We start from the raw sequence: 60,331 nt of genomic DNA, 5'->3' as shown, positions 1-60,331 counted from the left end.
TTCTGTACTTTTAGGTGACAGAAGGAGACATGTGGCCTGGTCAAAACACAGAGAGCTGCACTCTAAAAGATCTTTAAATATAGTAAACATACCTTGTGTGCCACAGACTGCTCCCAAACACGAGGGGGCAAATAATACCTCTAAAACACTTAAGTTGGCTTTATTAAATGTTAGATCTTTAGCTGGGAAAACTTTTTTAATTAATGATTTAATCACTGAGCACGGCCTGGATTTTACATTTTTAACTGAAACTTGGTTGCTGGTGCAAATACTGCACAGACTTTTTTAATGATCTCAGTGAACTGCTGTCTGTGATCTGTGTTGATTTCGACTGTTTAATTATTGTTGGGGATTTTAACATTCATGTGGACAACCCTCAGGACAAAGGGACTAAAGACCTTAGTAACACTTTGGGCTGACTCAGCATGTAACAGAGGCCACACATAATAGAGGACACACTGTTGACCTACTGATCTCCAAGGGCCTGAGCATTTCAAAGGTTACTGTGTCTGATGTGGGCCTGTCTGATCATTACTGTGTTTTCTTTGAAAGTAAAATTTCAGACCACACAAATATGTCAACAGCAGTGATCACAAAGCGGTGTATAACTGAATACAGTAGTGAGATCTTTAACCAGGTCTTCCCTTTAAGACCTGGCCTGTCCAGAGGTTCAGTCAATGAGCTCGTCAATAGCTTCAATGCTAAAATGTTAAAGGTTATGGACACTATTGCGAGGCCCCGCTGCACTTTTTCGGTAAGTTAAACGTGTTTGTAAGCTAATCCGTAACTACCGTCCTTAGCTAGGTCCTGAGACCTAGCTAGCTAAAATGAGCACTCGGCTGTCAGGGTTCGTTTAGCTAATCTGTGCAGGTGAATGAATTTACTAAAGAAATCAAGAGAAACACCCCGGGCTGCTCAGTCACTAATTACTGTTACTGTACTTTTATTACAAGTATTATACTGTAAAAGCAACAGGCTGCACCCTGCTGCAGCTCCTGTGCAGAGCTGAGTATTAAAGATGTGCAAACAACAGCATGTTTTCAGTCTCTTGCCACATCTGTAAAGACAGTAAAAAAATTTTTAAAGCTTGTACTTCAGTAACTCCTCATTAATCAGGAAGTATGGATTAAAGTACTGTAGTGTACTGTAATACTGAAAAAAATGTAAGAGAAGAACTTCAGATCCTGAGTGTGTGAGGACAGAAGAATCAGCTTTATTTCAATATTGAGGGATAAAATTTATATCTGAGTTTGATGGTTCTGTTCTCTTTGTGATTACAGGAGCTGCCCTCAGATTCAGACCTCAGCACCACCCAGTGACAGCAGACAGATCATCCAACATGTTAACTGCAAAATGAACTGATGAAAACAGTACAAAGGTTAAAGTATCACACGTGCTGTAGTGAAAGCTGCAGCTTTATTGATAAAGTTAAAGACAAAAAAACAAAAGGATTAATCACTCATGTAACTGTGTCACTATATATCAGCATTAACAGGACCTCAGTTTGGTGTTTCACAAAGCTGCTGATCTCAGACCTGCACAGCTTCCGATTTAAACACTTGATGTACTCAGCTGCATGAAGAGCATATGAGATTTTCTCGGACACAATTAAATAAAACCTGATGAAGGTCAAAGGTCGTCACTTGTATGTTGAACTACAAACTTGTCATCTGGAATTCTTTCACAGTTTTTTGCAGATAATGTGTTATTTACTTTAAAGTGATTCAGAGTTATTCATACCAGAGTAACCAGAGAGGATCACATATTTTTAAATATATAACTTTCTACAGGACTGAATATAATATCTTTATGTAAAAGTCCGGAGCCTCTGGGGAGTATCCGAGTATTTATAACATTACACAAACCAAAGGTCTCCATCACAGTGTTCATGAAATGCTGGATTTATCCATCTCCTGGATCGGGCCTACGGAGGAGTGCTGAAGATTTCCCTGTGAGGGAGCTGCTGGTGAAGATCATGAGTCCTGCTTGATCAATGCGATGAGCTTCAGTCTTCCTGGTGTTTCTTAAATGATGCCTCTTACAGCGGGTCAACAGAACTTATGGCACAGGACAGCTGTGATGAAAGAAAGGGAAGAAGTTTCTCCAAACCTCTGGACACAGGAAACCCAGCTTAGTCCTGATGGTCTCCCTCACTAGTTTCTCTCCAGGGTGAATGTAGCTGTTGATATACTATGGACTCTATTATTAAATGAAAATAACAAATTAGACTACACTACTGAAACGTTCTGCTGATGTTTTTAAAGTTTCCATGTTACCAGGCTGTAGAGGGCTCTGAAGATTTAAACAGTTTTAGATCCATTACACTCACAGTCTTATGTTAAAATCTCAAAGGACAGCATTATATTTTTGATATTAACAGTAACTCTGGGCCTCTGTAGAGTGTGCAGCTGATCTCATCGCTGTCTAAAAATGGATAAAAAAAACATAAGTGTCGAAGACTATTAAGAGTAGCAGGTGTGTAGCATTGCTAACTAGCTAGCAACAAGCCTCCAACACAGTGCGTATGCTAGCGGCTAATCTAACTAACGAATTAACAACAGAGTGATTTTAGAACTATAAGATGATAAGCTGTGTGTCTTTTTTATAACAGTGACATGGTTGTATTTACCTTAATTAAACGAGTCGTCAGTCGCGGTAAACCAGCAAAAAAACTCGAGCAGCCGGGCTACGTAAAAAGTGTAGAGGAGCGTGTTTACGGTCACATCCAGCGGGTGTGTGGGCGGGAGCGTTACACAGTCGCTCCACCTCAAGTCACTACTGCGCAGACTCTGGCTCCAAATTTGCAAGATGGCAGCCTCCACAAGCGGGGTATTTTGGCTTCATTTTTGCACAATGGTCCCAGATAGCAAGACGACATTGAATCTATGTTGATTTTTCATCCGAACCGTCGTATATGGTCGGGGTTGAAATGCCAATGTTGTAACAACATTGAAATACTGTGGTAAACCGACGGTCTTACTATAGGGACGTTGTAACGATGTTGATTCACCGTTGTTTTTTTGTCATTGATATTTGATCTATTTATAGTCAACCAGGTGACAACAACAACGTCGAGAAAACGTCTATTTATAGTTGACGATCATTCGCCCGGTCACCATCAAAACCATCGATTTGTAGTTGAGCATTAAATTGCATTGCAACTGATCGGGTATAAAGTACCAGAGAAAGTAGATTTATTGTTCACTTGTTATCAATGACTTGGTCTAGTTCACCAGCTTTAAAAAATCGTGTCTACGTGCAATTTATGTATAGTTGACCGGGAAATTAAAGCAGCGATCACTTGGACTATTCCGCAGCACCCCTCTCACATTGGTACATCCCCCCAGGTATTCATTGTCTTCTACAGTAGAGCGGGACATTTGATTTACTCTCAGCGGAATTGACCGGAGAAGGCATCAGTTCATGCACTGCACTGGCCCGCACCACAATTAGTATAAGGTAAGAATGAATGAATTTTTTTTCTACTCGTTATTTCCATGTTTGCATTTTAATAACATTAAAAAAATCGTTAATGTTGTACATTAACAAGTTTTTTACTGTTATTTACGTTGCTCCCACAAAATGTGGGAGCCCGAAATTGTGTCTACTTCTTACAATCCAGCAACAAATAAACTGCACTGCGAACAAAGTATATCAACAAAGAAAACATTTTCGTTTCATAATTTCTTCGTTATATTCCCTTACAAAGCTAGCTTTAACGCTTCGAGGTTTCCTTTGTTCTTGCCGTCGCCTCGGCGCTTGACCCAGACTTTCGCTCATTTGTTGCTTAGTACTACAAAAAATTATACATCTGTTTTATGTGACTGATAAACGTAATGGTAACACTATAAATGTGTTCAAGGACTTTGTTGCTTTTTTTTTTTTTTTTTTTCAGAGTCAGAAAGGGTTTTATTGCCAAATGTTGAGCAGGTTTACAACATTAGGAAATTGCTGTGGTACTTAGTGCAAAACATACTGTCAGACAACGGTTAAATACACATAAAAATTAAAATTAAAAGTGCTAAGCAGGTAGATGTATACATGAAGCAGGTATACATGATCCATCCAGAATGTGTGTGCATTGTTTGACTTTGTTACTTTTAATGACTGGAGAGCACCCGCTTCAATTCGCACTCAATTCAAACTTTACGTTGCACGCTCACCCAAATTTACGTTGCACGCTCAACTTTACGTTGCACGCTCAACTACCAATTGCGTGTGCACCGTTCGTCTGCACGTAAACAGCGTTTTTGGTCACTGAAAATGGAGATGTCTAAAAACGCCTGCCAGGGTGGATATTTTCGAAAACTCCGTTTTTGCATTTATGTGTGGACCAGAATAACGGAGCAAACCGTCCACACGTACACGGGTATTTTTGAAAACGGAGATTTTCCGTTTCGCTTTTAAAAATAATCCCGCCCACACGTAAAGGCAGAAATTAAGGAAAACGCTGCTAGGAACATGCCAAAGCAGCAGGTGGCGCTATACTCCTAACCGTGTAGAAATGTTGGCCAATCAGAAGTCTAGAAGTCTCGGTGGGAAATAGTAAACAAAGATGGGGCATAGAAACAGAACCGAGTCGTATGTGTGGAGGGACAGTAACTGTGTGTGTGTATATGTAAGCATTTAAACACTGCAGAGCGTACAATTAACAGTAACAGTATTGTAGAAATTCATTTCACAGAAACAATAACGTGGCGCACACTGTGACGTCAAAAAAGGCGCACATCTTTGACGCTGCGTTTTCTATGTTTTTCTCGTCCACACGTAAATGCAAAACCGGAGTTTTAGAAAATATCCACCCTGGCCGGAGTTTTTAGAAATCTCCGTTTTCAGTGACCGAAAACGCCGTTTACGTGTGGACGAAAGGTGCAAACGCATAGAAAAATCTGCGTTTTCAAAAACACCCGGGTACGTGTGGTCATAGCCGCAGAGTCAACGGTCGGCGCCAATTTTGACGTCACACTGCGCTACGTTTTTGTCTCGGTGCTATGAAATCCTACAATGGCAGCCTTAGACAAAATACTGTTAATTTAAGTATATTCAGTGTTTAAATGCTTACATTTACACACACATTAACTGTCCCTTCACACAAAGGACTCTATTCATCTTCTATGAGCTGTCTTTGTATCTAGTTTTCCCTCTTTATTGACGTTGTTCCTTATTTCTCCTCTTTTTTTCAGATCACATTTGGTTACTACCATCCACTCATCAATACGTAAGAAACTCACGTCCTTAAAAACTTTCCTATTGTTAAACATTTTGCTTATTTGGCTATTTCCAAATACAGCAATATTATTAAAATAGCAATATATTTGTTTAATCTGATATACACTGACAATGACATCACGCTGGTCAAGGAGGCGCAAATTACGCAAAATGGTTGAGGCAGCAGAGTCAGATATAATCAGGCACTTTAATGAGATGGTTGCTGAAAAACATAAACAAAAGAGCAATGCACAAGTTGAAAATAAGCGACCGCAGGTTGCAGAAGAGTCTGGTGTGTCCCACTGTCACCCGGGTATAGACAGTCCTGTATTTCCCAGTCGCTCTGAGCACATTTCAGAAGTATGTGAGACCTATGTGTCACCCGACAAGGATAATGACTATGACTTCAGTTTTGACAGCTTTGGTTGCCATGCACCACCGTTTGATTCTGATATTAGTGATGCTGAAGCTGATGACGAAGCGCCCAATAATGAATTCTTAATAACAAGTTTAAGATACTGGGCTTCTACATTTTCAGTCTCGTTGGTGGCAGTAACAGCACTCTTGGGAATTTTGCGTGTGTTTCACCCAGACCTACCAAAAGATGCCAGGACAGTTCTCCGGACGCAAGGTCAAATAAACACAATAAAAATGGATGGTGGGGAATACCATCATTTTGGTTTGGCTAAAGGGTTGGTCTCTCGACTAAAATCCTTGATCTTGCCTGCCAACTTGAACAACCTAAAATTGCAGTTTAATATAGATGGTTTACCCCTTTTCAAAAGCAGTAAACTTCAGTTCTGGCCAATTCTTGCAATTGCAAATGTTGACTACACCAAATCACCATTCCTTGTTGGTCTCTACTGTGGTCTGGGAAAGCCAAAAAGTGTAGTTCAGTTCTTGGACCCATTTGTGAAGGACCTCGGGCACATTTTGAAGTATGGCATTATCTACAATAGCTGCCAGATAACTGTTAAAGTATGTTCATTTGTGTGTGATGCACCTGCAAGAGCTTTCATTAAAAACATAAAGGCTCATAATGGTTATTCTGGTTGTGATAAATGTGTTCAAGTAGGTGAATGGAAGAACAAAATGACGTACCCTGAACTTAATGCAAAGCTTAGAATGGATTCAGATTTTCAGTTGATGACTGATGAAGACCACCACTTGAATCAAACATTGTCTCCTTTAGCTGGTATGGTTAAGATGATAACAATGTTTCCCTTGGATTATATGCATCTATGTTGTCTTGGAGTAACAAGAAAACTCATATACTTGTGGATAAAGGGCAAAGTACTTGCAACAAGGCTGTCCAGTCGAACAGTAGTTGAAATTTCAGAAAAGTTGAAAGCTCTGCGGCCTTATACACCAAATGAGTTTAACCGCAAGCCAAGGGAATTGTCTGAAATTGATAGATGGAAAGCAACAGAGTTGCGAATGTTTATGTTGTACACAGGGCCCATAGTGCTTAGGAATAGCATTCCAGTTGAGTTCTATGATAACTTTATGTTGTTTTCAGTAGCAATGCATCTGCTGTTATCCCCCTCTATGTCTAATGAAATGGTTGATTGTGCCAATGAATTCCTGGTGTCATTTGTTTCTCACTTCGGCGAATTGTATGGTAAGGATGAAATTACATACAATGTACACCAGCTGACACACCTTTCAGAAGAATATCGACTCTTTGGCCCGTTGGATAACATTGCTGCTTTCCCATATGAAAATTACTTAGGCCAGATTAAACATCTCTTGCGCAAGCCTCACTTGCCTTTACAACAAATTGTAAAAAGACTTTCTGAAAGAACCGATGTGAAGCCAGCACCGCCAACAAAAGCACGAAAGTTAATGCATCAGCATCATGATGGTCCACTTGTGGCTCCGATACGCCATTCAGAGCAGTACAAGAAAGTAGTGACAGAAAAGTACATCTTGTCGGTAGGGGATGGGGACAATTGTGTGCAGGTAGTCGATGACATTGCTTTAATCCGCAACATTGTGAAAGTAGATGGTGAGGCATTGGTTATCTTCCAAAAGTTTTGTCACAAAGAGTCTTACTTTCAGTACCCCTTACCGTCATCCAGAATTGGATGCTACAGAGTGTCGCAGCTGAACAGCAGACCTGGCATTACAAGGCTCAATAATATTTCTGGCAAATATTTTCTTTGTCCAGACAACACAGCTTTCATTGCATTGCCAATCATGCATAGTCAATAAAAAAAACAAACATTTTTTTTTAATCGGGTTTGCATGTAAATGTTGCCTATATACATTTTAAATTATTATTTATTATTTAGTTCTTTCAATAGATATAGTTTTGTAGTGACTATGAAATATATTGTAATTATCTGTTTCCTGTTTATCCTAGACAGGGCAAGAAAAGACTCCAAATTTTACAAAAGTTAAAATGAAAGACTGGTGCATTGTGCAGTTCAACACTGGTGGTACAGAAATTGTCCCTAGTTCATGGTTAAATGGGAAGAAATTGTCATGGCCTCCATATCCTCCGCGAGACACATTTAGGATCCACGCCGCAGTAAAGAGGAGAGTTCATCCTGGTGCAACATGGCTCACCTATGCACCAGTCCGGCTTCTCATAAGCCATGGTGGGTATCATCTAGATTGGTATTGTATAAATGTAACTATAACAAGTTTTTCGTGTTCTACTTTTTGTGTGGCCATACATTGTGTTTGTACTTCCAGACACATTTCAAGAAGCCGAACGCAGTCTCCAGAAATATCTCAGTGAACACTGTGATACATCTGACCTTCAGTCCGAAGCTGAAAGTCAGACCACTCTTAAACATATCTTTGATTGTTCAGAATTTATAATTTTGTCTTTTGTACATATCTGTGATGCTTGAATACTGCAATATAACCACATAAAATGGTCCAAAAAGTGTAAGTTGGTAAACTTTTTAAAAATGCAAAGCCGTGTACACTTGTGCACTTCAAAAATTCATTGTATACTGCACCTTCGTGCACATCTCCGTTTCCTGTGTGTGTGTTGTTACAAATCAAAGTGTACAAAATATGCCAAACGCAGATTTGTAATTACTTATGAACTGTTTCTACTTATTTCTTTAGACCAAATCCCCTGTACACGTATAGTGACTCAGAGGATGAGCAGCCCACAAAAAAAAGGTTTCCCCAGGCCCCTCGAGTGAAAATACCAGGTAATAAAATAATGTCTAGTGTCTGTGTACATAACTGTGTGTGACACATGGAAACTTCTTGGACAAGTTGTCTGTATTCTTAAATACTTTAAAAAATTTATCTTTTTCGATACAGCCCTCAACGCTTCGCAGTCTTCCCCCCAGCCCACTGACAGCAGACATCATAATGCCCCTCCCAGCTTCCGGCACCTTTCGCCACTCTGGGAGAACATTCCGAACGACACACCTTTACAATCTCCCCAGCATGCAGAGTCTGATGTTGAGGCCTTCCCTATAGATGGTATCCCTTTAAATTTTGTTTTAAAGCTGAATCACAATGTCATTGTGCACTTATCTTCAAAAGCAGATATAAAGCCGTTTATACTGCTGAATGTCATCTTGTGACTTGTTTTTCTGTAGATTCCAGAGACTCTGTGAGGCCACTATTACAAGGCAAGTTCGAACATCTTGGAATTTCAGATTTTACATGTTATAAATGGTAAATGGACTATATTTGCACAGCGCTTTAACTAGTCCCTAAGGACCCCAAAGCGCTTTACACATTCAGTCATCCACCCATTCACACACACATTCACGCACTAGTGATGGCAAGCTACATATACAAATATCAGATATATGTGACAGGCAAAAACTAGCAAAAACTTTTAGCAGTTAAAACAACTAATAATTGAATGCAGAATGTTACACCATCACTTATGGATATATTAGTGTTTCGCCACACACTGCTTAAGCCATTAATCTTTCTGGAATTGTTCTTTGAAACAGATGCGACCGCACAAAAGTTTTTAACAATGCTGTCAGACCTGACGAGATCTGTCAACGAACTGCGTGAGGAGGTCAGAGCCATCCGCAATACCGGCTCAAATGAATCTCTAGATGCTGGGGTACTCCCTTTGGATTTGCCCTTAAACAGCATTGAGGAGCTAAACCATGCAGAGGCAGCTCTTACGTCGCAAGAGGCAATTAAGGCAATGGTAAGTATATAAAGCTTATGTACACTTTGTAACTATAAAGTGTAATAGCTGTCAGATGTGATTTAAATGCATAACATCCACATACACACAAGCACTTGCATAAACATTTAAGACATGAGACACGCTAATTCCATCTCTTAAAATGTGTCTATAGGTGAGACGGTTTGCCTTGATTGGAGGGACCACACTTGAGGTGCGAGTCCGCCGTGTAATGGCTTATGCCATTACAAATGAGCTGGCCTCACTACTAAACTGGGCAGGGAAAAAAACAAAGGACCACACGAAGCAAAAAAGGGCATTTAAAGATACTGCGCTGTGCAGATGCATATTTGGTAAGTTTTACCGTTTATTGTAGTTTTATGAGGCTAAAGTGAACAATAAAGGGATCAATTGATCTGCTGGGTGTGTTTCACATGTCCTATGTCCGGTTTTTGTCCTAGATGGCCTGACGCAGCAATTAGGGGCAAACTCGATGTCAGAGTTTCTCTTTGCACAGGCAGTGCAGAAGTGGCTACGGTACGCCCCAGACCGTTTGGGTGGTGCAGGACGCACATCATCCGTCCCCATCCCAGAGGAGCAGTAAAAACTACAAAGTTATATTAAAATATAAATGTAAAATAGAAAACTGTGTTTAAATAAAGTATTTAGCAAACAAAACATGTCTATTGAGCTTTTTTGTTTAGTTTTTTTTGTCTCTGTTACATCACATGCAATGCTTTCTTATTTTAGGATATTAATATTGACATGATACATTGTGAGACATTTGATTTTTATAAAGGGTGTCCAGTTTGAGGATTCAGTGCAATTATGTGTTTAGGTGGTTTAAGTGTTGATGGAAACATGCAGTAGTTTAGTATGGTTAAAATAACTATAAAGCAAGGTAGATTTCCAGTCATGATTTAACTGTTGTTTTAATTTTAAAAAAAAAATGCAAAAGAGGTGGAAAATCAACACCATAGCTCAACAGTGTTTCAATATCAGAGTCTGACATTGTTTCAATGTCAAGAGTATTAGAAAATATAACGTTGAATCAATGTCAGGTTTCAACATTGATTCAACATCAAAACCTGACGTTGTTTCAACGTTAAAAATGGGTGCAAGAGTGACGTTGGGTCAACGTCGCACTTCAACGTTGCTTCAATGACGTCGCCTGATATTGACTCAACATCGTTTCAATGTTTCCTTGCTATCTGGGGTAGGAGGCGGAGTCGCGTCGTACATGTTTTCTACAGTCAATGGGAGAAACTCCACACTGATGAAAAATGAAAAAAGAGAGTGTAGGAAAGCTGAGCGCAGATGGAGAAAAACAAACTTCCAGGTTCATTATGACATCTATAAAGAGAAACTTCACAATTATAATTTACAACTGAGGAGTGCAAGGAGGCCCTACTTCTCTGACATCATCACCAAAAAAAGTCATAATGCTCGGGTCTTATTTGCTACAGTTGACAGGTGTAAGGAAGGAAGTATTATTGTTTTTTTGTTATTTTTATTATTTCCATTTATTATTTTATTTTTATTAATTCTATTTTTATTATTTTGTTATTACTGTTGCATCATAATCATATAGCAAGCATTTGCATTGACACATTGAACATATTGGCACCCAATTAATTAGTCTTTATTACAGGTTCAGTGAGAACCAAATGTAGAGTATATGGATATTTTGCTGCTATTATTTGCTGCTATTTTTTTTATTTTTTATAATCATCATTACCATTCCATTAATAACACTATTGATATTGCATTCAGATGTTCAAACATATTGGTATCATATTAGCCTTTATTACAGGTCCAGTAAGAACCACGTTAAACTGTTGAGTTGAATCTATAATCCTAAATGCTTTTGAATGGTTTTTATACTCTTGTGAAAGACTGAGTTGCAGGCTGACAGGACACGCCATGCTTTGCAAAAGTGAAACTGAAAGCAGAGTCTGAGTGCAAGTATTTTGAGCAGGTTATGAACAATCAGGTTATTATTTAGTATCTTTTATGTATCTATATCTTTTGATTAAGCTTTTAGTAGAGGTTCTTGATTAAAACATTTATTCAGTAGATTACATATACATAGTTTCAGTTCGGTTATTACATATATGAGAGTGGCTTCTGTCTCTCTGTCTGGTGAGAGGTCAGGAGCTAGTCGCCGAGGTGAAATAGGGTGCAACTGTGGTTAGCACCCTATTTGGTTAGCACATACACACACATACAAGTTAGAGAGAATCATTTGTAGGTGAAAGTTTGAGCATGCTTGCTGTGACTGTGTTCCTGTGTGTACGTGACTGTTTGATGAAGAAGCAGGTGCACGATGCGAGAGCTGAGTTGGCTTGCGGGAAACCACCAGGGAGAAGATGGAAGCCAGTGTCCTTTTAATTGTGTCACAAGTTGTCAAATAGAACATTTGTGGTTTTGAGTTGACGTATCCATGTAATTTACGCAAGAGGGGGCGTTCTAATACCCCGATGTATAAAACTGTGTTCTGACGTTTTGGAGATGAGATCTGATGCTGTCTGCGTACAGTGGAACATCTCCCACGCTGTGTGTGTTTCATTAAAAATCTTCGTTGACTCCACCTGACAGGGTCAGTGTGTTATTCCGATCTCCTACATCTCTCTCGTCCTCAAAATGATCCTTAACACAGGCTAACAAACCCTCCTGTGTCAGTGGCAGCTTCATTCTTCAACTTCATTCGACCATGGCCTGCAATGACTGCCAAATTCTTCACAGACAAAATTCAAAAGATTAGACAAGCAATTGGTACATCAACAGCAGACTCAGGATATGTACTGTGTCCATAGAAAAACTGATTAAACACCATGAAAAAGTTTCACCCTATTAACAGCAAAGACCTGGAGGACATTTTATGTCAACTGAACTCCTCCTCTTGCTGTTTAGATGTTCTGCCAACAAGTTTTTTCAAAAAGGTCTCAAAGACTTTGGAGTCAGACCTGTTACAGATCGTCAACTTTTCTTTAATGTCAGGTGTGTTTCCAGAACCACTAAAAACTGCTGTAACTAAACCTATACTGAAAAAAGACAATCTTGACAGGACACAAATGAACAACTACAGGCCGATCTCAAATCTCCCATTTTTAAGTAAGATCATTGAAAAAGCAGTTTCTCAACAGCTCAATTACTTCTTAACACAGAATAACTGCTATGATGCCTTCCAGTCAGGTTTTAGACAGAACCACAGCACTGAAACCGCTCTGACCAAAGTGTTTAATGACATATGTCTGAATACAGACAATGAAAAAATGTCAGTCTTAGTTTTACTGGATCTCAGTGCAGCATTTGATACAGTTGACCACAACATATTACTCAAACGACTGGAGAACTGGGCAGGTCTTTCAGGAACTGTACTAAACTGGTTCAAAACATACTTAGAAAACAGGAAATACTTTGTATCAATAGGTAACTTCACATCTGAGCAGACAAGTATCACATGTGGAGTTCCCCAAGGTTCCATCTTGGGACCCCTTCTGTTTAACATTTACATGCTCCCACTGGCACAGATTATAAAGAACAACAAAATAAACTATCATAGCTATGCAGATGACACACAAATATATATCACAATGTCACCAGGAGACAGAGGCCCTGTACAGGCTCTTTGTAAATGCATTGAGAAAATTAATGACTGGTTGTGCCACAATTTTCTCCAGCTAAATAAAAGCAAAACTGAAGTAATAGTCTTTGGTGCCAAAGAAAAACGATTACAGGTCACCAGAGAACTGCAATCTATACACCTAAAAACCACAAACCAGGCGAGAAATTTGGATGTAGTGATGGACGCAGACCTAAACTTAGAAAAACACATTAAGACAATAACAAAATCAGCTTACTATCACCTGAAGAATATTTCAAGGATAAAAGATCTGATGTCTCAACAGGACCTGGAAAAACTAGTCCATGCATTCATCTTTAGTAGGCTAGATTACTGTAACAACATCTTTACAGGTCTACCTAAAAAATCAGTCAGACAACTACAGCTCATTCAGAACTCTGCTGCTCGAGTCCTCACTAAGACCAAAAAAGTGGACCACATCAGTCCAGCTCTGAGGTCTTTAAACTGGCTGCCTGTCCGTCAGAGGATAGACTTTAAAGTTCTGATGCTGGTCTATAAAGCTCTGAATGGTTTAGGACCAAAATACATCAGTGACCTCCAGACCCAGTATGAACCTTCCAGATCCCTCAGGTCATCTGGATCCGGTCTGTTATCAGTCCCCAGAGTCAGAACCAGACACGGAGAAGCTGCATTCAGCTTTTATGCTCCTTATATCTGGAACAAACTCCCAGAAAGCCTCATATCAGCTGAAACACTCAGTTTATTTAAATCCAGGTTGAAGACTCACCTATTCTCAGCTGCATTTGAATAAAGCACCAAATCCACACTTTTAAGCTTAAATTTCAAAAATTAAATTTTAACTACTGATTTTATCTACTGTTCCTTTCTTTTTTCCCATTTTAAATCATGCTTTTTATCTATTTTTGTTTTTTAATGTCTCTGTAAAGCACTTTGAATCACCTTGCTGTTGAATTGTGCTATATAAATAAACTTGCCTTGCCTTGTCTAGGCAACATGATAATATTATAATAACTTATCAAGATAAGTAGCATCAGGCACCCAAGATGTACCTGTGCACTAATTTTGGCTGCTGAACTTTGGGTAGTGTAGGATCAATTTCCTGGCATTTTGGGCATTATAGTACAATAAATTACACATAGATCCACAATTTGGAGTGAAGAGAGAGCTTCACACACTGCTGCAACACACTAATGTATGCACACGTCATATTATTCACATGATGACTAGACACAGATTAGAACTTCTCTATAGTAACCCGGGACATCCACATTTAGGCACTTTCACATCGGATGTGGCACACACAGCACTGTACTCTGAAACACACATCCAATCCCATGTGCAGATGTGACAGACAAAAAAACATAACAACATGGAAGCGTATTTGGTTTATAAATAATCAGGTTTATAGTCCTCTGCTTTCATTTGCATTTGACAAATACTGAAGGTATAGAACCAGGCATCGAATTAAGACACGTAGGATAGGGTGAACAAGTGGGTCTTTAGCTTAGCTATAAAAACCTCCACACAGAATGGCTGCCTAATATCTAGGCAGGCATCACCACTGTTTATTTATGATACAGGTGGTTTCTGTTGTTCTTACAGTACAGCTCCATGGTAATGTATGCTGAAAAACTAACCTACTCTGGAGCAGGTTTTAAGGTCTGGATTAGAGATCAACAAGTGTGAACTCACCGCCTGCTGACCAAAAAAGTCTCCAGAAAATACCAGGTCTGCCTCCAAGTCTTTGTATTTCCTGATGAGCATCAATAATAAAGTCATAGACACTTTGTTCCTTTTTCATGTTGGCTAAAAACAATTTTACATATATGATTTGAAAACAGGACACAGACACTGTTACAGACCTCATATCAAATGTATACACAGACTGAGTCTGTGTTTGGAGTTTGTTTTTAGATGCAAACTTTACTCTCAAACCTTCAAACAGTACTGACTCTGCAGCTGAGAGAATAAAAACTCTTCTGCTGAGTCTCTTATGCTGAACACAGACACACACAGCAGGAACACCTGTTCAACCAATCACATTCATTCTACGTTGAAGCGTTCATCTCTCATCATCCTTTTTATATAACTTTGCATTTGACTGGTATATTTTTATGTTATTTATATTGTAGATTTTCACATCTCTGGAAGAGCTTTTTAAAGAAAAAACACAATGATCAGATGTTAATGTTTTTATTCTAGTGATATTCACCTATCACATAAAGACTCAAAAACTTACAATAGCCAGCTGGTGTTTAGAATACAGTTGAATAAATATTAAAAAAAAAGATTAAACAGATGAACTTCTGGAACAGGCTGGACTTCAACCTTCAGTATCTATGAACGGCATTAATGTGCTGTGGTGAAAATGCTCTGTCTTCCTTAAACATGTTTTTAATGTCAGTTTTAATTCAAAATGAACACACATATGAACGTCAGAAAATAACGAACCAATAGATATAACCTCAGTAAATGAAGTTAGTGTTCAACCTTAGAGAGTAAGTCATCGCAGGTCATGCAAGTTGTGTAAGTTATACCGCAAGTTATACCGCTTTGTCGTCAGTATAACAGCTCGAGCACTTGAGAGGCGACCAGCTCTATCACAGGCTTTGCAGTGTTTGTTTGTTTCCTTCCTATTAGTGAGTTAGTTCATGCTGTGGTTGTGACTGATAAGTTGGGTCTTTTGCCTTTTTTTCCCACAATCATTAAAACTGTGATTTTTAGTTCAGTTCTGTGTTGCCATTTCCCGCATTTTGGGGTCTATAACTGTCCCTTCCACACACCTACACCTGCAGATATGACACTTTCAGTTTGTGGTGGTGGATTATATCAGTTTTTTCTCCCAACTTTCTAAATCTTTCTAGTGGTTTTTGCTGTGGTGCAACAGGGTTGCACCACAGGGTTGATGGCTTGACAATGATGTTAACCCAGACTCGTTTTGCAGGTTTTCCTGTACTTACCGAAGAATGCTTGGTTGCACCCACCTTCAGCGGGTTTTTCAACTTCCCATACCGTGAAAAATGAATGTGCATTACAATAAAACAAAGCAAGAACTGAACTGATAACGTGCCTATGTTGGGAACTAAAGCACTCTCATGCTTCAGTATTGTTTGGTCTCTGATTTCTGTCTATACATACCTGGTTGCTAGGCAATGTCATGACTTCATAATGTCATCCATTATTACAGTTTTAGGGATAAGAATTAAAGTAATAAGATTAAAGTGATCTAGTGTTTTTGTAACATCTTAAAAATTGCACATTTTAACAGGCAGATTGCTAGGCAACATGATAACATGATAATATTGTATCAAGATAACCGTTGTAATGGAAATTTCTTTTACCTTAGTGCAGGGGTCGGCAACCCTGGGCACGTGTGCCACAGCTGGCACGCGAAGGGTTAACTGATGGCAAGACAAGCAGTGAATTAATCTGATAAGGTGCATTAAGATTGCACCAAGATGGCGGCGCGCACAGACGCAGCGGCTCACTGCTCCTCACGTTCGGTGTTTTGTTTTTTACTTTTTCTACGTGTATCTGTTTGGAGTGTGTGTTTTTTTTTTATTATACATCGAGTAGAGTCCACCTACAGTCGTCAGGACCTTCTGAGCTTGGGATTACGCTGTGCAAGTAGCATTACGTCGGACTACCACAACTTTCACAACATTCCGGAGGACATAATGAGAGCTCCAGGGTCTCCGTGGTTGGTTCTTCCAAGCGGCAAGACAAAGAGGAAATGTAAACAAAGGAGGCAAAAGCGTGGCTGCAGGGCGGGCCCACTAGCACGGCTAAAGAAACAGCCATTTAAGCCACCGCTTCCAAGTATTTTCCTGTCCAACGTCAGGTCCATAACCAACAAAATCGACGAACTGAGATTATAGATTGCAGTCAACAAGTGTGTACGGGACAGCAGCATAATATTACTCACAGAGACTTGGCTGCAGCCATCAATTCCGGACTCGGCTATTGAGGTAGCAGGCTGCACGGTCCACCGTCACGACAGGAACAGCCACTCCGGTAAGAATAAAGCAGGGGGTTTATGCATCTACACCAATGACAGCTGGTGCAAAAACACAAAGACTGTAGACAGCCATTGTTCCCCGGATTTGGAATATTTGACTGTGAAGTGCAGACCCGTCTACATACCTCACGAGTTTACTGTTGTCATGGTAACGGCCATGTATGTACCACCCGATGCTAATGTTAACTCGGCCATGGAGGAGCTGCACAAGACAATAAGCAATCAGCAGAATTCCCACCCAAACGCAGTGCACATTATAGCCTCTACCACATCTAGTTTTGTCAGACCACATGTCCATGCTGCTGATCCCTGCATACACTCCCGTTAGGAGAAGAGCCCCCCCAGTCACAAAAACTGTGAAAACCTGGCCAGAAGGTGCATCACATCAGCTGCAGGACTGTTTTGAAAACACGGACTGGAGCGTGTTCGAACATCAGGACCTTGAAGAGCACACAACATCAGTGCTCTCATATATTAACTTCTGTGTCAACAGTGTCACTGTGGACAAACGTCTCCGGGTGTATTCCAACCAGAAACCCTGGATGACTAAAGAGGTCCAGGTCCTGCTGAAGCAACATGACGCCGCTTTTAGATCCGGTGATGGTATGCATTACAGTTCAGCCAGATCTGAGTTGAAAAGAGGCATCAGAGAAGCCAAGGCAGTGCACAAGAGAGGGATCGAAGACCACTTCAGCAACAACAACTCACGACAGGTATGGCAGGGAGTTCAGCACTTAACCAACTACAAACCTTGCAATACCACGCTGACTGAGGGTAACGCGTCGCTTGCGGAGGAGCTGAACCACTTCTTCGCACGCTTTGAGGTGAAGGGACCAGAGGCAGCAGCAGCAAAAACATCGGACAGCAGCAGCAGCCCAAGCCTCAAAGTGCAGGAATATGAGGTGAGGCGCACACTGAGGGCAGTGAACCCCAGGAAGGCCGCCGGACCAGATGGGGTAACCGCAAGGGTCCTAAAAGAGTGTGCAGACCAGCTGGCTGGGGTCTTCACTAAGATCTTCAACACTTCACTGTCCCAGTCCTGCATCCCCCCGTGCCTAAAGTCAGCCACAATTGTCCCACTGCCAAAGCGTACTAACATTAGCAGCCTCAACGACTACCGACCAGTTGCTCTAACGCCTGTTATAATGAAGCGCTTTGAGAAACTGGTCCGATGTCACATCATGTCCTGCCTGCCACCCAACCTCGACCCGCTCCAGTTCGCATACAGAGCTAACAGATCAACTGAGGATGCCATTGCTACAACGCTCCACACCACCATATCTCACCTGGAAGTGCAGGGCCGTTACGCCAGGCTGCTCTTTGTTGACTTTAGCTCTGCTTTCAATACGATACTCCCGGACAGACTAATAGTTAAACTGCTGGAAATTGGACTTCCTTCTACCACCTGCCGCTGGATCAGAGACTTCCTCTCAGACCGTGTGCAGAGAGTTAGAGTGGGGCCTCATCTTTCCTGAGCCCTCAGCCTTAACACCGGCTCTCCACAAGGCTGTGTACTGAGTCCCCTACGGTACACTCTGTACACACAGGACTGTGTTAGTACCCACCCAGACAACGCAGTCATCAAGTTTGCAGATGATACCACCGTGGTGGGGCTCATCTCTGGGGGAGATGAGACGGCGTACAGAGCTGAAGTTCAGAGGCTGTCAGATTGGTGTGTAGATAACAACCTGGACCTCAATACCACCAAGACAAAAGAACTGGTAGTTGATTTCAGAAGGAGGAAGTCTGAGCTGCAGCCTGTCAGCATCAATGGGGAGTGCGTGGAAAGGGTCTCCAGTTTCAAGTTCCTGGGTATGCACATAGACACAGACCTCCAATGGAGCTCTAACACCTCTGCGGTTTTAAAGAAGGCCCAACAGCATCTTCACTTTCTGAGAATCCTCAGAAAAATGGACCTGAAGAAGGAGCTGCTGATCGTCTTCTACCGCTGCTTCATTGAAAGTGTGCTGACATATTGCATCAGTGTGTGGTTCTCCAGCTGCACCACAGCACACAGAAAGGCACTCCAGAGGGTCATCAATATGGCCCAAAAAATCATTGGACATCCTCTTCCCTCCCTGAAGGACCTGTACAGCACTCGCTGTCTCAAGAGGGCACGCAGCATCCTACTGGACTGTACACACCCAGGACACCTGGGTTTAAGTGTTTAAGCTGCTGCCGTCTGGCAGGAGGTTCAGGCTGCTGAGGTCCCGAACAAATAGATTCAAGGACAGCTTTTACAACAGAGCAATAGCCCTGATCAATGCAAATAGCTGACCTGACTGGCTACCTACCTGGACTTACCGTTAACAACGGTAAAAACAGTAATAATAATAATATTTATATTTATAACAAGGTGCAATAATAATTAATGTGCAATAATAACAGTGTGCAATACAAATACACTTATTCCTCTTTTTTATTACTAAGTTATTATACTGTGTTGTGTTGTTTGTGTTGCGTTGTGATGTGTTGCATCGTGTCGTGTCGTGTTGTGTTACATGTGGTGCCGACGTAGGACAGTTTTCTAATTTCATTGTACTATTGTACTATGTATGACTGTGCAATGACAATAAAGAGTTATCTTATCTTATGTTAAAAAATAAATGGCCGGGCCAGCAGTGCACATCGCAAACTAGCTCCCATAGACACATTAGTTGTGCTGCTTCTTAATGACGGTATCTTAGCTAACAACCCCAACTACCAGATTCAACTTGTAATTTGCTAAAAATAACAGCCTACCGGTGAGAGGGACGCTGCTAGCTGGCAGTTTTTTCAAGCCATGTTGAAATTTCCACATTCTGACACTTCAAATGCTTCAGGAGCTCTCCGCTCAGCGCAGCATCAGCACCACGGAAATACATGGATACATCCGTAGACTCGAGACAGAATTCAAAATGTGTTTTTGGGACTTTCAGGTATATGGACCAATGTTTTCTTTTCTGATCAAACTAGAAAGTTTTAATGAGCAGCTGGATTTGTCTCGCATTAACTGGCTGAGTTAATGCCAGTTAATGTGACATCGAAATACAGCTGATTGAACTGAAAAGCTCGACTCTGTGGGGGTCAAAGTTTGCAGAAATACGAACGCAGCTGGAATCCACAGCTGTGTGTGTTCATGGAGCTTGCATTTTCACCTGCTGTACATCACTACCTGACAAGTTTAACTGTCTTCAGAACATTGCAGAGGCCTTATTGACAGTATTTGGCTCTACATGTCTGCAGGTTTTGTCTCACACAGATTCTCTCACAGATGCTGGACACTCAGAGACCTGTGTCTCTGAGTGGGAGACGAGAGATCAGATTAACATGTGTATTAACAAACATGCCATATTGACCCAGTTTATTTTTCTTATCATTGTTGTGAGGAGACCATAAATAGCATTTGAATTTTCTGTTGTACAGTTCATTTGCTGTTATGGAGTTGTTGTTATGGATAAAAAGTGTATTTTTTTGTTTCAAAATAGCTGATAACTATTCGCTGATAGCTGCCAACATCTGCAAACAAATGTAATTCTATAAAGTTGTTATCTATCTATCTATCTATCTATCTATCTATCTACCTACCTATCTAATCAGATAGTGAGACCCCTCTATCTTACAGTGATGGGATTTCCGGCTCTTTTTAGAGAACCGGCTCTTTCGGCTCGGCTCACTAAAAAAAGCCGGCTCTTTCGGCTCCCAACCGGCTCTTCAGGTTGTTTTGTTACTTTAATTAATTAATTATCAACAACAATATAAAATTATGCACAAAAGGAATTAGTAATGTAAAAAAAACGTGGTTTTCTTTTTTGTATGTTTATATATAAATATTTATGGGGGCCCCTAGAGACGAAACACGTACAAACTCCAAAGCACTTAGAAATTCCAAAGCACGTACAAACTCCAAAACACATTTCTAGCGTTAACTGAACTTCCAAATCAGAGCTACCTAGATCCCTTAAATTACACAATCGAATTCATATGCCTATTGTTTTTGTATTAATACACAAACACTCATATATATATATATATATGTTCAAATAATTTAAAAAAAAAACTTAATTTACCTGTTGTTTTGGAGTGTGTACGTGCTTTGTCTCTAGGGGCCACTGTAAATATACTTTTATTTATTCACTCCACATAAAATGTAATAAATAAATGATAAAATACAGAAACCAACTATTTACATTTCATACATTTCAACTTTTAACTACTTAAAATTTCAGCTTTTTCCTTTTAAACAAATTTAAAGTGAAACAACACAAAACACTGCAAACCACAACACAATAAAATATAAATTAAAATATGGAAAAAAAGGGGATAAAAAAGAACGCCCAGATCTTTAATTAAAGGAAAGGTTGGCATTTAGAAATATTAATATCACACTCAACTGACTGCATTTTATCTTCCCATTGCACTGATGGGTGGACAGTTCTTAGGTGCCTGTGCATGTTGTTTGTGGAGCCGGCTCTAGATGATATCCTTTTCTTGTAGACTCTACACTCTGCCTTTGTTTTGTCAATAAGATTGAAATGGTTCCAGACTTTGCTTCTTTTCTTGGTGTCACTCATTTTCTTTACTGTACCTTTCCAATGTGACGGTGTTGTCTCTTGTTGTTGCTCCCGGCTCTCTTTCTTTCCCTCTCCCTCCTGCTCTTGTTGTGTGCTACTACTGTTGCGAGTGTAACTACCGCCCCGCCCCCTCAGCTCAGCGCTGAGCAGAGGGGGGAGGGGCGCAAATGCAAGGCCCTGTTTGCCGTCTCTGCTCAGCGCAAACACAAGGGTGACTTGCAGCGTGAAGCGAAAAAAAGTGAAAGAGCGGGCAGGAGAAAGAAAAAAAACCCCCACAGCTCCCAATAAGGAGCCGGCTCGCATCATTCACTTCAAAGATCCGGCTCTAAGAGCTATTTCGTTCGCAACGACCCATCACTACTATCTTAGGGGTGAAGGGAATTAAGGAGGGAACTCTTTATGTGACGGTTAAGAAAAACAAGGTCATTACTCTTTCTGTGGGTTGGGGGGTGGGAGGTGTCAAGGATGGAGCTAAGGTAGAGAGAGAGAGACCCGAGGCGGCCGCCGGTCTGAGTGTCAGGTGAACTGAACTTCAGGTAAGAAGTTATGACCTGCAGTCTATCTGGGTCAGATATAAACCAAGTTTAGGTGTAGTTTATTTTTGTTATGCTGACTTTTTACAGTCAGTTACAATAAATCGTACTAGCTAGCATGATGGAGTTTCTATACAGCTGGGTGGGTGCTATGATGTTACTGATAGTGAACTTTATTTTATTCATAAGGTTAGTTAGTAGACTTGCCAACTGCCCCGTAAAAAACTGAATCGTCCCATATTCAGAGAAAATATTAAGCATTTCGAATTGGGCTGAAAAGGAACACAGTTTGTCCCGGACTTCAGCTAGAATGAAAAAAAGACACAAAGCTGGATTTATTCTGTGTCTTTACGCTGCAAAGCTGCCTCTTCTCCTCTCATTCTCTCCCCCTCTCTCTCCCGTTTCTACTTCAATCATGAAACTCATCAATGATCAACTGATCGGCTTTTCTGACGCAAATCCCGTCTCTCTTGTTTTTTTGTTTTTTTTTTTTATCTCCTACTTTGCTCCAGAAAAAGGAAGCCAGCGGATGTCACGCTAAACAACAGCAGCACGTTTAAGCTTGATGAGCTGTTGTTAGAATTTATTTAATATTAATTTCTAGTATCAGCTGATGTTTGCTGGAGCCACAGCTGTAAAAGCTGCTGGTCATGATGCTGGTTTGGATATGTGGCGAGAGGGAAACATGAAGATGAAACCTTACTGAATCATCAGAGGTGAACAAGTGGTGGAGAAACAGGTGATATGAATGAGTTGGAGGAAAGTTATGAACTGTTTCTGAGAGACAAATAACACCAGGATCCTTTTCTACGTAGCTGACAGCTGGTAACTGTGCAGGGGCGGGTCTAGCAAAGTTATGCCAGGGGGCCAGGTAGGGCATTAACAGGGAGAGGGGGGCACAAAGAAATACTTTTCTTTCTTATTCTCATTTATAATGTCTAGCTTTTATTAAATAATTATCTGAATCTTACAACCAAAGTTTTTATCTGACGTAAAATGTATAGAAATCATACATATACCAACAACACAGTGTACATCACTGTCACAACAGCGTTGTCAGGTTTCCTGGGTCGTTGACCCAGTGTTTTCAGTTTTGTCATGTTCAGTTTATTTTGCCACATCCATCCACTTCCTGTTTTCTGTTTCAGCCTGTGTACCTGTGTGTTGTGTTCCAGGTAATTCCATGTATCGTTAGTTCAATTATGTACAGCTGTTCACTCACCTGTTACCTATCAGTCATTATTCAGCCAGTGTCACTGGCTGAATTGTCACTGCTGTCTATTCCACATGTTTGCCTTTCAGTTCAAATCAGTCATTCAGATCAGTCAGTCAGCAAGCCTGCCTTCTTCCCTGTTCTGTTCATCCGTTCATCCTGCCACTCCAACACCCTTAATTCTCACCACGAGTCCAGCGTTTGGGTCCCTCTTCTCCACATCCACACAGCAACTCCTGACAAGCGTCTGTTTTCATTCAAAGGCTTTATGGCTTTAATACCTGGGGGGCCAGTCTCTACTCAAAATGCCCGAACTGATTTTTTGTCCTAGTCCAGCCCTGGCATCATGGGTGTCTGACACGGCTGCTTTCTCCCCATGCTGCAGCATGTAATTAAAGTTATTTTATAGACACTTACTAGGTGTTTGCACTTTATTTAACAAAATTCCACAACACCATCAAGTGCCCAAGGTGGAGCTATCTACTAATTTTGGTTAGTAGATTGCATAGCATTTTGTGCATTATAAGATAAATGACATGCTATACACAAACTGTTACAAAACATTATTATGCTATATTCACTGGTAATATGGTATTTATATGATGACTAGACACAGACTAGACCTTTTTAATAGTAACCCATCCACATTACAAACTGTTGACATTGCCCACCTCCAATCCCATGTGCAGATGTGACAGACAAAAGAAACATAATGACATGGAAGCTTATTTGGTTTATAAATAATTTGGTTTACAGTGCTCTGCTTTCATTTATATTTGACAAATATTATAATAATAATATAAATAATTATAATAAATTTATATTTATATTTGACAAATAATGAAATTCAAAAGGAAGCTTTTCATGGGTTTATATGTTAACACTGTTTTTAGTCTCCTGCATGTTGTTCAAGTTTGAAGTTTACTATTGGCAGAAAATCACTGGTGGAATATTCCACGCCCACCTCATGTGGAAGTTTGCAGTTGAAGTGCAGAGATTCCTATATGTCTCTTCCAATTAGCACCTCAGGCAAAATCAGGCTACGGATGTTGGACACATGCCAAGGAACGATAAACAAGATTACATGAACTTGACCTAAAGTAAACACAGCTCCTGATACAGGTTTAACAGCTACACTCACAGCAAAACGTGAACCGCGCCCATCTTTTAGTAACACCAGTGCACTTCCAGTAACTGCCAGTTTGAGACTTACAAAATACATAAAAACCAACCCCTCAATGAAATCAAGTATTTTACTTATAAGAACATAACATGACCTTTATTAGGCTATCAGTTGGGAAATACACATTATTAGAGCAGCAGCATGGACAAAGAAGGAATAAATAGATGCAATATAACATAGCAAAAATTATACAATACAAAACAGGTGAAGAAATATATCCTGTGACGTACCCCTTCTTATTTTGAGGCTCTCCTTTTTTGTGCAGGTAAGTTTGTTGTAAAAAACAAATTATATCTACAGTGGCTTGCAAAAGTATTCGGCCCCCTTGAACTTTTCCACATTTTGTCACATTACAGCCACAAACATGAATCAATTTTATTGGAATTCCACGTGAAAGACCAATACAAAGTGGTGTACACGTGAGAAGTGGAACGAAAATCATACATGATTCCAAACATTTTTTACAAATAAATAACTGAAAAGTGGGGTGTGCATAATTATTCAGCCCCCTGAGTCAATACTTTGTAGAACCACCTTTTGCTGCAATTACAGCTGCCAGTCTTTTGGGGTATGTCTCTACCAGCTTTGCACATCTAGAGACTGAAATCCTTGCCCATTCTTCTTTGCAAAACAGCTCCAGCTCAGTCAGATTAGATGGACAGCGTTTGTGAACAGCAGTTGTCAGATTTTGCCACAGAAGAAAAATCTTCCAAACAAACAACAAAGATCTTCCCTGAACAAAAACTAATTCAAGCAGTTGAGACAAGGTGGAACTCCATATTCTACATGTGGGAGAGATTGCTTGAGCAAAAGGAGACAGTTACCACAGTCCTCTGTCTCCTTTGGGAAGAGTTCACTTGGTTTAAACAAGGAAGACTGGTCTGTCATCCATCTCTCCATCAATGTACTGAGACCATTTGAGGAAGCAATCAGAGAGATGTCTACTGAAAAACATGATCTGTGTCCAAGGTGATTCCCCTGGTGTCACTGCTTCTCAGAACCACTAAAGCTTCACAGTCTCAAGGTAGCAAGCTAGCTGCTCAGCTGTCAGGGCACTGTCATTGTCGTTTCAACTCTATTGAAACATTTTATGGTTTTGCTGTCTGTACCTTCCTGGACAACAGATTTAAAAGCCTTGGATTCCGTGACTCTGCAAACACTGACCGTGTAAACGCTCGCCTTCTAACTGAAATGCAGTCCATGAATCAGATGTCAGCCCATTCATCATCTGCTACCAGCTCTGCCACCAGCTCTGCTCCAACTCCTAAAACTACCTCAAGCTTTTCTGGAGGAGCTGCTTCATCCCCACCTGCAGCAAAAGGTGGGATATTGGAATAATTTGACACTGTGACGTCCTAGCATCTCAACAGCATCCGACAACTGGCACTGATGCCCTAATTGAGATGCGCAGGTACACTGAGGAAAGGCAAATTCCTCGGGTTCAGGACCAAGTAGTTTGGTGGAATAACAATGAACAAACATTCCCCTCTCTGAGCAAACTTGCCAAAAAATACCTGACAGTGGCTGCAATATCAGTGCCAGCTGAGAGAATATTTTCAAAAGCAGGACAGTTAGTGAGTAACAGACAAAGTGCATTAGAAGCAAAAAAAAATTAATATGATACTGTTGTTAAACAAAAACCTGTAACCAAAATCTTTGTACTGCAAAGACTAAATAAAGGCTTTGGGGGTTGTTAAGTTGTTTACTCAGAATTTATACTTTCATCAGTTGTTGTTTTTGTTATTTTTGTATTATAGTTTCTTAACTGTAATTGTTTGTTAAAATTTGTTTACTGGTTTGGGTGCACTTTTTCTTTTAAAGATTTCTAAAAAAAACCCCAAAAAACCCAAATGATAATAAACCATTTTCTATTTAATTATAAACGTTTTCCTGATTATGTCCCGGGTTTTAACTATTTAATAATAAAAAAGGAAACGCACATCACATAAAACACTTAAGGTCATGGAAATTACACAAGATTGATCAATTCAATGACACATCCACTTTATTTATTGAAAAGTATTGGTATCGGCAATAGTGGGCTGTGTTTACTTTGTATCGGACTGATACCAAAATATGCAGTATCGCATGGTTAGGAGTTGAATCCTTCTGTCATACAAACTATAACACTTTGTATCTAATTTGCTAACATAATTGCTGTTATTCCTCAAGTGTGGACACTGGCTGTTTTTATCTTTTTCAAATCTGGATTTCAGTAAAAGTAAATGATCAGGATTTATGAGCTTCAACATGAACGTGTCACTTTCACCTGTTATGGTAGAGGAATAGAGACACACCATCAAACATTTTTTTCTTCTATGTCCCTGAATTGTAATTTGAGCTGAGGCTGCTGGGCTAACAGTTTGGCTGTCTTTGCCATCATACGAGGCTTTTGCCAAAGACTCTGGACCTGTCTCCCTTTGAGTTTCAGATCTGTGGACTCAGTGGTCCACTGTTTTAAGAAACAACTAAAAACTCATCCTTTTAGACTTTCAGTAAACACTTTTCTAAATACTGCTGGGGGGAGCATAGCACTTTGTTATTACTGTACTAAAGGTGCTACATAAATAAAATTTACTTATTTTAATGCACAACTACTTTTTGTGTCAGCTTAATCATACAAAGCTACTAATACATGATTTAGTATATACAGCTACTTACCGCCATCTTGATGCTTTTCTCTTTTCTGATTGTTTTCTAAAGGGAATAATCATGTTATGAGAACAGCTCAGATATTAACTCAACATATTTTTACACAAAAAAACTTAGATGAAGAGTTATAGGTCATGGTACCAAAGAAACATTCTCTTCATACACTGAATCAGTTCCTTTCTAACCAAATTTCATCCCTTTGAGTAACAAATGTACTGATTGGTTTTTGGCAGGTTATTACCTCCATACTTTTTACAAGACTGTGGAACCCATGTAAAACGTTTTTTAGTCATCTCCATTTTACTATTTTAGTAGACCTCATTGCTAAACACATCACTTTATTAACTTCTTAACAGTAAATATCGATTGACAGATATGTAATAGTAGAGAATAAGATTCAACTCAGCTCACAGTAGTACAAAAAAGAACACATAGTTATGTTAAATAAAAAAAAAGGCTGTCAGCATTTTTATAGAGAAAGTAACAAGAAGAAAAATATAGCTATAAGGTTATTCTTTGTTACAGAAAACATTTTTGTTCTGTTTTTAGATAACATTTCTGAACACATGCAGATTCTCCACCCTCCACTTAACTTTTTGTGGGAGAAACGTTTCGTCACTCATCCAAGTAACTTCTTCAGTCTCAGCTGACTGCAGGTTTCCCCAATCGTATAAACAATCTGTTAATAAGTTTGGGGGAAACCTGCAGTCAACTTTTGGAGATTTACTTAGCTGGATGATTGAGCATGCATCAAGACGCCATAAGAAGATCATTTGCAACCTTCACTAAAGCGGTTTCTGTGCTGTGATGAGCTCTGAAACCTGACTGAAACTCTTCAAATAAGCCATTCCTCTGCAGATGATCTGTTAGCTGTTTGACAACTACTCTTTCAAGGATTTTTGATATGAAAGGAAGGTTGGAGATTGGCCTATAATTAGCTAAGACAGCTGGGTCTAGAGATGCTTTTTAAGTAAAGGTTTAACTACAGCCACCTTGAAGCCCTGTGGTACATAGCCGATTATTAGAGATAGGTTGATCATATTTTTATATATATATATTATTATATTTTTTCTTGTTTTTATGGACATGAAGTCTGCCAATAAAGATTGAATTGAATTGAATTGAATTGAAAATATTTAAGATTGAAAAATTAATTAATGGCAGGACTTCTTTGAGCAGTTTGGTAGGAATGGGGTCTAAAAGACACGTTGATGGTTTGGAGGAATTAATTATTGAAGTTAACTCAGAAAGATCAATTGGAGAAAAAGAGTCTAACTTAACATCAATGGTACTAAAAGTAGCTGTAGATAATATTACATCTGTGGGATGATTATTGGTAATTTTTTCTCTAATGATAAAAATTTTATTTGTGAAGAAGTTCATGAAGTCATTACTAGTTAACGTTAAAGGGATTGTTGGCTCAACAGTGCTCTGACTTTTTGTCAGCCTGGCTACAGTGCTGAAGAGAAACCTGGGGTTGTTCTTATTTTCTTCAATCAGTGACGAATAGTAAGATGTTCTGGCTTTATGGAGGGCTTTCTTATAAAGCAGCAAACTATTTCTCCAGGCTAAATGATGATCCTCTAAATTTGTGACACGCCATTTCCTCTCCAGCTTACGAGTTATCTGCTTTAGGCTACGTGTTTGAGAATTATACCACGGAGTCAGGGACTTTGGATTTGAGGCCTTAGTTTTCACAGGAGCTACAGTATCCAGAGTCGTACGTAGTGAGGAGGTAAAATTATTAACAAGATAATCAACCTCTGTTGGAGTAGCGTTCAGATAGCTGCTCTGCTCTGTGTTGGTACAGGGCATTGAAGATGATAACAGTGGGTGGATTATATTCTTAAACTTAGTTACAGCACTTTCAGAAAGACATCTACTTTGATAAAGTCTACTCTCCGCTGCTGTGTAATCAATTATTGTAAATGTAAATGTTATCAGGAAATGATCAGACAGCAGAAGGTTTTCAGGAAACACTGTTACATGTTCAGTTTCTATGCCATATGTTAAAACAAGATCTAGAGTGTGATTAAAGTGGTGGGTGGGTTCTTTTACAGTTTGACAGAAGCCAATTGAGTCTAATAATATATTAAATGCCATGTTGAGGCTGTCATTTGTAGCATTTACATGAATGTTAAAATCACCCACAATAATTATTTTATCTGAGCTGAGCACTAAATCAGATAAAAAGTCTGAGAAGTCAGACGGAAACTGCGTTTCTGATTGGTCACAATGTTCTCGAAACTGAGACACCTGGAAAGTCAGTAGGCCCGGTTACAGCTTCATGCCCTCAAGCTGTCCCTGGCCCTCCATCCCCCGCCTCAACATGCAACAAGAAGAGATAGGAGTGAGACAAAACATCTTTTGAATATGCAATTTATTGAAAATAACGGCTAAAGTCAAACAGGCTGTTTTACAGGCTGGGTGGAAAGTACAGCAGTTTTTATGTGATATTATTTGCATTCAGCCAAGGTGTCCATAGAGCCATTACTGTGTTCATAAGTAAATAAAGGTTTCAGTGTAATTTTTCTGAACAAATAGAACCTCTGGCATTTTTAAAATGATAGTTTAATACAGAATCAAATGTGCGTACAGCTGTTTTTCAATGTATATTACTGTGGTGATCCTCATTAGAAAAATATCTACTCAAAATTGTTACAACCCTGACCTCTCAAGAAAGCTATAGCCTGTTGTTATTGATTGGCTGATATGGGAGGATCATCAGCTAACACAGCATATTTTACACCTCACAGGGTTATAGTAGTTTTGATTTATATCTTACTTAATAATCTACTTATATTTACCCAAATTTGACAGCTGTACATTGTCACTTGAAACATCAACTGGAATATGACATAAATGTAATGAATTCATCCCAAACTTTCGGGACTTGGTAATTTCGATTACAAGATGCCACGAGGTCCCTTCAACCTAGGTGGGTACCTTGCCCATCAAAGGTACCTTGTAACACTGGTGAGGCGGCCATTTTGATCCTAATAGGGCCGTTGTCCAAGGATGACGTCCCCAAACGCTTCTACAACCTGTGCAAAATGTTGAGTTCCACCAGCTACCTAGAGTAGCCACAGGAGGAAGAGAAGAGGGAGCAGTTCTGGGGGAGTCTGCACAATGCTCTGAGAGGAAATGATAACCAAAAGAACAGAATATCATGAAGAAAGAAAATGCCTCATATAGATGGTAGAGAGGTGTCTCGGGGACTCAAATGACATGAGTGGAAGACTTTTATTACATTTCTTTTGTTTTACAATTGTAAGGCAACAAAATTACTCTGTTAAGTTTAGGTCGTGTATTGGCAACCATTCTGCAAAGTATTTTTTCTGTTATGTAATATCATAACAATGAAGATCAACATACTGGATCTATAATGTATATTTTTACCTTGTGTATCTATTTTGGTCAAGAATAAACTTTTTGACTTTTTCCTTGTAATGTGATGAAATAGACACTTGTGAGAGCAGGTGGTTCATTATAGCCTGATGAGTTGAAAATTGCTGTAACAACTTCTGAAGAAAACAAAAAAAAGTGACACCTACTGTCTTTAGTTTTGAATTGATTAGATTTTTATCATCTTTTCTGCCTTTTTGAACCAAGTTTATTGTAATTAAATTCAGGGATGTACCAACAAAAAATAAAGATCTCAAACATTATATTTGTTGAATAAACAATTTAGTTCAAATCTCCCAACTAGTCTGTCATTATGTAAAAAGTTTGCTTTTGGGAAGAAAATAATGTATTTAAAATATTATTTCATCTGCTTTGAAGTGACTAAAACTAGAACATTTTATTTCATGCGGGGGATACATACATCTGTTTAGATTATCCTCTTTGTGTTTTTGTCTTTTGTGCCTTTTTTTTGTTTGTTTTTTTAATACACACAAGTAAAAGGGACTATTTTATTCAAGATCGTCCTTAACCATAACATCCTTAACCTTAACCATTTGTGCAATTATTTATGAACTAAAATATTAATATAAAATTCAACTGCCTGCTCAGTGGTGACTTGTGTATTGGTTTGTCATTGACACGAAATTGGATACATTTTCTCTTGCAAAATCTAGTAAAATATACTTTAGGAAATAAGAAAAAATGAATGTAAAAGTCTCTTAAACCAAATAAATGCAACCTCCATTTATGAAAAAGAGGAAAAGTTATAAGCACATGTAAAACCATGTTTTATTGTAAGTGGCACAGCCTAGTGTTTAAACTAAAACTTTAAAATGAAAGAGGAACTGAGACTAAAATGTCATATTAAAAAACAGCAACAACGACAAAAAGAGTCCTGGTCCTGGATTCTAAGATTCTTTTTGGTTCTTCTTTGGCTTTATTTTTATTTAATTTATATATTTATTTATTTTGCTTTTAGTAATTGGGCACATTTCTTCATTCTTCTTTCTTTGACAGTTCACTCAGTTACTGTTTGTTAATTAGACTTGGCTTCTTGTGTTTGTCTTTGCTTATGTGTTACTTTTAACCTCCATTAACAGCCTTGATGCAGAGTCCAAATAAACTAGATCTTAGGATCACTTAAAATTAAAATAAAAATTATTGATTGAGCTGCTTCTTCCCTGGACATTTCTTTGGTGTGTGGATGGGTATCTGTCAAGAGCCAAATCTTTCAATTTCTGGGCAAAAATGTGGACTTTGTGTTTTGACAGATGGATGTCATCATAAAGAGAAGTTACATCTAGCTCAGAGTGTTTGGCGAAGTGGACATTAGGCAACTTCTCACACTCCTTTTCGAGTTTGATGTTGATCTTGTTGATGGTGTCAGTGTGCATGTATTTCATTGGAAGTAGGGCTGACATGACAACTCTGCTGTTAGGGAAAGTGTTGGAAGCTTTCTCTATGACTCCTTTCAGAGATTCTGACAGTCTGTCCTGCTCTCTCCTCAGCTGACTGGAGCCCGTGTGGATGATGATATGGGTCGGGGTTCCCAAATGCTCCTCTGACAGAAGTTCAATGGCTTTTTGAGTATTTGGGCAATCGAATTTAACCACTTTGTCCCTGGGGAAAAGTTTTGTCTCACTTATGAATCTGCCATTGGAGTCAATGAGGATGACGATGTCATTCTGGACTCGCTGTACTGGTTGTGAGAGGCCCTTGATGTGCACTTGGTGTGACCTTGAGAGCTGATCTGTCAACCGCTGGATCTTTCTCTCTTTTTCAAGAAGCTGTTCCTGTAAAGCTTCTAAAGTTTGTTCCTCTGTTCCTTCTTGGCTTGAATCATCATAAAGGGTCCGGTCAACAATGTGATTAATGGTAGTGGTAGCTCTGTCTTCACCGCTCTTATAAGCAATAAACAACAGCATCATTAATATAACATTCAAATTGATAGTTATTCATTATATACACTGTGACACCCAAAACACACAACCACACACGCAAGGCTGTGTAAAGTAAGGGTTGCTGCAGCACCCTCTGATGGATGGCAGAGGATTAGCATGCCCACAACTTCTTATTATAAAGGAATGAATATGGAAAACAAATTGTTTTTTCCTTAGCGTTGACACTCTGCTGTATAAATTCTTTATTTAGGTCAGGTACGTTTTGGTCACAGAGATGGCTGCCCCTCCTTAAACCTACTTCTGGAATGTAATAATTTATTAGGGTCTGTCATCAAGTGCTTATTCTTAGGGGATAATGTAATTGTTGGGGTTTCTTTCTAATACTTTAGCGATGTTATTTTACATTAAAAATTACCTTAAGGCAATAGTTGTTGTGATTTGATGCTATATGAATGAAACATAACTGAATTTAGTTGTTTATTTATGGAAATGTGAGATCAGCAGATTAAGTTATTGTTTATATTATAATTTTAATTTATTCTATCTAACGGTCTATCTGGCAGTGTTGGTTAGAAGGTTTTTAAGACTTCTGTGATACAAAATAAAACCGCCAGTATCTATTTTGCTGAAACAATTGCTATTATTCCTCCAGTGTAGACAAAAGCTGTTTTTACCTTTTTCAAGCTGGATTTAAGTAAAAGTAAAATGGTAAATGGCCTGCATTTGTATAGCGCTTTTACTCAGTCCCTAAGGACCCCAAAGCGCTTTACACTACATTCAGTCATTCACACACTGGCAATGGCAAGCTACATTGTAGCCACAGCCGCCCTGGGCGCACTGACAGAGGCGAGGCTGCCGGACACTGGCGCCACCGGGCCCTCTGACCACCACCAGTAGGCAAACATGGATTTAGAGCGGGGCTAACAGTTTGGCTATATTCGACATTACAGTTTGGATGGCATGTGTAATATGTATTCTTAAAGAAAGAAAAGACCAGGTGTAAATAAAATATCTTTATCTTTAAAGCATTCAGCAAAATCATAGAAAGCTACTAATACATGATTTAGCATAAAGATCTGCTTACCGCCATCTTGATGCTTCCCTCTTTTAAGATTTATTCTGAAAGGGAATAATCGTGTTAGGAGGACAGCTGGGATAGTCTCAAGTAGTAACGCAACACATTTTACAACATGTAGGATTTAAGAGTTATGGTACAAAAATTTCAACCTCTTTTTATACTTCTACTAAAGAATATAGAGTACTTATTTCCAGATGCAGGAGAATTTAACTTTAAGAACTATTAGGTTGATTGCACAGAAAGCTTTGACCTCTTGACAACATTTTTAGTATTATAACAATGCTAGCTCACTTTGCCCTCTCTACGTTAACAGATATGGAATAATAGAGAATAAGGTTAAACTCGGTCCACAGTAATACAAGAAGCATATTAAAGTTTTTGTTAAATTGAATAAAAAATCTGACAACATTTTTAGAGAGAAAGAAACTCGTGAAAAATATAGCTGGACCATGCTTGTCTGTTCTGTCTTTAGATAACATTTTTGAAGACATGTAGATTCTCCACTTTTCAATTCTTCCTTAATAAAGGGAAAGAACATTATCTGTCTTACCTCAGCCTTACCGAGGGAGATCAGATACGAAAAGGCAACCTCTGTTGATGCTGCTCAACTGACTTTCAGGTTGTGGTGGTGGATTATTTCACAGTTTTTTCGTCCCACCTTTCTAAATGTTTGTAGTGGCTTTTCCAGTAGTGCAAGAGTGGGGCTATGGCGTGACAATGATGTTAACCCCAACTCGTTTTGCAGGTTTTCTTGTACTTACCCAAGAATGCTTGGTTGCACCCACCTTGTCCAAGTCAACAATAACTGAACAAATGTCAAAACGTGAAAAATGAATTAGCATTACACTCACACAAAAGAAGAACTGAACTGAAAACTAGTACACACTCGTGTCAAGCTATTGTGTGGTCTGTAATTCCTGTTTATTCATAGGTGGTTGTTATAATATGTCATAATATATCAGTCATACAGTGATAAAATTAAAGTGATGTAGTGTTTTTTAACACGTTAGTGGCGCATTAATGATAAAAAAATAAGGTCAGTTTAGCAGGCAGATTGCTAGGCAACATGATGACATTATAATATTTTCTCAACATAAGCACTATCAGGCATCAAAGATGTACCTGTGTGGTTTAGGATTCATTTTCAAGCATTTTGTGCATTATAGTAGAATAGATTGCACACAGATTCAAAAAGAGAGCTCCATTCACTGTTGCAAAACAGTACCACACAGGTAATATTAATCATCTGATGAGTAGACAGACTAGACCTTTTTAATAGTCCATCCACATTACGAACTGTTGGCATTGCCCACCTCCAATCCATTGTGCAGACGTGACAGTCCAATGAAACATAACCACGTGGAAGGTTATAAGTAATCTGATTTATAGTGCTCTGCTTTCATTTATGTTCGGCAAATACTGAAGGTCAGAAGGACACTTTTCATGTGTTTATATGTTGACACTGTTTTTAATATCCTGAACCTTGTTCAAGTTTGAAGTTTACTATTGACAGAAAACCACTGATAGATTATTCCACTCTCAACTCACATGGATTTTTGCAGTTGAAGTGCAAGATTCCTATATGTCGCTTTCAATTAGCACCTCAGGTGAAAACAGGTTACTGTTGTTGGACACATGCCAAGGAATGATAAACAAACAGCTCAAACAGCTCCTGATACAGGTTACAGCTACACTCACAGAAAAACATGAACTACACCCATCTTATAGGAACACCAGCACAGTTTCAGTAACTCCCAGTTTGATAATATATAAAGACCAACCCCTGAATGAAATCAAGTATTTTAATAAGATACAATAAGATAAGATGGCCTTTATTAGGCTATCAGTTAAGGAAATTCATATTATTAGAGCAGCAGCCGATAGAGCAGGTATAAATAGTGTTGGGATTTATGTGTATCCTTAAAGCTAATATCTCATAATTAGCATCATATATTTGTGTTCTAGACTTTATTGCACAGTTAAGCAGTGTAGATAGTATTAGAAGTAGATTGCTATACTCAGATACTAACAGAGATAAACAGAGAGAGAGGCCCCCTCCTCTAAAGAATTTGAGGGGGGAAGGTCTGTTTCACTAGTGAAGGCACTATAAGGTCTGACCGGAGGGTAAGAGGTGGTTCTGATGGTAACGATAGTGGACGTCTCCACCTAAGAAGATTCCCAGAAAGCTGCAGAAGAAGAAACATGAGCCAACATCAGACCTAAGGCCATCCTAAACTGTTTTGACCAATCACCTTAGTCTCCTGTTTATCACACATAATAAGAAGTATTTACTGTCTGGGTGTGGTGCTCTTTGCTAGATTGACCTCAGAGGTAACAAAGAGACACGGCGGCTGTTTTTTTATCCTTCAACTACTTAATAAATTTAAGAATAACGTATATATATATTGTAGCGACCGCGGGTTAGTAGAGCTGAACTGGCTAAACTGCTCACTAGCTAAAACGGCTAGCGGGGTGCTAGCAGCTATCGCCAAACTTCGCAATGAATGGAGAGCGCTCGTGCCTCATACACCGCATGACCCCGAGCGTCTTAGCAGCAGGTTTATAATCCCCAAATGATCCAGCAGGAGGCAGTAGTAGTTCACACCAGTCATTTATTTACCATTTTTACAACCACTGTAACGCTGCTGACACCGAACCCCTATCACGCTCCCACCACATAGGGTCGCGGTGTCAGCCAACCATGCCAACTCAACCCGCTCCACAGAACACACATCAACTTCACTGTGGCTTACATTAACATAACACTAACACAACATGCGAATCAAACACATAGGAACTAGCAGAACGATAGAAAACACAGACAACACAATACCCAGAATGCACCTGGCTAACAACCCCAGCCAGGTCATATATATATATATATATATATATATATATATATATATATATATATATATATATATATATATATATATGTGTGTGTATATATATATATATATATATGTATATATACATATATATATACGTATATATATATATGTATATGTATATAACTCCTTAAAACTGATGCGGCATAACATAGTTATACAATACAAAAAGAACTGAATAAAAATGTATAGTTAAGAGAAGTTAACTGGGGGGAACAGTACCTTCAACAGTGAGTTTAAACCAGTGGTTTCCAAATGGTAGAACATAAGGTTAATCCGTGTGCGGGTTATATATTATTACTGAACATCCAACTGAACAAATGGCATTGTATGCATTTGTAATTTAATTTATAAGTTTTCAATCAAACACTGTTTTCTTTATCTCAAACATAATTTAATGTTTTCTCATGTTTTACGTTTTCTTCTTTATTTTCTTCATTTTAAAACTTAATGCATCCTTAAATACCTTTTCTATTACAATATGCTGGTACCAACTTAACACTAAACAATCAAAGAACTTGTGCCTCTGCGATACTTCGATCAGTAACAAAGCATAACGAGTCATAGGCATGTTGTTTTTTTCCAACATTATTACTTTAATGGTTACATTTCAAACAAAATCAGATACTTGGTTTGTAGATTTGTAATATTTAAATATTTCATACAGAAACACACAAAATTAAATCTTTTGCAGCTATTAATCTTTCTGTTGCAGGTTCATTTGCCACAGTGCTCTGCTTTTATCACAACAAAGTATTTTTCATAAAATCAAAACCTATAAAACAAACATCCATTTATTCTCTTCACTCCAATTAACTTGTTTTTTTTAATACACAGAAGTACAAGAGACTGGTGTATTTATCATGTTCCTTCACCATCGTTGAAATTATTTACAAAATAAACTGCTTAGTTGTGACTTGTAATTGCCTTTGTCTTTTACATGAAATTGGATTAATTTTGTCCCACATCAAGACAGAATATAAATCAAAATATAATTAAGGCAATTAAAAAATGTAAAAGTGTCTTAGACCCAATAATTGTAACCTTCCTTTATGAAACAGAGGAAAAGTTCTGGTGTAACTACATTAAAAACTCATGTTACAAAGGAAGTGGGGCGGTTCTGTGTTTAGAATGAAAGCCAAGGAAACTTAAAATGAAACAAGTACTGAGCCTAAAATCCACGATAACAGCAAAAACAATCCCATTTTCCAGATCATGGATCTCAGATCCAGAGTTTATGAGCTTCTTCTCTTTAGCAGTCCAGTCAGTTACTGTTTGTTAATCAGAATTGGTTTCTTGTGTTTGTCTTTGCTTCTGTTACTTTTAGCCTCTGGGATTTCCTTTGTATAGTGTTTGATCTCTTCCTTGAAACTTTTATTCTGGTTTATTATTTGTTATTTGTTATTTGTTGTCAGGTGTTCAGGTTAGTGGTCTTCTCTAGTTGTTTCCTGTTTTACTCTGGAGGTTAGTTTTCCGTGATGTCTTGTGTTACTTTTATTTCATGTCTGTCATTCCCTGAGTCTTTCCATCAGCTGAGAATTAATCTCATCTGTATTTCATCCCTCATGTCTTATCTGTGTGTTTACAGCCTAGGTCCATGTTGTTGTGTTTGTGGTGTCTGCATGTGCTCCTTTTTAAACTTCCTGTAGGCATTTCTTTTTTCCTGGATTTTGTTATTGGTGGATTTTATTTGATGATGAAAAACTTTGTTATGGAAGTTTGTTTCCAGCATGTGGCTCCTGTCAGTACGCAATCTATAACTTTCAATGACTAACTTCAATACATCATAGTGGATTATAATGTTAAACATATATGGTAACGTAATTCAAGCAAGATTTTAAGTGGATAAATGTAATTACAGAACAAAAATAAATCATATTTGTTACCCCTCTAATTTTATTTATAAACACAAATTTATTCACAAAGTGTGAAGGTCACTATTTAAATTTCTTTGAATGACTCTGTACCAAGGCTGATATACAGTAGCAAATTACAACTAGGTCTTAGTAGCAATTAAAATTAAAAGTAAAATTCTTTGTTGAGCTGCTACTTCCCTGGGCATTTCTTTCGAATCTGGATGTGTCTCTATTGAGAGCCACGTCTTTCAATTTCTTGGCAAAGATGTGGACTTTGTGTTTTAACAGATAGCCTTCATCATGAAGACAAGTTACATCTAGGTCAGGGTGTGTGGCAAGGTGGACATTGAAGTTTTCACACTCCTTTTTGAGTTTGATGTTGATCTCCTTGATGGTGTCAGTGTCCATGTTTTTCATTGGAAGTAGGGCTGATATGACCACTGTGCTGTTGGGGAAATTGGTGGAAGCTTTCGATATGACTTCTTTGAGAGATTTTGACAACCTGTCCGGATCTGCCCTCACCTCACTGGAGCCTGTGTGGATGATGATGTGGGTCGGGCTTCCCAGTTGCTGATCTGACAGAACTTCCATGGCTTGTTGAGTATCTTTGCAGACGCGTTTAACCACTTTGTCCCTAGGGAAGAGTTTCTTCTCATTTATGAATTTTCCAGTGGAGTCAATAATGATGAGGATATAATTCTGGACCTGCTGTACTGGTTGTGAGGGGACATGATTTTGCCCTTGGGTTGACCTTGAGAGCTCATCTCTCAACTCCTGGTTCTCTCTCTCTTTTTTACGAAGCTGTTCTTTTAAAGCTTCTACAGTTTGTTCCTCTGTTTCGTCTTGGCTTGAGTCTTCCTTATCGGTCTGGTCAACATTGCCATTAAATGGAGGGGCAGCTGTGTCTCCATCGCTCTTATAAACAATATACAGGAGCATCATTAATATAACATGCAGACTGATAATTACTAATAATGACACACAAAACACTCACTATATATGTGTGCTGCAAGGCTGTATGAGTACTGAGTACTCGCATACCCACAGCTACTTACTATAAAAGACTGAATATTGAAAAGCAATTTAGTCATCTTTAATATTATTCTATAAACTCTTTACTTAGGTCATTTGTGGTTTGAGGGAGATGGACTGTTGTTCTTTCTAATACTGTAACAATGCTATCTTACATAAATAAAACCTAAGTTGAACTGTTTAGTCATGGAAATATTAAATCATAAAATAATTTTATCTTCATAGTGTAACTTTAACGGATTTATTACGAAGTTCAAAATGTCATTTTACAACAAATGTGGTCAGGCAGGTGACTGATCACCACCTAACACAGGTATTTACAGTTCTGTACTTTTACGTTGGGTCGCACTTTGTGATTATTTTATTAAAGGTGCTAAATAGATACAAATTGCTTACTTTACTTCACAACGTTCACCATCAAACATAAGAAGCTACTAATACATGACTTAGTATATACAGCTACTTACTGCCATCTTGATGCCTTTCTCGTTCCTGATTGTTTTCTGAAAGGGAATAATCATGTTATGAGGACAACTGGGATAGTCTCAAATATTAACATAACACATTTTAAAGTAAAAAATATAGATGAAGAGTTATGGGTCACAAAAATCATTCTCTTCATAATTACACTGAATCAATTCCTTTTTAATCAAATTTCATCCCTTTTACTAACACGTGTACTGATTGTTTTGGGCAAGTTATTACCTCCATGCCTTTTACAAGACTGTGGAATGCTTGTAAAAAGTTTATTTGTCATCTCCATTTTAGTGGACCTCTTTGCTAAAGCACAGCACTAGAGTATTTATTTGCAGACGGAGGAAAATCTGACTTCAATGAATGCAGGTTGACGGCTGTTAGGTTGATTGCACACAAAGCCTTATTAACTCCTTAACAGCAAATAATTTAGAGTATTATAACATTGCTAGCTCACTTGGCCTTCCTGATGTATACAGATATGTAATAGTAGAGAATAAGATTCAACTCAGCCAGCAGTAATACAAAAAACCAGTCACAATTTATGTTAAATAAAAAAAAAAAAAAAAAACGACAACATTTTTAAAAAGAAAGTAACTCAAAGAAAAATATAGCTGGAGGGTTTGTTCTGTGTTGGAGCAAACATTTTTCTTCTGTTTTAAGATAACGTTTTTGAAGACATGCAGATTTACCACCCTCCAATTGTTCTTCAATAAAGAAGGAACATGAGCATCTTACCTCAGCTTCACTCGAGGAGATTGCACAGGACAAGGCAACTTCAGTTGACACAGCTTGACTGACTTTCAGGTTGAAGTGGTGGACTATTAAACTGTTTTCGTCCCGCCTTTCTAAATGTTTCCACAGACTTTTCCAGTGGTCCACAAGTAGAGCTATGAGCTATGACCCAACTCGTTTTGCAGGTTTTCCTGTACTTACTTACCCAAGAATGTTTTCTTGCACGCACCTTGTCCAGATCTTTCAGCATACCAACAATAGTTATAGTGAACAAATGTTAAAACCTTTTAGTCTATTCATAGGTGGTTGCTAGGCAACACAACATATATCGGCCATCTTTACAGTTTGTGGGATAAAAATTATATTCATGAAATTAAAGTGATCTAGGATTTTTGTAAAATCCTATAGGTGCATAAGTGCTAAAAAATTGTCATTTGCTAGGCAACATGATAAAATTATAATATCTTATCAAGATAAACAGCATCAGGCACCCAAGACGTACCTGTGCACTATTTTTGGCAGCTGAACTTTGGGTAGTTTAGGATCCATTTCCAAGCATTTTGTGCATTATAGTACAATAAATTACACACAAACTAATGTATGCACAAGCAATATTATCCACAATAACTAGACACAGATTAGATCTTCTCTATAGTCACCCGGGCCATCCACATTAAGGCCCTTTCACATTGGATGCGGCACACGCAATGCTGTGCTTTGAAATGCAGATGTGACAGACAAATGAAACATAACAACATGGAAGCTTATTTGGTTTATAAATAATCTGGTTTATAGTGCTCTGCTTTCATTTACATTTAACAAATACTGAAGGTCAAAAGGACACTTGATGCACTTATATGCTGACACTGTTTTTTGTTTCCTGAACCATGTTCAAGTTTGAACTTTACTATTAGCAGAATGTTCCACTCACACGTCATGTGGATGTTTGCAGTACAAGATTCCTATACGTCAATTAGCACCTCAGGTGAAAATAGCCTTGGTGTGTGTGGAAACATGCCAAGGAATGATAAATGACATTACAGGAGCCTGACCTAAAGTAAACACCGCTCCGGATACAGGTTTCACAGCAAAACATGAACTACACTTATTTTATAGAAACATCAGTGCACTTCCAGTAACTGCCAGTTTGAGACTTACAAAATACATAAAGACCAATGCCTTAACAACACCAAGTACTTTAGTTATAAGAAAAGATGGCTTTTGTGTGGCTATCAGTTTGGAAGTTGATAGCCAACAGCAAGAGTGTTGATAGAACAGGAATAAATATGCGCAGTATAACATAGCAAACATTATACAAAAACAGTAGAAGAAAAGTATTGTTTCTTATTTTGACAATCTCCTTTTCTTGCAGGTAAGTTTGTTGTAAACTCAGTTACTTGTTTTGACAACAAGCAAACAAAAAAAAAACTGTCAAGGTGGGGAACGCTGATGTATTTATGAAACACACCCAAATGCAGACACAGGAGACATGAATTGAGGTTTAAACAAAAGTGAGCCTTTATTGTGGCCAATTGGAAAACTACGGAGCCCCGCAGGGGACATGGGAGAAAAAAAAATTAAGACGGACTTTTGCGAGATCTCGCAAAAGTAACTCGGGATCTCGCAAAACTATTGCGGGATCTCGCATAAAACAAACTCAGGATCTCGCAAAACTATTGCGAGATCCCGCAAAACTAAACTCGGGATCTCGCAAAAAGTTTTGCGAGATCTCATAATAGTAACTCGGGATCTCGCAAAACTTTTGCGAGATCTCGCAAAAGTTTTAGCCGCATTCGAGGCCGCTAGGTCGAGGCCGACCGGGAGGTCGAGAGACACGACGTGCCGGGAGAGCGGTGTTTCTCCCGGCTGTAGTAGGTCTCGACCTCCCGTTAGCTTCGAGATGGTGGGTGTCAGATCTCCGAAAAACGCCGGAGCACTTTTGCAAATATGTGATGTCTTGTAAACCGCGCAGATATTTGACATTTACACAGCTACATTCACGCCTCAAAATATCTTAAAAGTTTATTTTGTGACCCAGAAAGAGTAATATTACGACTAAGTAGCTGCCGCCATTGTTGAATTCAACTTATGCGGGATCTCGCAAAAGTTTTGCGAGATCCCGAAGTTACTATTGCGAGATCTCGCAAAACTTTTGCGAGATCCCGAAGTTTATTTGGCGGGATCTCGCAATAGTTTTGCGAGATCCCGAGTTACTTTTGCGAGATCTCGCAAAAGTCCGTCTTAATTTTTTTTTCTCCCATGTCCCCTGCGGGGCTCCGTAGAAAACGAACGAACAAGAAACAAAGACAAAAACTAAACTAAGATCTATACTGGGAAATGCTAAAATAACTATGAAAACAGTGACGATGGACAAGCACATGAAACTGAACTGGAACGTGCAACTGTGGAACTATGAAATAAACCGAACACGAACAGAAACAATGACCTGACACACTGAATGGAACACACAGGCTAAATACACACAAGAAATGACAAGGAAAAGTGGATGTTTGTAATACAAGATTCCTATATCTTGCTTTCAATTAACACCTCAGGCAAAAACAGGCTACTGTTGTTGGACACATGCCAAGGAATGATAAATAAGATTACATGTACCCGACTGAAAGTAAACACAGCTCCCGATACATTTCACAGCTATACTCACAGCAAAACATGAACTGCACCCATCTTATAGTAACACCAGTGCACTTCCAGCAGTAGCTACAAGTAATATATATATATATATATATATATATATATATATATATATATATATATATATATATATATATATATATATATATATATATATATATATATATATAATCCTTTACTGTTTTAGTTGTAAGATAGGATAAGATGTATAGTATATTTTGAGGCTGTCTCTTTTTTTACCAGGTAAGTTTGTTGTAATAAAATAAATTATAATAAAAAAAATAAATAAAAAAAAAACACGAGAGAAAAATGACTTGATAGCTTGTTTTGCAGTCCCGTCAAGGGATTAATTGTGGGGAACAGTAACTTACAAAAGTGATTTTAAACCAGTGGTTTCACAATGGTAGGCCCTGAGGTAAGTCCAGGTGTGGATTATACAACTAAACAAACAGTATTACATGCATTTGTTTTTGTCTTTGCTTTTGTTAGTTTTGACCTTGGGGTGTGCTTTGTATAGTCTTTGATCTCTTGCTTGAGTCTTTTATTACGGTTTATTATTTGGTGTCAAATATCCAGGTTAGTGTTCTTCCCTGGTTGTTTCCTGTTTTACTCTGTAGGTGAGTTTTCTGTGATATCCTTTGTTACTTTTATTTCATGTCTATCATTACCTGACTGTTTCCAACTGCTGATAATGAGTCTCACCTGGATCTCGTCCCTTATTAGTTCTCTGTGTGTTTATAGCAGAGGTGGAAAACTCCAGGACTCAAGGGCCGGTGTCCTGCAGGTTTTAGATATCACCCTGGGACAACACACCTAAATTAAATGGTTAGTTCATTACCAGGCCTCTGGAGAACTTCAAGGCATGTTGATTATTTATATAAATTTTGTTTGATATCCCCATTAATCACTCATCTTCTAAACAAACCTGAAACTGCTCCACAATTTTCAGCTGCTTTAGCTATATCTCCTTTATCCACCTTTAATGAAAGTTCTCTAATTGCAGTAACCCTGATGAACTACTTGAACACTTTAGCTTAGCTTGTACCAACATTATGGACTCAACTGCTCCTCTCAAATGTAAATAATGTCACTCCAGCCATCAGACAGGAATGCAGAGTGAAAGCGGAAGAAAGATAAGCTCCAGGTCTCCATGAGATTGTTTGAATAACTATCAGCAGTGTGTTGATAGCTCTTTCTTTTCTTTCATCTTTCTACCTTGATGGTGCATCAAGTAAGTAAGTAAGTAAAATTTTATTTATATAGCACCTTTCAAGATAAAAATCACAAAGTGCTTTACAGAGGCAGAAAACAGACATTAAAATCCAAAACAAAACAAAATTAACCAAAAGCGAGTTTAAACAGATAGTCATGTCTTTTAAAAAGCAGTTAAAAACCTGAGTCCACAGATCTCAAACTCAAAGGGAGCGAGTTCCAGAGTCTGGGAGCCACTGATACAAACGCTCTGTCACCTTTTGTTTTTAACCTTGTATGCGGGACAACCAGCAACCCCTGGTCACAGGACCTCAGGGACCTGCTGGGGTGATAAGAAAGAAGAAGATCACTTAAGTAAGTTGGAGCTACACGGTGCAGGGCCCTATAAGTCATGATTATGATCTTAAATTGGACCCTGAACTTGACAGGGAGCCAATGCAGCTGAATCAGGAGGGGAGTGGCATGGGAGTGTTTGTGATGCTTTGTCAGAAGCCTAGCAGCAGCATTCTGAACACCCTGCAGTCGTTCCAGGGAGGCATTACTTAAGCAAGTAAACAAGGAATTACAATAGTCTAAGCGGGATGAAACAAAAGCATGAATAATCATTTCCAATTCGGAACGTGACACAATAGGGCTCAGCTTAGCGATATTTCTTAAATGGTAAAAACAAGAGCGAACCAAAGATTTAACGTGTGTGTCCAGCGTCAGAGCTGGATAATGTAACACCAAGGTTCCTAATGGATGATTTAATATAAGAAGCAAGAGGGCCTAGATTTTTAACCACGAGGGGAACAAATTTCTCAGGAGCAAAGACAATGACTTCCGTTTTATCAGCATTTAGTTGAAGGTAGTTACCAGCCAGCCAATCTCTAACGGAATCTAAGCAGGACTGCAAGATTTGGAGCTTAGAAACATCAGGTGGCCTAAAAGAGATATATAGCTGAATATCATCTGCATAACAATGATATGAAATATCAGAGAAAGAGCTAAGAAGTTGCAGAAGAGGGAGTAAATACAACAAAAACAATAACGGTCCCAAGACAGAGCCCTGAGGCACCCCATAGGCAAGAGAGCTGACAGCGGATCTGAACTTAGAGGTAGCCACAGAGAAAGATCGATTAGACAAATAGGATTTAAACCATTCTAATGCGGTACCCAATACACCCACCCAGTGGTTTAATCTATCTAACAAAATAAGATGATCAGCGGTGTCAAAAGCAGAAGTCAGATCCAGCAACATCAAAACAGTGCACTCTCCAGCATCGTAATTCATCAAAATATCATTAGACACTCTAAGAAGTGCAGTTTCGGTAGAGTGAGCCTTACGAAAGCCAGATTGAAATTTATCAAGAACGTTGTGTTCATCTAGAAAATCCGTGAGTTGCTTGGCCACAACCTTTTCTAAAATCTTGGCAATAAAAGGCAGTTTTGAGATGGGTCTGTAACTGGAAAGCAAAGAAGGATCAAGTTTAGGTTTTTTTAAAAGTGGGTGAATGACAGCACTTTTACAGTAAACAGGGACCTGACCAGAGAGTAGAGATGCATTAAGAATTTTAAGAACACTAGGACCAATAGACTCAGAAACATTTTTAAGTAAAGACCCAGATAAAATATCAAGGGGGCAAGAGGATGATCTCATTGAAGTGACCAGCTTCAACAACTCAGGTAAAGACACTGGTGAAAATCTTTCAAATATGACAGGCTTAATTAAAATCGGAACAGGCAAATGGTACATGGAGGGAGAGAGAGATGAAAAGAGTCCATGATGCTAAGAAAACCTCTGGCAAAGAGGTCAGAGTCATCATCAATGTGCATGTTAAAATCCCCAGTTATTAACAATCTGGACAACTTCAAGATGGAAGATAAAAAGTTACTGAATTCCTTTAAAAATTGACTGTTAGGTCCAGGTGGACGATAAACTACAGCACAGTAACACGGATCTTTAATTCCAATTTTAACCAGCTGTAGTTCAAACGCTGACATTTTTTCAACCATCAATGAGCGACAGTGAAACCAATTTCGATACACCACAGCCAATCCTCCGCCACGACCAGAAGTCCGCGCCAACTGACGGCGAGTACCCGCCTGGGCAAAGTTCGATAAGGGAAGAATAGTCACCATCACGCTGCCAGGTTTCAGTTAAAAATAATAAGTCCAGTTTTTTGGAAAGAATAAGATCGTTCAATAAGAACGTTTTATTTGTCATAGATCGGGCATTGAGAAGCGCCATGCTCAACGAGGAATAAGTCAACCCATTATCAACACTGACCCGTTTTAGGGGGCGTAGAAACTGGGGGTTCGATCCGTAACGATCATAAATACCACTCGCTGCTGGGGCAGCGGGCCAAATAATAGGAGAGTCTGGATGAACACTCCTAAGGAAACACGATCTCATAAGTCCAGGCTTTGCACAATCCAGCAGGGACGGGGGAAACAGATTCTCCTCCGAACAGGCAATCTGAGCACAGGTAACCAGAAATGCTTGACGTCGGTTACCCGCTAATCCTCGTCTGAAGAGGAGTCTAAATTTCACCTGGACACCTGCTCTTTTACCTCTCCTCCTCCGAGATTTGAGTGGACCCAAAAGGGTGCTGTTGGCAACATCTGTCAAAAATCCAGACACCGGCGGCGGAGGAGGGAAGAAGCCATTGTATGAAGGAGCGATATCCAGGCCCACCATAGAGGAGCGAATAGACAGTAGTGTCAGACGATCATAGACTAGTGCAGGCAGTACATCAGAGACAAAGAAGGAGAGCAGGACAGTCAGAAACAGCAGCATAACAGAGCGAGGGAAATTGCAACCAGCAGCGGCAAGGCCGAACACAGGCGCCATCATACCGGAAGCACTAAACATGTAGAAAGAGCAAATTTTTTCACTAAGATTATTACAAAGAATGGTGATCCTAAAGTCCTATTCAACACAGTCAACTCTGTCCTGCATCCCACCACTACAGCCATATCTGAGACTGGCTCACTCACTTGTGAGTAGGGATGGGTATTGATAAGATTTTCACGATTCCGATTCCATTTTCGATTCTGTTTAACGATTCGATTCTTTATCGATTCTTTTTAAAAAAGGAGAACACTAAGGTCGATTAGCTTAGAACTTTGTTTTATATCTTCTCTTTGAACAAGATAGAAATTTAGGAGTAACATGGCCTTACAAACCCAACAGTGAGAGCTTAAGAGATCCACAGCCTATGGCTCTTCAATGGGGTGTCACGAGGTCCCCGGGAAAAAAATTGTAAATGTAAAATAATAAAAGAATTATTCTTCTGCAGCAATAACAAAGTATAACATAAATTATTCTGTAGCAATTACACAAGAATATCCAGTAATGTCCCTGCCTACAATTAAACACATTCACTTACTGAAAATCGGGGGCATCTGCTGTGGCAAATGGGTGCAAGCCTTTTACCACAAACTTAGTCACTGCTCGGTGACATTCATCTATCCTGGCCTGAAAGGAGACGCTAACGGTAGACTGCAGCGAGAACTGCCAGCATCTGAGCCAGCCAGACTGTCTCTCTCTCTCATCATGGTCACCTAAATGCAGCGCAGAGTAATGGCAGGTTTTGTAATAAAGCAGATCGCGCTAACATAATATGCACTGTTAGTTGATTATTTACCTGCCGCATTAACGGGAGAGGATGTGCAAACGTTACCGCTGCTGCTGGGTTGACATTCACGAGTCCGGAGCAGAATTAAAAACACGACATTCATTTAAGGTTATCGCGTGTTTTGTGAGCAAATGCTTTTACATATTCGTAGTGTTTCCTCCCTTAAATGAAATATCTACTTTGCAAGTATTGCAAGTTGTCCTGTTGTCATCCGTTCTCGTAAAGTATAACCAAACTTTTGAGCGTTTGAGCCGCTTAGGCGCCATGTTTCCTGCCAGGTAAATGACGCTCTGCAACATGGTGATGTCATTCAGGGTGACTGGAGTCGATAAGGGAATCGTTTGCAAAAATGGCAAACAATTCCAAGGAATTGGAACAGTGGGAACTGGTTCTCAACAAGAACCGGGTTTCGATACCCATCCCTACTTGTGAGGGTTTTCAAAGGTTCTTTAGTGAAAAAAATTGAAAATATCAGAGCACATATCCTGCTCCTGTTCCAAGCCACTTCTGAACCACTTACACGTTCATCCTTCTCACCCAATTTAACCCTCTGGGGTCGACGGACGCGCCGGCGCATCAAAACCACATGGCCAATTTAAGACGACACAGCTACAAGATGCAGCGCGTCAGAGTCTCCATTTCAACGTCGAAAGTGCGGACTTCAAACTATATACCAGTTTTTGAATTGTGTCGATGGGCCACGTAAAACCAGAGTTATGATAAAAAATACACGCAATGTTTTTTTCTGAATAAAACAGCGGTGTTTACAGCGGGGAGAACGGCACAAATGGCGCTTTCTACGGACAGCGTTAGCAAACACTCCGCTTGCGAGTGAAAAAAGAAAAAGAAAAAACACCCCTTCCCTATTGGTGTTAGAGTTCACCATGTCAGCCAATCAAAAAAATGATATGGCGACATGTGACACTTGGTTGTTTAGGGCAGCGGTCCCCAACCCCCGGGCCTCGGACCGGTACCGGTCCGTGAGTCGTTTGGTACCGGGCCGCGAGAGTCGAGGCTCAGGTGTGAAATGTATGGTTTTCAGGGTTTTTATCGGTTTTCAGCGTTAGTTTGTTATCGTTTTTATCGTTAACTCGGTTTTCCTGGGTCTTTTCACGTGTGTTATGAATAAATCTTCTTTTTTTCGGTACCGGCACTAGCTTTATTTTGTTGTATTTATCCGCGACACCTTATTGCCGGTCCGTGAAAATATTGTCGGGCATAAACCGGTCCGTGGCGCAAAGAAGGTTGGGGACCGCTAGTTTAGGGAGAAGGGGAAGTTTTAGGAGTGACACCCGCGACGGAAAGAAGAAAGAAAGAGAGAGAGCGAGTTTTCATATGTGAGACGTTAGTGACGTTTAGCATATTTGGAGGCTATAGTTAGTGTGTTGTGTAGTTATTGTTTTGTATTGTGTGTCAATTAGACTGCTGAATGTCACATTTGCTCCAAAAAAGCCACCAAAGGCAAATTCCAGTGTAAACGCTGTTCCCACATGGAAAACTGGATTGATGCACCTCCTGCTGTCAGACCTGCAGGGTTTAGGCCTGTGGTGTTCTCCTCTGTCTTATACTGAACACAAACTACATTTTTTGGACTGGCACAAATAATTTGTGTGCCTTCTTATTTGATGCAGCACACCTGATTGTTCTGTAAATAGATTTAAATTGTTATATAAAAAACGCCTGAGGCCTTGGCTGCATTTTTAGGTAAATAGTACCATATAACTTTGTTGTTTGCAAAACTTGTGCATAATTTTCAGAAATGTACAATTTCTATTTGCATTTCAAGTTATGAAAATGATTCGTTAAACATGTTTGTGGGTTTTACAGTAAAAAATATAACTTTTTTCTACTCAGATTTTGAATTTTTTGTCTGAATTTAGTCAATTGTGCTAATATATTATACCAAAATGAAAAAATAACTCAAATTTCAGATATTTGTGGTTGTGCTGAAAATAATGATACCAAACAAGGCAAGATAAACATATATATTATATTAAAGGTGAAATATAGAGGTAAAATCAAAAGTAGTCAAAAACGGCCAATTATACCCTGGACCCCAGAGGGTTAAACCAATTTATCCCATCTTACTGATATAATTTCTTAGAGATGGGGGCCTACCATCCAAGCTATTGTTAATAGCCGTGTCTCAAATGGAATTGTTCCTCATTCTTTTGAACAAGTTGTTGTTCAGCCGCTTCTAAAACAATTCCTGGTTTGAATCCGTCAGTTCTTAGCATTTTAAGATCTCCAAGCTACCATTTTTGTCCAAGGTTCTTGAGAAAGTTGTCCTCCACCAATTGTCCTCATTTTCAGATACAAATATTATTCTGAATAAATATTAGTCTGGTTTCAGAGCTTTCCACAGTATAGAGTCTGCTCTGCTGAAGGTTTTCAATGATGTGCTTTTAGCCGTTCACTCTGGAAAAAGTAGTTTTAATTCTTTTAGACCTCTTTTTGGACCTGAGTGCAGCATTTGACACTGTTGACCACACAAACCTATTAAACTATTTTGAAGACATGCATCGCCTCTGCTTTAAAATGGTTTGCCTCATGCTTAGAGAGCAAAACATACTCTATACTCTGTGATGTAACGCCTTTTGTTTTTAGGGCCCATCATTAAAGCTGTGATCTTTAGTTCAGTTCTATGTTTCCAAGTCCTGCATTTTCTATAACTTGCCTGCCACACACCTACACCCTCAGATATGACACTTTCAGTTTGTGGTGCTGGATTGTTTTAGTTTTTCCTCCCACCTTTCTAAATGTTCTCCTGTGGTGCAACAATGGGTTGATGGCGTGACAACGATGCCAACCCCAACTTGTTTTGCAGGTTTTCCTGTACTTATCCAAGAATGCTTGGTTGCACTCACCTTAAGCAAGTCTTTCAGCATGCCATACCATGAAAAATGAATGTGCATTACAGTAAGTCAAAGCAAGAACTGAGCTGATAATGTGCCTATGTTGGGAACTAATGCACTCCCATGCTTCAGTATTGTTTGGTCTCTGATTTCCGTCTATACATGTGTGGTTGCTAGGCAATGTTGGACATGAAGCAGGCATGGAGAAGATCCAGGCCCCAGACACCTACAGGACACCAGAGAGCAAGAGCCTATGGAGGACCATCGGAGATGAAGATGCCCCATCCTCCTGGAAAGAGCTGAGGAGGGCCCCAGATGAGGGGTCACACAGCAGCCATGGTGCAGAAGCTACAGGGGGCTGTGGTAACATGCCCGCAGGCTCTGCCAGCAGCCAGCTGCACTGGAGAAGCCCGGAGGCCTGAGGACTCCCCACAACCACAAACATGTTTAATGAACCATATTTCATAACTTTAAATGCAAATATAAATTGTCAATTTTAAAATCCTATGCACAAGTTTTGCAAACAACATCACAGCCTGATACCTGCAGGTCTGACAGCAGCAGGTGTATCACTCCTGTTTCCACCTGGAGACAGCAGTCGCCTCATTGTTCTGACACACAACACAACACAACACAACAAACTATCCACAACACTACAAACTAACTACACATGACAACATATTAACTACACACTCCAAACACACTAAATGTCACAAATCTCTCACATCTCAAAACTCGCTCTCTCTCTTTTTCTGCTGTCTTTCTCTCTCTCTCCCTCTCTCGTCGTCACTCCTAAAACTTCCCCCTCTTCCTAAACAACCAAATGTCATGTTGCCATATCATTTTTTGATTGGTCGACATGGTGCATTTTTCCAACAACACGAACGGGCTGTTTTTTGTTTTGTTTGTTTATTTATTGTTCATAAGCAGAGAGTGCTTGCTTGTAACGCAGTGATGGGAATAACGGCGTTACAAGTAATGGCATTACTAACGGCGCATATATATTGCTTATCGTGACCCCGGTTTTACGTGGCCTATCAACACAATTTAAAAACTGGTATATATCACCTTGTTGCTTTGTCTTTAAGTCGTCATGTGATTGGCTTACCATGACTACTTTATTCTTCCTCAGTCAAACAGCAGCACTCATGTGATTGTTTTGCCCCATTACCGTATTTTCATGACTATAAGGCGCACATAAAAGTCTTAGATTTTCTTCAAAAAGTGCGACGCGCCCTATAGTGCAGTGCGCCCTGTGTGTGTTGTAAGGAGGACGTAGTAGAGAACACCATGAGAACGCTAAAGGGTGAAGTGTGGGCGTTGACTGTATATACAATCGCACATACATACCTGTATAAAAGAACAGGTATGTGCGTTATGCAGAACATCGTTGTTTTAACAACCCTGAAAATGGCAAAGAGACACGCTTATGAAGCACAGTTTAAACTGAAGGCCATCAGCTACGCGGAGGAACATGGAAATCGAGCAGCCGCGAGAGAATTTAAGATTAATGAATCGATGGTTCGCAAGTGGAGGAAGCTGGAAAACAAGCTCCGACAGGTCAAGAAAACGCAGCTGAGTTTCCGCGGACATAAGGCGAGGTCGCCCGAGTTGGAGGAAAGACTCGAGCAGTGGATCATCGAGCAAAGAACGAGCGGGAGAAGCGTTTCGACGGTCACCATTCGGCTAAAAGCAGTTTCGCTAGCAGAAGAAATGAAAATTGAACATTTCCAAGGAGGCCCGTCTTGGTGCTTTCGTTTTATGAAACGGTGCCATTTTTCCATCCGGACCAGGACTACGGTAGCGCAGCAACTTCCAGCGGATTATAATGAAAAGCTGGCCATCTTCCGCTCCTACTGCAGCAAACACATCGCCGACAAACACATCCAGCCCAGCCACATTACTAACATGGACGAGGTGCCGCTCACTTTCGACATCCCGGTGAGTCACACTGTGGAGAAGAAGGGGACCAGCACGGTAGCGATACGCACAACGGGGTATGAAAAGTCTTCTTTTACTGTTGTGCTTGGCTGCCATGCTAATGGACAGAAACTGCCGCCTATGGTGATTTTTAAGAGAAAGACTTTGCCTAAAGAGAAGTTTCCAGCAGGAATCATCATTAAGGCAAATGAAAAGGGCTGGATGGATGAGGAAATGATGAAAGAGTGGCTGAGGGAGGTGTATGTAAGGAGACCAGGTGGTTTTTTCCACGCATCACCATCGCTGTTGATTTGTGACTCTATGCGTGCCCATCTCACAGCCGATGTGAAAAAACAAGTGAAGCAAATGAACTCTGAGCTTGCTGTCATTCCAGGAGGCCTGACAAAGGAACTCCAACCGCTGGACATCGGTGTGAACCGCCCGTTCAAAGTAAGGCTGCGAGCGGCGTGGGAGCGATGGATGACCGATGGAGACCACAGTTTCACTAAGATTGGAAGGCAGCGCCGGGCGAGTTACGCCACAATTTGTGAATGGATTGTAGATGCTTGGGCTAACATGTCTGCTGGCACTGTTGTTCGAGCTTTCGCAAAAGCCGGCATCATTTCCAAGGAGCCGCACGGCATGGAAAGTGACTCTGACAGTGAAGAAAGTGAACCTGGAATGTTTGATGGAGATTTAGCGCAGCTGTTCAATTCAGACACAGAGGATGAGGACTTCGATGGGTTTGATTGATGACGATTACCGGTAATAAAAATGTGAGTACCAAACTCAGTTTTGCTCCCGCTTTATTTTTAAATACGCATACTTGTATGCGCCCTATAATCAGGTGCGCCTTATGTGTGTGTTAAATACAGTAATGGCACACATAACTGAGACTGCACCTTTTAGTACAGTGCGTCTTATGGTCGTGAAAATACGGTAGCTCCAGGTGTTGTGCCAAAAAGTGATCGTGATTACCGTGCGCGGGAGCGTGCACAGCTGCTTAAAGCTGTAGCGCCCGGATTACTTACATAGACAGCTACTTCCGTGCAACTGATATAAGGTGCGGTAAACTGAACACAGCTTCAACCGTCTGTTTGCTGAAAAATAGTAATGCGACCGCATTTTCTTGTTACTAACGGTAACGGCGTTGTAACGATAGGAATAGTAATTAGTTAGATTACTCGTTACTGAAAAAAGTAACCCTGTTAATACCGCCGTTACTTGTAACGCCATTATTCCCATCACTGAACATAACACCATGAAGCTTTTTGGGATTATAAATAATCTGGTTTATAGTGCTCTGCTTTCATTTACATTTAACAAATACTGAAGGTCAAAAGGACACTTGATGCACTTATATGCTGACACTGTTTTTTGTTTCCTGAACCATGTTCAAGTTTGAACTTTACTATTAGCAGAATGTTCCACTCACACGTCATGTGGATGTTTGCAGTACAAGATTCCTATACGTCAATTAGCACCTCAGGCGAAAATAGCCTTGGTGTGTGTGGAAACATGCCAAGGAATGATAAATGACATTACAGGAGCCTGACCTAAAATAAACACCGCTCCGGATACAGGTTTCACAGCAAAACATGAACTACACTTATTTTATAGAAACATCAGTGCACTTCCAGTAACTGCCAGTTTGAGACTTACAAAATACATAAAGACCAATGCCTTAACAACACCAAGTACTTTAGTTATAAGAAAAGATGGCTTTTGTGTGGCTATCAGTTTGGAAGTGGATAGCCAACAGCAAGAGTGTTGATAGAACACCGTGCCATAATCAATGTCCCAGGACAACGTGGTGGTAACATAACTATGTGTGGAGCTATAAGTCAAAATGGTGTTGTTCACTATCATGCAACCCTGGGCCCATATAACACTGCACACATTATTACATTCCTGGACAGTAGCGGTTTTTGATACGGGCGACACGGGCGGTTGCCCGGGGCGGCATCGTTGTGGGGGCAGCATCACGGGCATGGGCCAAAATGCGACGTCATGCCAGCGGCACCGATGGGTTTTCTATCGCCCATTTGCGGGGAGTAAGGGGTACGCCTGCTGCTTGCGGCACAGGGAGGACAGGGCGGGGCGGCGGGGGATTCTCTGGCTGGCTGGAGCAGCATCTAATAACCAACTCGCAAAATAAAACAAACCATCAAACACGAAAACACCAGACATTATTATACAGACTTATAATTTGCACCGATGTTTTTTCGAAATTCTATATGCGAAAAGTGAGCGCGAGAGCCCTCGGTGCGCCTGCTTGCTGCTGAAGTCAAAGTAAACTTTATTGTCATCTGCGCTACATACAGTCCAGTATATAGAGAGACGAGACGACGAGGCTCCAGTTACAGCAGTGCAAGTAAACAAACAATAAATATAAGAAGAGTAAGAAAATAAATATACACTTTAGGACTCGGGGTAAAGGGATCAATAACAATTTAAAATTTATATTTTACTGTTTGATGATTTAATGTCTCACACACAACCTGTCGAAAGGGGAGGGGAGCCTGCTTCTTCCAAATAGAGCACATTTCATTCATAATGTGGTAAATCCAAGCCCATTAAGTATTCATGATTTGAATCCTGGGTTGTGTGAAATCCCAGAAATAAACCCAGACAAAGTGAATCTGTGAACTAAGGTGTAGGTGTATTAGGTTATGTTGTGGTGATCCTCGAGTTGGGGGATGGGTGTTCATACTGGAGTGCAAAATTAAAACCAATGAAAGATGGACAAGAAAAGTTGAAAGCCATCAGGTGCTCAGTTTAGAAAAGAGAGAAAAGAAGAGGAGGGAAACGAGCAAAAGATACAGATAAGCAGATGTGTGATTGGATAATGGCAGGTCATCCTGAAACAATCAGAATACTTTATTAATCCCTAAGGAAATAATGTGATAGATATTTTCCCCGGTGCCTTGGACTAGAGGACATTGCATGTGATGTAGACGAAACTGGCCGGACCCAGAAAGACGACACGATGTAGACTGATTTCTTTTTTTTTCCTCAGTGAAATTACTATTTTGTTTTGACTTGGAAAAAAACACTTGTGTTTGTTTTGATGTGTGTAAATAAACACCAGTACTTGAAGTTTGGATCCCTCTATTTTTATGGACCTTTGACAGAAGTATGACCTCAAACTGACATAGCCTACTGGTGCACAGAGAAAGCAAAAGCCAGATGTGTTTTTTATTCATACCATCACTGTGTAGATGGTGCATTGTGTGCTTATTAATGTGATGGCTTGTGTGAACTGTTTGATACAAAAATACAATTTTTACGAAGGTTTGGAGAGTTAAGCAAGGTTTATTAGCTTTTGCAAGAAAACTACAATGTTTTGCTGATTTGGTGAAGAGTTTTCTTATTTGTGTGTAGAGTTTTGCAAAAATAGCCAATAGTTACAAAAAATGGGCTTAAGCCATCAGAAAAAACTGTAATACACACCAAGGTCAAACTCTCAGTGAGGCCTGTTATTAGAATCATTTCATATTACAATTTTTCCGAATTGCTAAAACACATTTCCTAAAATCTCATCTCTTTGTGTGAAAACACTAAACACAAAGTGTAAAATTCAAGCTACACTCACTTAACCTTTAACTTGTCTTGCAAAACCAAACATTTGACCCCAAACTTTTTTTTTTTTTTTTTTTTTTTTTTTTTTGCTGCCTGTCCCGTTTGGTTCTTTTGCCATCAGAATTATTGTCTGAAGGCAAAGAGAGAAGCCCAACGGATTTACTTTACCAAGTGGATCATCCCTGCCTTGCCATATAGGTCCATTTGATTGACCTTTGTTGTTATTATTTATTTATTTAATTTTATTTTCAGTTGTTACAGACAGGACAGACATGACCGGGGAGAGGGAGGGAAACAAAGACAGCAGGGAAGAGGAATAGTGATGAAGGGCAAAGAAAGGGAAAAGAAAAGGGGGGGCAAAAATACATATTTTTATATATATCACCTAGATCGCCTGTTGAGAGAAAAAAAAGAGAAAACAAGCAAACAAAAACAGGAATATAATAAACACAACACCCTCGCGATACTCTATGTGTATATAGCAGTAAATATTAAAATATTGAATATTATTATGCAGCACGTAAGTTTGACAGCGCACAGTGTGCTTTGAGGTAGGAGCCAAAAAGGGTGTAGTTTGTGTGTGTGAGCACCCGTGTGTACACCTGTGAGCATGAGCGCGCTTGTATTTACAGTTTTTTCTGAATGCTTAAACCCTAACTGTGATTCTTATAGCACAATTTCTAAAACTATTAATACTTATAGCAAAACCACTGAGTTTGCAAAACTAAAAGCACAAACACTGCTTTGCACTCAGTTTGCCATTTTGTAACACACACTTTGCAAACCATCCTCCAGGGCATGAAGCAGGTATGGAGGAGATCAAGGGTCCAGACATCCAGAGGCCCCCAGAACACAAGAGACCAAGGAAGACCAACAGAGGGGCAGCCGCGCCACTATCCCCGAAAGAGCTGAGGAGAGTCCCAAATGAGGGGTCACTCAGCAGGCGCGGAGCAGAAGCCAGGGGGGGTTGCAGTGACGTGCCCGTGAGCTCCGCCAGCAGCCAGCTGTGCCAGAGTACTTGTACTCACAACTTGTACTCACATTTTAACCAAAAAAGAACTGCAGTAAAAAAAAGTTAAATATACATTAAAAAACTATTTTTACAACATTCAGATGATTTATCCTGCCTCAGCATCAAGCCTTTGGCCACAGGACTTCATCCACATCACATGCCATGGTCTCCCTTGCAAGACAACAAGGAAAGAACAGTTTAGTATGCCGAATCCAGCCCTGACAAGATTTCACTCCTGTTTCACCACATGCTCCATTCACTGCTTGAAGTAGATTTTCCTGTGTGTAAGGGTTTCAGTCGTATACTTTACATCTCCATGCTGAGAAAAACTCCTCAATAGGGTTCAAAAAGGGAAAGTGTGGTGGAAGAAATGCATTGATAAAATGCTGCTCATTGTGAAACCAATTGCATATTCCTGGACCACGGTGAAAGCTCAAATTGTCCCAAATGATATGGGATGCACTGCCTACTCGCGATCTCTCTACTCAAGCAAGCATCCTGCAGAGCATCCAGGAATGTTACTAGATGTTCAGTGTCGTATGGCCCAACAGTAACATGACTCTGAAGAACTCCATAGCTGCTGATGGCAGCACAGATAGTTACATTTCCACCACGCTGACCAGGCAGTTCAATAATGGCACTTTCCTATGACATTGCGACCTTTTCTTCTCCTTTTTGCTAGATACAACATGTATGCTGTCTTCTGTAATCCACTGCTGTATTTCATGCAGTCGAATTGCGTTATTCTGACGGACCATATCCACAATAAGTGTCTCCTGGTGTTGTGAGTACATGCGTGTTCTTCAATTCTAAACAAAACAGAATTTAGTTATAAGTATACTTGCATACATAGCACATGTATACATCATACTATTTCATTTACAGAACAAAAATTAGTTTGTTGTGTAAAGAGAATCTTTGAGCTTGACTCAATGGTTAGGCCTCATGAATACATATCCGTGGATGAAGCTGTATTCAATCTAGCAAAAAGCAGAAGAAGAGGTTGCAACATGTTTTGAGTGCTAGTGTGTTAATGATGAAAACAGTGCGTTTGTTGTGTTTATGTTCTGTAGCCTGTGTGCACCATTCTGGGTAGATGTGCACCACACTGCTATATGTGTTTTGTGTTTGAGAATGTGTTTAGAGTTTTGGTAAATGGGAGATTCAGATTTGCAAATGGTGTCCTAACCAGATGAATAGCGTTTAAGATGTTGGCAACTGTGGGATTGATTTACAGTTTTTTCTGATTGTTTAAGCACATTTTTTGTAACTATTGGCTATTTTTGCAAAACTCTACACACAAATAAGAAAACCTGTCACCCAATTATCAAAACATTGTAGCTCTCTTGCAAAAGCGAACACAGCTAGATTAACTCTTCACACCTTCGTAAAAATGGTGTTTTCGTATCAAACAGTACACACAAGCTATCATCTACTAAGCACACAATGCGGCAACTGCACACTGATGGTATGAATACAAAACACATCTGACTTTTGCTTTCTCTGTGCACAAGGAAGGCCATGTCAGTTTGAGCTCATACTTTTGTCATAGATCCGTAAGCATAGAGGGATCCAAATTTCAAGTACTGGTTTTTATTCACACACATCAAAACAAACACAAGTGTTTATTTCCAAGTACAGGATTATTTGCAATCACCATATTGACTGTATGGGTTTCTTGGTCTGCAGTGAACATGCTTCCTCTGCCCCCAGCATCTGGTCGTCTAGCAATTCTGTAAAGTAACAATTTCAGTATTTTTACATCTATGCTATTGTTGTGTTTCTCATTAGCATGGCAGTGCTACAAGTCTTAGTGCAAAGTGACTGTACTAACCAACTGTCATTTCAAAATGTCCTTATGATGCTTGCTACAGTGTAGCGGCTTGAGTTAGGCTGAACCCGTTGGCCAGCTTCCCTCAGCGTCACTCCATGGTTGATTACATGGTCCACTATTGTAGCTCTGATGTCATCAGCAATTCTATTTCTTACTCTTCTTACCCTTCCTCTCCCCTCCTCTCCCCCTCCTCGTCCTCCTCTCCCCTCCTCGTCCTCCTCTTGCTCCTCCTTGTCCTTGTCGTCCTCTTCATCCTACTTCTTCCCTCCACGTCCTCTTCCTCGGCCTCCTCTACTTCTCACTCTTCCTGCTCCCTCCATTGTACTCCACACACAGAGCTTACCTGTAGCTTATTCATAGTGCTTAGGCTGATTGCAAAGTGAACTAATTATCTAAAAAAGTTTTCACATGTGAAAGTGTGCCAGACAGTTGGCAAAATACTGTAAATAATGGCCATAAATGTGTATAGTTTTGCTAGGAGTGTGTTGAAAATTTGGTAATTGAGTGTAAGCAGTGAGTTGTGTTTAAAGTTCTGCAAAGTGTGTGTTACAAAATGGCAAACTGAGTGCAAAGCAGTGTTTGTGCTTTTAGTTTTGCAAACTCAGTGAGTGGTTTTGCTATAAGTATTGATAGTTTTAGAAATTGTGCTATAAGAATCACAGTTAGGGTTTAAGCATTCAGAAAAAACTGTAATGAAAGAGTTTTCATAGTTGACAATTTAGTTTTTACAACGGGATTTAGTGTTTTAGCAATTCAGAAAAACTGTATTATATGAATTATATTTATAATATATATATACACACACACACACACATATACATATATATATATATATATATATATATATATATATATATATATATATATATATATATATATATATATATATATATATATATATATATATATATATATATATATACATACATATATATATATATATATACATATATATACAGGAGTGCAGAATTATTAGGCAAATGAGTATTTTGTCCACATCATCCTCTTCATGCATGTTGTCTTACTCAAAGCTGTATAGGCTCGAAAGCCTACTACTAATTAAGCATATTAGGTGATGTGCATCTCTGTAATGAGAAGGGGTGTGGTCTAATGACATCAACACCCTATATCAGGTGTGCATAATTATTAGGCAACTTTCTTTCCTTTGACAAAATGGGT

At 39.5% G+C, this 60,331-nt stretch overlaps 2 protein-coding genes across 2 annotated transcripts; both read right to left on the bottom strand.

The window, feature by feature from the left end:
• Positions 1-29,455: 29,455 nt before the first annotated feature.
• LOC120436091 lies at positions 29,456-34,127 on the bottom strand. The gene is made up of 3 exons (XM_039606476.1): positions 34,028-34,127; positions 33,484-33,518; positions 29,456-32,399 (listed from the first exon to the last, which is right to left on the bottom strand). The coding sequence occupies exons 2-3, from the start codon at positions 33,487-33,489 to the stop codon at positions 31,635-31,637; spliced, it is 771 nt and encodes a 256-aa protein (XP_039462410.1). The 5' UTR covers positions 33,490-33,518; positions 34,028-34,127; the 3' UTR covers positions 29,456-31,634.
• A 2,813-nt stretch (positions 34,128-36,940) lies between these two features.
• Positions 36,941-40,614, bottom strand: LOC120435660. Its single transcript, XM_039605477.1, has 3 exons — positions 40,466-40,614; positions 39,721-39,756; positions 36,941-39,136 (listed from the first exon to the last, which is right to left on the bottom strand). The coding sequence occupies exons 2-3, from the start codon at positions 39,724-39,726 to the stop codon at positions 38,369-38,371; spliced, it is 774 nt and encodes a 257-aa protein (XP_039461411.1). The 5' UTR covers positions 39,727-39,756; positions 40,466-40,614; the 3' UTR covers positions 36,941-38,368.
• Positions 40,615-60,331: the final 19,717 nt, after the last annotated feature.

The sequence above is a fragment of the Oreochromis aureus genome, linkage group 3, assembly GCF_013358895.1.
Source record: "Oreochromis aureus strain Israel breed Guangdong linkage group 3, ZZ_aureus, whole genome shotgun sequence".
Classification (NCBI taxonomy): Eukaryota; Metazoa; Chordata; class Actinopteri; order Cichliformes; family Cichlidae; genus Oreochromis; species Oreochromis aureus.
Note: the sequence above shows the minus strand (reverse complement) of the source record. Positions and strands in the feature narration are given on the sequence as shown.